Source organism: Cricetulus griseus, chromosome 3 (assembly GCF_003668045.3).
Source record: "Cricetulus griseus strain 17A/GY chromosome 3, alternate assembly CriGri-PICRH-1.0, whole genome shotgun sequence".
Taxonomy (NCBI): Eukaryota; Metazoa; Chordata; class Mammalia; order Rodentia; family Cricetidae; genus Cricetulus; species Cricetulus griseus.
The window spans coordinates 214,110,169-214,182,257 of NC_048596.1; the positions used below are offsets into that span (position 1 = coordinate 214,110,169).

Sequence of the window (72,089 nt, forward strand, 5' to 3'; positions counted from 1 at the left end):
CCTGCTAGAACCCAGCAGGGTGCCATGGTCCCTTCCCTTCTCTCCCATGCTCACTCTTGTTACTCCTCAGCTCTCAGCTCAGCTGGGCTCCATTCTTCAGGACCCCACTGGTCAGTAAGGACTCAACTGTAGATATAAATGGCAGGTCTCATGTGTGTAGCCAAGATGTTGCCCAGCAATGTGGCATGAGCCTCTGATCCTAGCTACTAAGGAGGATCAAGAGTGCAAATCCAAACTAGGCTGCAGGGAAAAAAAAAAAAAAACTGTCTCAAAATAAAATATGAAACATGAGAACTAAGGATATAGTTCAATAGGAGATCACTCGCCTAGCATGTATAAGGCCAGCATTCCAAAGAAATGAAGGAGGAGGAGGAGGAAAGAAGGAGGCAGAGAGGAGGAGGAGGAGGAGGAGGAGGAGGAGGAGGAGGAGGAAGAAGAGGAGGAGGAGAAAAAGAAGAAGAACCATCTAAGGGTCTGTGAAGGTAGAACTGATCCCCCAGCAGAGGTAGCAGCTCAGTCACCCAACAGGTCACTCTTTTTGGTTACTGGCTGCTTTCCCAGATATGCAAATGTCTGGCCTAGAGGAGGTGGTCAGTGAGCACTCACTCAGTGACTGGCTGAATAGAGCAGTCAGTCAGCAGTCTGCTGCTTGTGTACCAATACAAAGCTTCCCATTCTCATAGCTGCTGTGACCTTTGCCATGTGACTCAGATGATCCCCATCTGTGTCAGCTGCCCTGTGTTTTTAATTTCTCTAGAATGGTTAAATGACAGCTTCTTTGGCCATCCCAATAGAAGTACCTGACAATCCCAACTCTCCTTCCTACTGAACAGGTTTTTATTCATGAAGAAATCAAAACCATTTCCAGGTATTTATATTTTTGAGCCAACTTTTATATTGTGCTTTTCTTCTCCCACTTTTGCTTTTTCAGACAGTCTCCTTGTGTAGCCCAGGGTCACCTGAACTCAAGGTCCTCTTGCTTCAGGCTACAGAGAGCAGGTATGGCTCACCAATACCGGCATGATCCAGGCTTGAGTTGGTTTTTACACAGTCTAGACTGATGCTCCGAACCATAGTGGAAGATAAAGGTTTCCTCTCCTGATCTACAGAAAGTGGCCTATCACCAGCCTGCTTTTCCTGATCTACAGAAAGTGGCCTATCACCAGCCTGCTTTTGCCCGTGAATTTTACAAAGGTTGGTGCTGACCTCACACATTTCTTTCTACAGGAAGAAGAAGGAGCTGAAGTTCAACTTACACTCGGGCAGCATACATACACATATGTAGCATACATATACACATGTATGCCACTAGAGCGAAAGTAGAACTGCATCCTGGAGTCATCCATATCCATGCCCTAGGTGTCACTGCAGAGCTATAGTGGCCATAGAACCAGGCTCGCCAGCATCAGCTCCCATGCAGTACAAGGATGGAAATGGCTTGATAATGCTAAAAAATGCAAATGCTTCTCATTTGTCTGTTGAACTTTTGTCTTTTTACTACTTAATTATGAGATCTCATATGCCATTATATTCCCCCACTTGCTTATTTCTCTTTTATTTTCTTACACTGTGGAGAATTGAACTTATGGCCCCCATGCATGCTAGGCAAGCTCACTGTCTACCTTTTGTCTTGGTGTTCTTCATTGAACTCTAACAGAACTAATGCTAGAGTTCACTCAGTCTAAAAATTGTCAACTGCAAGATGCTTCATTACTTTATGTGACATTAAGACAAAGTATTGTAAACCACATCAAATTTCAGAGACAGGAAAATATGGATTTTATATCTAGATGTTGTTCTTCCATAGGCTCAGTGGAACAAGATGGTGCGTGTGTGTGTGTGTGTGTGTGTGTGTGTGTGTGTGTGTGTGTGTGTGTATGTGCGCGCGCGTGTACACGCATGCGCTTTAAATGACAGCTTCTTTGGCCATCCTAAGAAATATTAAACATTAGGCAAAGTTGATCTGTTTTACCCACACCTCCTTTTGTCCTCATGTTTACTAAAATCTCATTTATTTATGCAACATAGCTAAAGTTCAGAAGGGAAGATTGCTGGAGACTTGATTTTAGATTTTCACAGGATACGTCATTATTCTAAATGAAGGGCCTCTCCAGAGTCTCACTGAGTACCGCGTGTGTTCAGAAGGGAAGGAGACCTCCCTTCACTGACAGGTCTAGAATGGGTATTTTCATCATTCTCTGACAGCTGCTTCCCCTGAGTCCTGGACAAGCCACTTTCTAACTTCTCCCCTCAGGCTGGACCTCACTTAGCTTCTGAGAGCAGATGAGATCAGGCCCATTCAAATTGGTACCATTAGCTATAGACTGTTTATGTGTGTCTGTTCTTCATACCTCCAGCCCTCACCACACTTTGCCGGTGGGTACATACTATATTTTTGACATTTTAGTAATTATTTTGGTGTCATTGGGGAACTGGGACCATCAGTATGAAAAAGAGAAACACAATGGAAGATAGATAGGAGGAAGTAACATCCCAGGCCAGTGAACTACACAATGGAACAGAAGGAGACAGTCATATTCTGTTCAGCTTCTTCCTTTCTGTTGACCTTTACAGATTCTACACTTCAGATCACCCAAGTCTTCAGTGATAGTGTCTGTTTCCTCATCTCAAAAGCACCGATCTCTGCTTGGACCCTGGCTGTCTGCATCACAGGCTTCCAGCTTGGGGGTTGTGGCTCTCACTGGTGCATCCGCCTTCTCTTGTTACTAGTGTAGTAAACTCATATAAGCCATTATTTGGCTTTAGAGTGGTCACTAAAGGACCAGCCATCTCTTAGTTAGACTTGCAAGTGGTAGTTTCATTACCCAGATGACTTAAAGCAAATTTTAGCCATATCATCCCAGCCACACACATCTGTACTGTATCTCTAAGCAATAGGATTTCTCACCAGGGCTGTACAAAACCACTATTCTACACAAACTATTAACCTCAATTCCTTAATATAATATGCACAATAGTCTTTAAATTCATCCAGTTATTCCATAAATTATAGTTTGTTCAAATCCAAATGCAAGCAAGGTCTATGCCACATCCCTTATGTCTTTTTTAATATGTAATTTCTTTACACAAACACACCAAATTATTTATCGAAGAAATCAAGCAGTTTTGTCTTGGTTAATTTTTCTAATTGGATCCATGTTATCCCATTTGCTATGTTTGTCTGCATCCTATATTATCTCTCCTCCTCCTCTTACCCTCTCCCATTTCCTCCCCTTTCTCCCTCTTCCTTCTTTGTGTTAGGGATGAAACCCAGAGCCATGTACCAAACACACACTCTGTCACTGAATATAGCCCTACTCAAATTTCCTACTGTAAGTTATTGAGAATGTGATGAGATTCATGTGAGACTTTCTTAGTAAAAAGTCTTTAAATATCTTCTTCCCATTGCCATGTTCACTACCTAACCCACTACTTCATCCAGAGTTGCTAGCTAGTAACACAGAAGGGTACATCATTCCATTTACTGTCTAGATTGCCTCTACAGAAGGAAATGTCTCCAGACTCACTCTATGCTCTGTCCCAAAGAACAGTCTCTTTAGGAAAACACAGGCTGATGCTTCAGGATTATTTCTTTGTCAGTCTTCAAAATAATTGTTTGATTTCCTAATAATATCCTCAAAAGAAAGCCAACACAATTTATCTCATCTTTCAAAACTCACAGACTTAACTACACATATGACTTGCTTCACAGTGGTATAGAGACTGTTCATATCATGGTAACACTGTTTCATCTTGATCACTTGAGACCCTCCTCCGGGATTCTGAGTGTTTTAGGGATGATCCTAGGCAGGTCTTTGATAGAACCCTTTCCTTCTGGAGATCGAAAGATGCCCAAGGCACATCTTGTACCTCTCCTGTCCCAAATGACAAGCCATCCTTCTCTTCAGGGAGCCCCAGTTCCTTTCTGTGGGGCATACTTAGAGACCACAGCTGCCCACTAATGCCAACTGCTCATTTTTCCCCCCACAGGCAGTATTAAGATTTATTAAAAAATATAAAATACACATAGATTTCTACATCACTACAGATCATCCCCAACCCACCACATGAAAAACCATCATAGCATTACTTCTGTTTTTCTTTTCTATTTGTTTACTTGCTTACAATTGTTTTATTTGTTATTGTGCATGTAAATGCAAGCGAATTAATGCCATGGTGCACATGGGGCTGTGTGAAGACAACTTTCTGGAGTCTTCTCCTTCCACTGTGGGCTTCAAGGGTCAAATTTAGGTCATGGGGCTTGCAGGTGAGCACTTCCCCCTGCTGAGTTATCTCACTGGCCTAGGATGTTACTTCCTCTTATCTATCTTCCATTGTGTTTCATTTTTCATACTGATGGTCCTAATTTTCAATGATACCAAAATAATCACTCATATGTAAAAAACATGTATTTAAATGGCTTAATTCTTCCATTGGTATTTCTTCTGTTATAGGTAATAACACATGTGGGTGCTGGGAATCTAACTCAGGACCCCAGGGAGAGCAGGCAGTGTTCTTAACTGCTGAAACTTATCTCCACCATCCCAAGCTTTTTTTGAATTAAGAATATTTTGAGAATTTTATAAATGAGTACTGCATTTACATAATCTCCAATCCCCCCAACTATTCTCACCCCCCTGCCACTCCATTTCAAGTTCATGGCCTTTTCTTCTATAATTATTAGTCACACACACACACACACACACACACACACACACACACACACACACACACACCTTACTGAGTCCATTTAGTGTTGCTCTCGTGTGCATGTGTTTAGGGCTGACCACTTGAATTAAATAACCTACTAGGGGACTCAGCCCTGGGGAAGACTGATTCTCCCTCTCTTAGTACCCATTGATTGCTTGTGGCTCTTTATATAAGGGAGGGACCTTCTGAGACTTTCCCAATTCATGTGTCCATTGGAAAGCACTATGATTGAGCACTGCTTACAGCTAGGAATGTGGCCACTCCACTAACACAATTGAGAGTTGGGTTAATTTGCTTCACTTCACTCTTAGTAGTTTGAGGATTGCTTTTTAAATGTTAATTTTGTTGTATAATTAATCAACCAACCTCATGGTTAGAGACAAAACTCTGGGGTTCTTTGAATATGGCTCCCTCCTTGAGGAGAACAGTTTCTCCTTCTCACTTTTCTCCCTGTCCCACCTTCTTTCACTCAGAAAAATCTCAGAATTAAGCAGAATTATCCACAGACCTGGACTCCTTTTCTTTTGGTAAGTGCTCTGTGGTGTGACTCACCAATTCAGGACTGCATGAGTGGCTACCCAGCATTTGAATTTATAGTCAAGGCTGCAATAAATTTGAAATTTCTTTTTCTTATTTTCACCAATGTGTCTGTGGTATCAGCTCCTAGAAGTGAAATCACTCTGCACTGGGGTTGTGCCACGCAGTTATGGCTGGCAATGCATGCAAGTATCTGTTTCTCCCTTGTCTTTCTTTTAGTCGTTTGCCAGTTTCATGGGTGAGAAGTTCTAACTCACTTCAAATAATTTTCTTACCACAAAGACTACAAGAAAGTGATAAGGAAAGTTTTGTCTAACTAATGTTCTCATTGGCTTAGCATTATGGCCATGAGAAGATACCCATGATCAGGGCTATGGCTCACTTTACAATGCTCAAATTATAACACACACAATCTAAGAAGGGCATATCTACCCTTAAGTCTCATAGCTCCTTCTCGGGGGAGTCTCCTTCCAAGCATGTGTCTATCTCCTTGAATTGTCTCCAGAAGAGCTCATTCTGTCTGTTTATGCTTTCCAACTTGTGAGCATCTCCCAAGTTGGTTCAAGTCCCATCCAAAAGGTCAGTGAGAGAACTGAGGCCATCCCCTGTGCTGCTGGAAGCAGATGGGTATGAGAGTGAGAGGATGCACATTAGAGGCTCTCAGCCACACCAACATCATAGCATTAGCCACAAGCACACTGCATGGGTATTCCTTGCCATTGTTTCAGTAGGACACAGGCCTGCACATGCAAGTCAGGTGTCTTCCTCAGTCACTCTGAGCTACTTTATTTTTTGAGATAGAGTCTCTCATTGGGACTTACTCAAACATCTATTCATCTAGACTGGCCGCCTCTTGTCCCTATCCCACATTGCTGGGATTATAGGCAGGCATTGCCACACCTGGCTTCTAAATGGGTGCTGAGAATTGGAACTTGGGTTCCCACGCTTATGTGGCAAAATTTTTACCTGTCAAGATGTTGGGCCTAAAAAGACATGGATGTGAGGCCCAGTGTAACCTCCTGAGCCTGGCTATAGTTTGGCAACCTGTCTCTGGCCTGTAACCTCCATGTGGTGTTGACTCAGCAAGGCCTGATGCAAGACTGCCCCCTGCCTAGTTACCTGCCAGCTTGGCGGAATATTATTGGCCCTTACTTCCCACATCACTTGACCTCATCCTAAGATTCCCATGCTCTACCTCAGCCCTATATAAGTTCCTGCCTGTTGGAATAAATCAAGATCCTGCTTTGACAAGTCTCCCAACTCATTGTGTATTTTCTCCCCAGTAACCAGGAGTGGGGAGGGTCTGAGTCATCCAGCTCTAGATCCGGCCCTTCCCCAGCTCTACCTAGCTGAAGACCTGACACCAAGACATCTCTCCAATCTCCTGAAAGATTCATTTTGATGAATTTTCTTTCAAAGATTTATTCAGGAACCAAATGGAAGCATCAAATTCATGGAAAACGCTGTTAAATAAGAAAAGCAGAGTGAGTTTAACTAATTTTGGATATTCCTTAAAAATTCTAAGATATACATAAAGTCTAGAAATAGCCCCAAGACATATAAATATTACTATCCCCCCCATATTTAAAAAAAACTCACAGTAAGTTAAAAATGTTGCTCAAAGACACATGCATGAAAGTTTGTTTATCTGGGGTCACAAACTTTTTTCCTTTTCTTCCTCCTCCTCCTCCTCCTTCTTCATCATCATGATGGGGGTGGGCCCATGCATGAAGGTCAGAGGACAACCTTGAGTGTGAGTCCTTGCTTGGGGCAGGGTCTATTATTTTCTACTGTGTACAATGGTCTAACTGGCCCATGTCTTCTGGGAATTTTCCTGTCTCTGTCTCTCATCTCACTGAGATTACAGGTAAGTGCTCCCATACCCACATGGGTGCCAAGAATTCAAACTCAAATCTTTACACTGGTAAACAAAAGCATTACCCAATGAGCCATCTCTTTATCCCAGAACCACTTTTGCTACATGCAAACTATTGTGCAGATTTCTGGGCAAAATCATCTGCCGTGACCTTAAGCATTCTGTATTGTTGAACTTATTTCCATTCTAGATTTTTCCAGCCCACTGAAGACTTTTCATAGCCTCAATTTATCTTAGCAACAAGGGCCCCTTGGGTAGTTTTCTACTGCTAGGATTTCCAGAGGCCCCTGACTCCAAAGACAGAGAAACCACAGAGAGATGCTACCCTTTGTCCCTATCCAGGCATGCCAGTTTAACCTGATATTTGGGATTGGCAAATGCCTTAGGTCAGTGGTTCTCAACCTTGTTAATGCTGTGGCCTTTTAATACAGTCCCTCGTGTTGTGGTGACCTGCAACCATAAAATTATTTTCATTGCTACTTCATAACTATAATGTTGCTATTATGAATTATATTATAAATATCTGTGTTTTCCAATGGTATTAAGCAACCCCTATGAAAGGGTTGCTCAACCCCCAAAGGTTGAAGACCACTGTCTTAGGTCCATGTGGAAATGGCCATCTTGGTGGTTCTATACAGAGATCTTCCTTTCTATTCACAACCTAGACCCAGGATTTGGTTGTAGTTGGCTTAGTTCCTGCTTGCCATGGATGGTTCCTTCTCTTTTGCATTCTATCTTGTGAGTCTCCCTGGGCCAATGTCACCTCAGGGTCACTGTTTTCATTTCCCTGCTCTTTCTCTTTTTCTCTTTCTCTGTTTGTTGGAAGCCCTGCAGAGAAAATAATGAGATAAGTGAGTTGCCTAGGATACCAACAGGAAGGATATTCTTGGAGTAAGATGCCCTTTCTGCTTCATGCTAGTCCTGACCCTGATACAAGGTTCCAGCCCTGATACCCAGGATTTGGGCTCCATGGAGGTAGGTGGAGAATTAAGAGAAGCAGGAAAGTAGCCTGCAGAACATTATCTCATTTTCTGAGGCTCTGAGAGGCTTGGATTACCATTCTTCTCATGAAGTCCATTTTTCTGTATGACATCAACCCATTTCTGAACTGTTTTTGCAAATGTTAACAACTTGCTTTCCCCAAACATAAATTTCCTAACCTAACTTCTAGCCATAAAATGGTGTGAGCAGAAGCTAGGGTAAGGATTCCAGAGCCTGGGGGTGTGGCTGTTACCATCTGGCTGAGCTCTCTAGGATTCAGTTTCCTTATCTCTGAAGTCCAGTATTGGAGCATAGTGACTCTCTCTTCCCTGTTGTCTGTATCACATTGTTTCTGAGTTTGTTCCTCTGTTCCAAATGGGAAAACATCATTAGGCAAAGCACATCAAGTACTCATTGGGGGCCTGAGAGAAAGCACAGTGTTATCACTTATATATGAAATGTGCTCATATTAAAATAGGTAACAAGCTTCATCAGTGGGCTACTCTATTGAGGAGCTTATACCAAATGTGCTATAGGGCAGTGGGGCCTGCTTGGAGGCAGGAAGATACTGGGGCTGTGTCTTAGTGAAGAGGCTGTGCCTTTTTGAAGAATCTATTCTGGCTGACACCAGTTTCTGTTTGTTTAGCTGCTACAAGGTGAGCATCTCTGTCCACCATGCCCTTCTTCCACGCTCTTCTGCCTCAACACAGGCTCAGAAATTGCCTATCATTGACAGCAACCTCAGAAACCATGGGCCAAAATAAACCTTCCCATTTTTCAAACTGCTCCTCTCAGGTATTTATCATAGCCATGAAAAAAGGTGGCAAGAAGGCACAGGCTCTCCAGGTCTTCAAACACCATTCTCTCTGGCCAGGTGGCTTCTTACTGAGATGCCAGTTCTGAGCAATGGAGTGTGGAGAGTGCACTGGCCATGTACAGAGACACATTCTCCGGGGAAGGCATCAAGTTGTATTCTAAAATTAATGGTGCAATAACAAATGGCTAAGAGCTGCCTTGCAATACTTACGGAGCCGTGGAAGAGTCTGAGAGCTGGGGAAAAGTGAACAGGATGCTCCCGGGCAGAGCAGCGCCCGTGACTGTGAAATCAATCACGCAGCCGTGTTTATATTGCAAAATGTAGAAAATAGATTATTTTAATTGCTAATTGTTCTCAAGACCCCTACCAAGATATTTTTAAAAACGTGGCCTAAATGTTCTCCTTGACAGACACAGTGAAGGAATTACGGTCCATTCAGCCGCTGACACGCTGCTGATTGAAGTACAAAGAGGAGTAATCAGGGTTGTTGGTTTTTTTCTTGTGGCTTTTAACATTTACAAAGAAAATGATTTCAAGGGGTATACTGTAGAAAGACGCACGTCTGTAAACAGTTACCAATCAGCCAAATACTCCCATTACTGGAAATACCCCCTCTCTTCTCATCTCTCACCAGCTCCTACACCCCACAATCAGCATCAAAATGCAGCATGAATTATTCTTTTGTTTGTGACTCAGGGGGAATGGAGGGCACTGAGCACTCTGAGGCACCAGGACCACGTCTGGGATAACTTCACAGACACAGACCTATCACCGCAACACAGCCGGGAGGAGGTGGGATGCTCCACATTAAGATGAGAGGAGCAAAGCTAGGCTAGGAAGCAGGGAGGGTGCTGGGACCAAACACCTTGGTGAGGCCACATCCCTGCTGCTCTTTAGAACAGGGTCTGCAGAACTCAAAGTGAGCTTTAACATGGATAGAAGTCTCTACAGAGGGCAGCAATAACAGTAGATAAATACGGGAATGAGCTGATGGACCACTTTTGTGCTGTTAAAACATGGGCTCTGGGAGGATTATTAGAGGCACAGGAGGGGACTGGCAGAGAAATGAAGGAAGACAAGAGAGGGTAAAAGAAGGGATGGATATGACCAAAGTATATTATATGCATGTGTGAAAATGTCAAAATGAAACCTGTTACTTTGAACAAATGATATAGGCTATTAAACATGCCACTCCTCCTCTTCCCATGTTCTCAATTTGCTCAGGGGATGGTGACCCTTTCCCCTTCTCCAGGGGACAAAGTTTGTCTCTTTTAGGGTTGGGGGGTGGTAGGGGAGGAAGGGAGGGAGAAGGGAACTGGGATTGTCATATAATTCAATCTTGTTTGTAATTCAAATTAAAAAAAGAAAAAAATAAACATATCACCTTTAAAAAATGAATAAAAATAACAATAGAAAAAAATGACATTCCCTAGAGTCCTGAAGCCTCTGCAGTGACTCATGGGACACTTGGAACAGACTAAGGATCTTGAGATCACTGGTCACCATGGGGAATGGTAACACTGTTTAAGGTCTACACCAAAGGTAAGTCAGGTCACAGCCACCTGTGACCACCTGTGACCATCTAAAAGACAGGCTTACTTAAAATCACTCATGGTGACTTCCAACACGCCTGTGACCTACAGAAAGAACACCCTGGGGAGCTGCTGTCCAGCAGGAAGATTGAGGTTCCACCATCCTTACCACAGGAGTGCTTGTTGGGTCATCTTTTGAGCTCAGTCTTCAAGCCAAAGTGAATTAAATGACAAGAAAGGCAGTTGTATGTCATGGGCTTGATGTACATTTCCATAAAGTATAAATAACTTTTTTTTTCATGGATTTGCTTCATCTCTGCCATCCTCCCTGAGATGGTACACTGCTTCTGGTTCATTTTCTTGGCTGAGGCATAGCTTTAGAAATTCCCAGTTAACTCTTTCTATCACAAGGGTCCTTAACTCCACCACCTAGGGAATGGGTGAGGTCTTTCAGGTGAGGAAGTACACATGCCCTTGTTAGTGTTGACTAACTTGACACAGCCTGGAGTCAGATGAGAGGAAAGCCATGGCTGAAGGATTATCTAGACCAGAGCAGCCAGTGGGTATGTCTGCGGTCCACAGACTCCTTCAGGGTTCCCTTAATAAAGGGATTAGGACCCAACACTTTTACTTTTGTAACACAGCCACCACTGGGCCAGGAGGCTGAGGCAGGAGGATTAAGCATTCAAGGGCAGCCTGAGCTACATAGTGAGATCCTGTCTCGAAGTAAAAAGAAAAAGAAACAAAAGGAAAGACACTCTGGTTTCTTCCTCTTTCACTCCCTACTCCAGCAACACCACACACACACACACACACACACACACACACACACACCACACACACACACACACACACACACACACACACACACACACACACACACACACACACACACACACACACACACACACACACACACACACACACACACACACACACACACACACACACACACACACACACACACACACACACACACACCACACACACACACACACACACACACACACACACACACACACACACACACACACACACACACACACACACACACACACACACCACACACACACACACACACACACTCTCTCTCTCTCTCTCTCTCCAAGGGATTACTAGAAACTTGAAACAACACATTTCTAAATTGTCTCCAGTATGGAGTCAGTTGGTGGAGGAAACTTGAGTTTCTCTGTGAATACTAATCTACTCCCTTATTATTTTTTGTGTTACGGGGTTGACCACAGGACTACAGACATCTTTGCTTAGCATGTTCTCTAGCACTCAGCTATATACCAACACTTTTTACAGAAATTTTAATACTGCCGGGTGTTGGTGGCGCACACCTTTAATCCCAGCACTCGGGAGGTAGAGGCAGGTGGATCTCTGTAAGTTCAAGGCCAGCCTGGTTTCCAGAGTGAGTGCCAGGATAGGCTCCAAAGCCACACAGAGAAACCCTGTCTTGAAAAACCAAAATAATAATAATAATAATAATAATAATAATAATAATAATAGTAATAGTAATAATAATAATAATACTTTCTGCAAAAACCCATATCTTCCAACCATTTCCCCTGAGCTCTATGGAGTACATGCTAATTTACATTTCCAAGTATGTCATGTTTTAAATATAAAGTGTTCCCCACAGAGTCATGTGCTGAAGCCTAGGTCCCTAGCTGGTGACATTTATTTTGGAGGTGGTAGGAACTTTAGGAGTGGAGTGTAGTTGGAGGAAGTAAGACACTGAGTCTTTGTTTCCTGTGGTGCCTTTCTATATTGCTTTCTCCTACCACATATTTCTGTTGTTTTCATGGACTGAAACCTCTGAAATCATGAGCCAAAATATTTCCTCCCTGCTCAACATTCACTATGTCAGGAATGTTGTCATAAAACAAAAGCCAAACATACCACATCTATTCTTACACTATATTATATAAATATTTTATCTTTTTTCTTAAAACCATTGTGTTCTCTCAAATCATGGTCTTTCATTTTTTTTTTATACTATGTTTCTTTACTTCATAGTGTCTGCCATAATTTAAGTATAAAGCAGTTAGGTTATTTATTTATTTATTTATTTATTTATTTATTTATTTATGTTTTCCAAGACAGGGCTTCTCTGTGTATCCCTGGCTGTCTTGGAACTTGCTTTGTAGACCAGGCTGACCTCGAACTCAGAGATATGCCTGCCTCTGTCTCCCAGTGCTGTGATGAAAGGTGTACACCACCAGGCAATTCAGTTAAGTCTTTTAAATGCATTTTTGACACTCTGGTGTTGTCAGTGTATGATGGCTTATTGACACAAGCCACTGTGAGTGAAGGAACATTACACTACAAATAGAAAGTCGTACATTTCCACTCCTGACATTAGTGGTTGAGGCTTTTGCAGAATGACATGAAACAAAAATGTCTGCCACAGCCCCAGGGCAACGGGAGCAGATGGTGACAGAGAGGAGTTTGTACTCTCTTGAGGAATGGGTAATGGGAAGTGCCAGTCTGTTCTCACCTGTCCAGACCATAACCACAACTGAATGAGGTTCGTGTGATGCACACAGTGGCAATGGGGGCACACACGAGAACAACTGTAACCGGTGAGATCTAGGGAAGTAACGCCAGGAAACTATAAACACTACAAAGAGACCAAAGAAATCTTACGGGGGAAAAAAAAAGGCATAATAAAATCCTCAAATTTAACCTTCTTGTTGCCAGCTCAAAGCAGCTGAGATAAAGACAGCAAAACCTGCAGAGTTTTACCTAAGACTGAAGGTTTTTATTTTTTTTCTCACAATTCAAGTCTAGCTAAGAATATTATCTGCTCACATAAAGGAAACAACACTCTTTAGAGAAAAATCTGAGAATTCTGTCTCCACAAATTGACCTCTATGACACCCAGCAAGCACTCCAAAATTACACAAGTGACTGGAGAAGTCACTGAGCAGGCAGACACTTGCCAGTCTCCAGTGATTCTCAACCTTTCTAATGCTGTGACCATTTAATACAGTTCTTCATGTTGTGGTGACCTCCAACCATAAAATCATTTTCATTGCTATTTCATAACTGCAATTTTGCTACTGTTATGAATTGTAATGTAAATATAATTGAAGATAGGGGTTTACCAAAGAGGTCACAACCTACAGATTGAGAACCACTGTCATACTCTGACAACTTGAGTTTGATCCTCAGAACATATGAAAATATGGAGTGAGAGAACTACACAAAAATCACATGATAGGTAAAGGAAGAAGACAAACACGGAACAATAACCAGGAAGCATAGTCAACAAGAAAAGAAAGGGTCATCCCTAGATGAACCTGGGATTGAATCTAACAGGTGAGGGTTTTAAGCCGGCTATTCTAACTCTCTCAATGAAGTAACACAAAACCCCTCTTTGAATAATTCAGAATATCAGCAGTGTGGCAGGTAGCCCCAACAAAGATATAAACAGTGTAGAAAACAGAAACAAATTGAAAACTAAGAATCTAAAGTAAAACTTACTTACAACCAAACCAGATAGCTATGGCAGAAGGACTATGAGGACTTGAGAGTAGATTACTGAAAACACCCCAAGGTGAAGAACAGAGTTGGGGAAAGGGGGGCGGAGAAAAGTGAAGTAAAACAGCAGAAGGCTGGCAAGCTGCTGGAACACAGCAGTGACTAAGGTGTGTGTGTCTGGAATACAAGTAAAAGACAAAGATGGGGTGCTGAAGGGAAATGAAAAGACAACGAAAGCTTTGACAGTGGACAAAAGAAAAAAGAATCATAGATACAAAGCAGAAAAAAATAATAAAAAGGCACCCATATCAAGGCACACTTACCAAAAGTTGCTATCATCCCAAATGCCCCCAATTTTTATGTTAAGCTTATATTAGGGGGTGACCCTTTAACACATGACTAACTATGGAGCAAAGTCCTCAGGGATGAGACAGTAGCCCTCACGAAAGGACTCAATGATGCAGGTTAGTCCCCTTCAGTCTCTTCCATGTCACCATGCAGATCCCCCACTCTGCCTTCTGCCTTCTACACAGGTACCATCCTGGAACCCAGACAGGCAGTCCCTAGACTCAGAACTTGCTGGGACCTTCATCTTAGATTTCTAAGCTTCTACATGGACAGTAGGAAAATAAACCCCAGTTTTTATAAATTACCAAGCCAGTGGTATTTTGTTACAGCAGAACACGAAGATTAGGAAAACAGCAATCCAACGATAGTGGGCAAACTTTGGAAACAGCAAGAAGAAAATGACATGTTTCATACACTTTAGCAGCTGAACTTTATTTGAAAACCAAGAGCTGGGCAAGTGAAGGAGGGAGGGTGACTGGAAAGGTGTAAAAGAAAGGAGAAGTAACACATTTTACAAAGCCCAGAAACTAAGGAAGCACAAGTGAAAAGAAAAACAAAGTTCTTCAGCCAATTGAAAACTAATCCCACCAGGAAACATTGGACTTTGGGTGCCAGGAGCATGGTGTAGCGGGAACAGCAACAGCACTTGCTACACAGCATGAGGGCCTGAGCACGGATCTCAGGAACCATATTAAAAGCTGTGGCTTTTTACTGGTGTGTACCTATAACCTGGGGGCCCTGCGGGAGAGAAACAGGAGGATCACTGGGGCTTGTTGAATGTAAGCCTAGCTTCAGGTTCAGCAAGAGACTCTGTTTCAGAGGAATAAGTGGAGGTGATAGAGCAGGACACCCAATGTCCCTCTGACTTCTGCACACACACGTGTGTGTATCACACACATATACCCCCCCACACACATACATACATGAGAAAAGTAAAAGCATGCAATTTAAAGAAGCAATGGACATGGCAAATATGCATATATATAATGTTACACATTAATAATAATTACAGAGTGTCATGGGATGTGGTTGTCTGAATGAAATTCCCTCATAGGCTCACAGGGAGCAGGACTATTTGAAAGAATTAGGACTTATCACCCTGTTGGAGCATATGTAGTCTTGTTGAAGGAAGTGTGTCACTGGGTTGACTTTGGGGTTTCAAAACCTCAAGTCAGGCCCAATATCTTACTCATCCTGCTGCCTACAGAGCCAGATGTAAAACTCTCAGCTACTCCTCTCTTCTGCCTTCAGATCCTGACATAGAACTCTCAGTTACCATGTCCGTCTGTATGCCACCATGCTCCCTGCTGTGAGGACAGTGTACTAAACCTCTGAAAATAATATGTTTTCTAAGAATTACCAAGGTCATGGTGTCTCTTCACAACAACAGAACACTGGACTAAGACACATGAAAAATTAGGGTGGACAAGATGGCCCAATGGGCAAAGTCATTTGCTGCCCAGTCTGATGACCTGAATTTGACCCCCCGGAACCATGTGGTAGAAGGAGAGAACCAACTCTCCTTCTACTCAGAAGGCAAGTTGCCTTCTGACCCCCACGTGTACACCAAGTGTCCACAGCCTTACCAAACACTGAATAATTGTATTTTAAAAAGTATTGTTGCTAAAATTCCTTTACAGAGGGAGACAAACACATCACCTCCTCTTCCTAAGAGCTCAATGACGAGTTGAGTTGTAATTCCTCTGAAGTTCACTCCTTTCAGAGAGTAAGTGAGGGGCTACTTACAGGGGTGTGTATATTCCCACCTCATAAGGCTTCACCAGAAAGTTTTTACCCAGCAGTGTAGCTGGAGTACACCCTCCCTTCTGTGGTCTATATGTTTAGCCCCTCCCTAGGCCATATGCAGTTCGGGCACATAACAAATGGGAGGGAGGGATACTCAGGTGAGTCTCCTGACTCTCCTCACTCCTGTGAGGGCATTTAAATAGACAACAGGCCCAGCTGAGATGATCTGCTCCAAGTGGGCACAACTGAATGCTCCAAGATGGTGGTTGTTTGGCTCTGAGTTAGTCCTTCACAACATTATGTAAAATTGAGTTACTTGGCCATGGTAACACAAGTAATGGCATTGGGGTTCTGGGTTAGCATTCTTTCAGAATCTGTGATCTAAGTTAGCATCCTTTTAGAAGCCAAAAGAAGTCATGATTTGCATAAGTTAGTAAATGAAATGTCAAATAATGTAGGCAATTTGGAAGAGGGAAATGGGGTAACTAAGTTTCCGACAACACAAAAAGAATTATTTAAATACTTTTTACTAGCAAATTAGAGATCCCCAATTTGTAAACCATCTGTGTGGCTATTTTCTTGCTGTGTCCAATTGCTGGATTCTTTCTCTTTTTTGTCATTTTTGATTCAGAGTCATGTTTATAAAAGAGCAAATTAACAAGACAGACAAAAAAATGAACATCAATCTCAATATTTTATTATTTTATTTGATATTTTGAAGTTTACTGTTGGAACAAAGAGTTGAGGGACAGCATTGTTTGCAGTCACTGAAATTGACTCAGCTCACATGAATCCCATTTGTGAGTTGTAAGGTTGGAAGTCAAATGTTTGAGTCAGCGAAATTTTTGACAAGAAACCACAAATCTCATCCATCTTTGTATGTGTTGCCCAGGCTCGGCCACTCCCATCCTCCATTTCTATGCTGGGATTTCATCCCTCCTATGCTATCTTTCCTTTTTTTCCCCTTGAGCCCTCCTCACATGTGTACATCCATGAAGGAATTAACTGCTATGGCCAATTCAGGTACACTTACTTTGGGTGTTTTGGGGACCCTTGTCAGCCCAGGAACCTGTTCAAATCCTGCAAAGGTCCTACCAAAACCTTGGAAGCCAGTTGAAGAACGGGCTCCCTTTCTATTATTCTGAGATCCCACAGCCCAAGAGAAAGCTGGGGTTGAGTTGTTTTCAGGTGACTAAGAAGCTGTGGCTCACGTGCAGCCAGTAAAACAACCTTAGTCTAAATTTATAGTGAATGAACCAAGGCATCCATCTTAATTACAGAACCAAGGCTCTACAAGATGGGGGGCAAAGCAAGGGCCTCCTAGTGATGGTCAGTGCTTGCTTGGTTTGAACTTCAGGGCCACGCTGTTGATACAAAACCTTTGGCCAGTGGGCTCTGGTCCATCAGGAAACACATGGCCGAGGTGAGCTTCACACTGCAGGAGAGAGGCACCCTTGTCATTCTCCACAAAAACAGCTCCACAAGGCCCATCCCACCCCAGAGCCTGGCAGCTGGAAAGCATGGTCTTTTGTATTAAAATTTGGTTCAAAAATGGACAAATGGATACACACAGAGAGCTGTGGCAGTAAGTATTCGGGAAAATGATTAAGCTTAGGCCCTGACTTGCTCATCTATTAGACGGGGACCATAACCATACCTACACAGCAGAGCCATTCTGAAGACAAATGAGTGCAAGGCAGGTAAGGATTAATACAATCTGGGTGAGCACTCAACAATCACTTTTCTTTCCTGCAGACAAAACTTAACCCTTTCCATCTGCTAGCTTCTGCCAGTTTATAAATCCCATGCATCAGAAAACATGAGCACCAAAGAACTCAAAAATGAATCTCCTTCAGCTGGCAAGAGATAGCTCAGCAGATAACAGCACTTGAGGTGTAAGCCTGACAAGCTGAGTTAATCCACAGAACCCACAGGGGAAAGGAGAAATGTTGCAGGAGGTTCTTTCCTGCCAGCTTGGTCCTTCAGCTTCAGCCCCAAATGAATACACAGAGACTTATATTAATTATTAAACTGTTGGCTGATGACTAATGTTTCTTATTGGCTATCTCTGTCTTAATTATTAACCCATTTCTATTAGTCTAAGTATTTCCACATGGTTTTATCTTACTGGAGAAGGGTCTAAACCTGTTTGGTACTCCTTTGGCAGCCTACATGGTGACTCTTTTTGACAGGCTCTCTCTGCCTACCTTTCCCAGAATTCTCCTCATCCTAGTCCCATCTATCTTCCTCATTGGTCAAACACTGTTTTATTCATCAAACAATATATATATAGACATTCCCCATAAGAGAAAACTGACACCTGGAAGTTGTCCTCTGATCTCCTTACATGTGGTGACATATGCCATGGTGTTTGCCCGAATCCATGGATACACGTATGTGTGCATTCACACACACACACACACACACACACACACACACACACACACACACACACACATGTAATGACAATTATGATAATAATAATAATATAACAACAACAAGAATAATAAAATACAAAGCCAAGTTTTCTGTCTAGACCTAAGCTCCCTCTCTTCAAGCTCCAAGGAGTAAGGTGTTAATGAATCTGCCTGTTGGTGGAATGCTGCCAATCAGGAAGGAGGTGGAGAGATGCCACCTTCATCTTCAGTCCCTGGTGGGATGCAAGAGAGGGATCATCACAGTTGAGGGTACAAGTCTGGGACATTTTTATGACAATGTATACCATGGAAGAACAAGAGAGGCACCAAGGAAAGGACAGTTCCTTTCCTATCTGAGAAAGCAAACACATCACCTGCTTGCAGACCACCTCCATGCGAGTATGTCCTAAGGAATTGTCCAGTCGTCTCAGGATCCCTGCGTGACTCTCATCGGAGCCTTCTGTGCCATGAGCTTCGGAAAATGATGGCCAGCCAGTGCCAGAGCAGTACTTCTTCTCAGAACTGGGAGACAGTCAGACACAGAGGTTAGAGGACAGTCAGACACAGTGGTTAGATGACAGTCAGACACAGTGGTTAGGGGACAGTCAGACACAGTGGTTAGAGGACAGTCAGACACAGTGGTTAGGGGACAGTCAGACACAGTGGTTAGGGGACAGTCAGACACAGTGGTTAGAGGACAGTCAGACACAGTGGTTAGGGGACAGTCAGACACAGTGGGTAGATGACAGTCAGACACAGTGGTTAGGGGACAGTCAGACACAGTGGTTAGAGGACAGTCAGACACAGTGGTTAGGGGACAGTCAGACACAGTGGGTAGATGACAGTCAGACACAGTGGGTAGATGACAGTCAGACACAGTGGTTAGAGGACAGTCAGATACAGTGGTTAGGGGACAGTCAGACACAGTGGTTAGAGGACAGTCAGACACAGTGGTTAGAGGACAGTCAGACACAGTGGTTAGAGGACAGTCAGATACAGTGGTTAGGGGACAGTCAGACACAGTGGTTAGAGGACAGTCAGACACAGTGGTTAGGGGACAGTCAGACACAGTGGGTAGATGACAGTCAGACACAGTGGGTAGATGACAGTCAGACACAGTGGTTAGAGGACAGTCAGATACAGTGGTTAGGGGACAGTCAGACACAGTGGTTAGAGGACAGTCAGACACAGTGGTTAGAGGACAGTCAGACACAGTGGTTAGAGGACAGTCAGATACAGTGGTTAGGGGACAGTCAGACACAGTGGTTAGAGGACAGTCAGACACAGTGGTTAGGGGACAGTCAGACACAGTGGTTAGAGGACAGTCAGACACAGTGGTTAGGGGACAGTCAGACACAGTGGTTAGAGGACAGTCAGACACAGTGGTTAGGGGACAGTCAGACACAGTGGTTAGAGGACAGTCAGACACAGTGGTTAGAGGACAGTCAGACACAGTGGGTAGAGGAGAGTCAGACACAGTGGTTAGATGACAGTCAGACAGTGGTTAGAGGACAGTCAGACACAGTGGGTAGATGACAGCCAGACACAGTGGTTAGGGGACAGTCAGACACAGTGGTTAGATGACAGTCAGACACAGTAGTTAGGGAACAGTCATACTCTCAGCCATTAGACACATGGCTGTGGGCATATCAGGATCTTAGACTGCATCCCTTTGTTCTGACCAGGACCAGAATCCTACTTCCCTCTGTCAGATCCCAAGCGGGGCTTCATGAATAGTCACTTCCAGGGAATTGTTCCTGCTGCCCCTTTGCTTGCTGTTCAGGGTATTTTCTACCTATAGTGAAAGGATGTCTTGTTCCTTGGCTGCTAATGCCTTCTTTCTCTGCATCTGACCTAAAAGAACTAAAACACTGATGCTATGTGAAACTCATTTGCATATGAGGAAGCACAAACTAAATCCATGCATTGCAAAGGCAGAAAAGGAAGAGATCAAAATGGAAGAGCAGTGGTGGGAGAGGTCTGCTTGATGGAGGAACATCAGTGTAAGACCCAAGGAAACAGCGGTTGTAACAATGGAGCTTTCTATTATCGGAACACAGGCTGCCTGTCCTGGAGAATGAAAGTTCCAGTGTCACCTCTTAGAGGTGTGAAGGTAGGCAAACTACTCAGTCTCAGGTGGACCTGGGTTCCTCACCTGGGACAGTAATATCTGCCTTACAAGGACACTTTGAGGATTTAAGGACACTCCTTGGAGGATCCAGGTGGAAAGCGAGGCATGTGGCAGGTGCTCGGGAGCACTCATTATGATTATTGTCATTAATCAATTAGCCTGGCATTCTGACTAATCACTGGATAAAACCTGATGCCCGGGGGTGGTCTCCTGGGGACAATGGATGCTAATCACTGGAGTGGGCCAAGAGGTTGAAGAGTCCAGACCTGCTCCCAGAACACTTCTCCCTTAGGCAGAGCATTTGCCTGGTGCACACAAGGTCCTGGGTTTGATTCCCAGCATTATGTCTTAGACCTCACACAGGAAAAGTGCTTGCAAACCACACTGGGAAAATAAACATACAATTACAGATGGCAGGAAATAATCCTCTCCACCTGAGGAAGACATGGCTTGAAGTTAAGCCCTGCCTAAAACTGGACAAATGAGTAATAAAGAATCAAATGTCTAGCTCTGCTGAACACGCAGCCTCATCAGGAACAGGACCATGACAGGAGTGCAAACATGTGCTCTTAAGGCTCCTCTGTACCCCCAAATTATTAAGGGTCCCCGAGCACTTTAGTATGGGTTACAAATACCAACATTTAGCAAGTGTGAACCATGACTTAGAATTTTAAAACATGTAAGTATTACGATACTTTTTTTGTGTGTGTGACAGTTTCACATGTAGCTCAAGATGGCCTTGAGCTCATGATCTTCTTGCCTCAGCTTCCCAAGGGCTGCAACTATAAGCACATATCACCATACTTGATTTATATTCATTTTAACACATAATAAATTTTTATATATATTAACAACATTTTGTGGAAGTTATATTTTCTAGAATGAAGGATTGTGAACTTCATGGAAGGATTGTGTTATTTCATAATTTTCCAAATATTTTTATTGTCTGGTTGAAAAAAAACCATTTAAATGAACCAGTATCTGTGTCTCTGCATTCACTCTACCACGAGACTGTTCTAGCTGTACTATAGAAGGGTGAGGGGGCTGGAGTGAGGTGTGGGTCAATGTAGAGGGCACACTTAGCACACAAAAGGTCTGGGCCTCAAGTTGCAGCACCTCGTTGCTCCCCTAGAAATATCTCAGGAAGCCTTTTGGCTGCCTTCTGAGAAATCTCTGAAGTAAGAGCTTGATTTCCAAAATGTCTTGGTGGGAAGCCACACTCGATTACATTATTTGATCCTCTGGTGCCACCAAGTCATGGAGCGTGGGGCGACAGTGACATAATGGTCTGGCAAGGTTGCTAGGAAGAATTACTGAGGTGTCTGTGCACATGTCAAGTTTAGAATAGGACCTGATGCATGTTACATACTGTGACTCTTTTGATTAATTTTTGTTATTATTGCCAATAACAGATGCTATGGAATATGAGTGACCCTGAGTCCAGCTAGAAACAGCTGCACATTTGGGTTAGTTTCTCTGTAAAAAATGTTCCCTTGAGATTACTGCTAAAGACAGTACTGGAGCACCTGCCTAGCGTGCCCAGGGTAGAGTTTGATCTCTAGCATGGGGAAGGGGACACACACACACACACACACACACACACACACACAGAGAGAGAGAGAGAGAGAGAGAGAGAGAGAGAGAGAGAGGGGGGGGGAGGGAGGGAGGGAGGAAGAGGGAGGGGGAGGGAGGGAGAGAGGGAGGAGAGGGAGGGGGGAGGAGGGAGGGAGGAGGGAGGGAGGGAGGGAGGGAGGGAGGGAGGGAGGGAGGGAGGGTGAATGAATTTACTTGGATACTTCATCCCAGGAAAAAACCCTCAGCACCTCCTGCCTCTTCCCACCCTTGGCATTATATGCACTACTAACGATTAAAGGGATTTTGATAGAAAATTATGAATGTAATAAAGCTTTTTAAAAATCGACAAATGAATCTAAGGCTAATAAACAGTCATTGACTGGGTTTATGGGAAACAATAAACTTTACTGATGGAATTGGCAGAAATGTGGAGATTTTACAAAGTAATAAAAGATGATCTGAAACCAACAGTGTAAATATGAAGGCAAACTAGAAAGTCCAGGATACAGATTTACTAGATTAGCAGGTTACATGGCTCACACCTCACATTGTACACTCAGACTGCTCTCACCTCTTTCTTTCTTTCTTTCTTTCTTTCTTTCTTTCTTTCTTTCTTTCTTTCTTTCTTTCTTTCTCTTTCTTCCTTCCTTCCTTCCTTCCCTCCTTCTTTCCTTTCTCTTTTGGCATCTGTTTTTTGAGTTTGCTCTCCTCTGTTTATTTTCTCCTCATTTCTGGATATCCCACAGCTAGCCCCCTCAGAACCAACAGCAGAAGCAGGAGATAATCAGTGATAATTCTAAACATAACGGTAGAAGCATTCCCATCTGAACACAGATACACGAAGTTTTAAACAATATTATCAAGTTACTTGGGATATACATGACATCAGGGTGCAATATATAAAAAAACCAACTAGTAGCAAGCTCCCCAAATGTTCCTAATTTAAGAAAGATTTATGGTCATAAGATACATAATCTTAAAATAGATTTTCTTTAGATAAGGGCTCACTGTATAATCCAGTCTGGCAACTCGAACTCTTAACTCCTCCTGCCTCAGCCTCTTGGTCACTTGGACTACAGATATGCCCCACCACTCCTGGCAACAAATCCTTCCAGAAAGGGAGATAGAGGAGGCAGTGCCACCAGAGTCTAAGGCTAACAAGATGATTCTGGATTTATAAGGGGAGTGGCTACATGCTGGAGGGTATTGTTGGCTTGGTAACCCTCAACTCAGTTCTCAGATTAGTGGAGACAAAGCTCCACGAATAGGCTCCACTCACTGCAACAAGGCAGAACCTTGGAGGGACAATGGGAGCTCTGCCAGGCATGGCTGCGAACCAGACTCTGGAAAGGGAGTTTGCGGGGTAACCTGGCCAGGTGTAACTTTAGAGGCCAGCAGTGTCTACCTAGGGACCTCTAACTGTGATTTAGAAAGCTAGCACCAGAAGTTGAAGACTCCTCATTTTTACCTTGTCTGAGTGGCTTACAGAGACCCGGGTAATAAAGTGTGGCCTAGCGGAAGGCTGGTAGCTGTGGAATCCTGGGTAAGCTAGTTAACCTTGCCAGGCTTCAGTTCCTCACATGAAAAGAGACCACCACGGAGAGCCCCCGAGAGCTTTGCTGTAGTGAGGGTGTGCACAGTGAACTGTCTGGCAGGTGGTGCCCTCAGTGCTGACACACTTCCAGTTCCTGTGGAACATGAGCTCAGTGCTAGCACTTAACAGATGTATGGCTCCTGGGGTCTGAACATGGTTTCAATTTAAGTTGAAAGTTTCTTGCCATGTGGCAGTGTTGAGAGGTGATTAGGCCTTAAGAGGGAATACTGAAGTTCTCACAGGCCTAGGTCAGTTAACAAGAGAGCTAGTTGGCAAAACAAGGCCACTCTTGTGTTTTATCTCCACGTGCTTTCTCACCCTTTGACCTCTGTCTTGAATAGCAGGAAACCCTCACTAGATCCCACAAGGATGTGGCACCACCCTCTCAGAATTCTCAGCCTCCCGAGGCCTGGCCCCAAATACACTTCTCAATAAGGCAATAAGGCAACCAATATTAGGTGTTCTGCCTCAGCAAAACAAAGGAAACTGATACAGGGGCATGGAGCAAGTTCTTTAAAGTAACTCCAGGGTCAGATACACTCTTCTGGTCTCTGTGAGTACTGTACTCAGGTGTGTAAAAAAAAAAAAAAATGCATGTACTGATCGTTAAAAATATATAAAAATAAAAACATTTTCTAAAAAGAGTTCAAGAAATTATGACTTCTGTTCCACATCCACAGGGGCTTCACAACTGAAGTCTTCACGTGTCATAACTAAAATCTTCAGGTGGCATCAATATTGCTGCAGATGCTAAGCAGCAGAGATGATGCTATGGATGGATGAGTCAAGAAGATGCTGTGGATGGATGAGTCTAGAAACCTGTTTTGAGCACATAATGTTAGCTTCCAGGGGTGGTGTTAAATTGCAACAAAGAAAGTGGGATGCTCTTATGGTTCTGAAGGCTTAAAGTCCAAAATCAAGATCTCAGCAGGGCCATGTCCTCTAGAAGACCCCAGGAAGCCCCTCTATTCTGCCTCCTCTTAGCATTTGGAAGTGGCTGGCAATCCTCTGCAAGGCTCCAGTCTTTGTGTCCATGTCATACGGCAGTCTCTTCTTTGGACCTGTTTCCCCTCCTCTTATTAGGACACCAGTCATATTGGATTAAAGGAGCATCCAATTTCAGTATTACCTGATTGCAAGAAATTCCATCTGCAGTGACCATATTTCCACCTAAGGTCACGTGCACAGATTCTGGAGATGAAGGCTTCAACATGATTTCCTCAGAGACACAATGCTCTAGTTGACCTTTCTGTTGCTGTGATAAAACTCTCTGACCGAAAGGAACATAGGGAATAAGAGGGGTTATTTCATTTTGTAACTTCCATCCACCCTGAAGGAAGTCAGGGCCAGAATATGGAGGAAGAAATGTTGCTTGCTGCATGTTCTCTCTGTGCTCAGATTCAAATTTTCATCTGACCCAGGACCACCTGCATGAGGTTGGTATTGCCCACAGGTAACAGTGGGCTGGGCCCTCCCACATCAATCATCAATCCATACAGTTTCCACAAATGTGTCCACAGGCCAATCTGGTCTAGGCAATTAAAACTCCTTCTTCCCAGGTGGCTCTTAGTTGCATTAAATCAACAATAAAAACTAACCAGGACACACAATTCAACCAAGATGTATGTACATAAAATTAATGGACCAAAGGCTTCGAACAGCCTATCAGCTTTATCTCCTTCACTAAATAAAATGTTTGGGTCAATAGGAAGTACTTAAGCTCTGAACTGTGTGCTGACACAGTAACAGGAACTTAAAAGAGAAAAACAAAGCCAGCCAAATACAGTGTGTGTTCTCAAGAAGGCTTCATGGAGAAACCCAGGCCCTAAGGAACTTAAGTCAGTACACAGCAGGGGTGAGCACATCCCAGAGAACACACAGCAGGACCACCAGCCTGCAGAAGAAGCCATGAAAGAAGTCAGAGTTCCTGAATTTATCTCCTAGTTTCTCTAAGATTCAATTTTTGTTGACAAACTTTTCACTTCATTCTGACTCTACACAAGCATTTGCAGGAATGGCATTTGTGTATCCCTGCTTCCTACAAAAGAATCTTGATACTAACAATAAAGAGCTAACATGAGAGAGAAAGCAAGAATATACTCCTAACACCATCCTCTTGAATGGTAAGAATGTTCAAGGAAGGACTGGAGAGATGGATCGGCAGGTTTGAGGACTGGCTGCTCTTCCAGAGGACCTTGGTTCAATTTCTAGCATCTACATGCAACTCACAAACATCTGTAACTCCAGTCCTGGGGGATCTGATGCCTTCTTCTGGTCTTCATGGGAACTGGATGCATGTGGTACACAGACACACATGCCCACAAAACACCCACACTTAGAAAAAAAATAGTAAGTGTTCAAAAATATTTTTTGCAAAAGAATGCTTAATAATACAGTCTTTATTTATATCTTTTCATTGATTAGAACATATTCTCCAGAATTCCTCATCATAAAATGCACACTTTATCCATCCCTGAGAAGGGTTTGTCTCTAAGAATACATCATTGTTAGTATGTCTGGAATGCTTAGTAGGTGTTACGCCTTGCTCTGCTGTGTTTACAGCTATTAACACATAACTTAGTTAACTCCCCCAACAGCTCTATGAATTGGGTACACTGTATTCTCATCTTGCAGGTAAATGAGGAAACCAAGGCAGAGAGACAGTAAGAAACTTACCCAAATTACCCAACAATGGAACTGATGCAGACACCTAGACAGCCTTTACCACACTTCTATAAATGGATGCTCTTTTAAAACAGTGTGTTCTAGAATGGAATTTATTATTATTTGTTTGATTTTGGTGTTAAATGCCCCCCTGAAGCTCAAGTGTTAAAGGCTTGGTGCTACTGGCTAGTGTGGAACGGGTAAGAGATGGAGCCTCGTGCAGGGGTACATCCCTGAAGAGGACTGTGGGAGCCTGGCTCTTTCCTCTTTCTCCCCTTTGTTCCTGGCCATGCAGTTGAGGTTTTGCATTACCATACAATATCACCATAAAAATGAAACCTCCAAGACTGTGAGCCAAAATATTTATAAGCTGATTAGCTCCTGTGCTATTATAGTAACAGGAAGTTCAATGGGTATGTTCTTATAGTAATAGGAAGCTAGACAAATATGTTCTTATAGTAACAGGAAGCTAGATGGGGGTGGGGGAGCCGGAGGAGGGCTTTACATTTAAAACTAAAGGGACTGAAAAGAGACAATGGAGGTCCATGAACTAACTGCTGGTTCAGTGAACTGGCTACTTGGTAAACAGGCTTCCAGAATATAATTTGGATTTCTTATGGATTTGGGCTGTTTCATTGTGACTCAGGGTTGGCCACATAACTTTCTTATTTTTAACTAGTATTGTACTAACACTGTAGCTACTGGCTACATGTGACTCCTTCAGCTAAATTTGCTAAAAATCCTAACAAATCTGCTTCTCAGCTACACTGGCAATACTCTGGACGCCCAACAGCCACTTGGAATCTGAAGCTCCTATAGAGATCTGTGCAGACACAATGTGTCCTTCACCATAGCAAGCCCTGCTGGCCAGAGCCCTTCACTCTTTCTCTCTGTTCCCCTATTTTTTGATGCTGTGACTGAGCCTGGGAGACACAAAGAGAGGAGCCATTGGATAGTGGGAAGGCCTTCTCTGAAAATATACAGAAACCAGGACACTAATGGAATCAACAGAAGCTTAGAGATGAAGCATTCTTACATCATACCTGTACCACAGTTAAATAGGAAGAATGTAGTCTTACATTTTTACAAGGTCCCCAGCTGAAAGCAAGCTAGTCACCCTAACCTTTGATGTGTCCTTTTGGCAAAATGATGGTGAAGGAACAGCTAATTTTTCTGAAACCCGACTCTCACCTTTTACTGCTGCGATTCTGTGAACCACATGTTTGGTTCTTTCTGCCATTTTCTAGCATATACAACTCCTAAAATTCTTATCAGCTTAACTGATGGATGAAGGATGGAGACTCGTCACCAAGGCATGATTAGAGCGTGGGGCCTTTCAGCCCCACCCCCAACATGCAGGGAAGGGAGCTGATCACCCATGCCCATGATTTTGGAATGAAGCCGCCATATGACCCAAAAAGACAGAGTCTGGTGAGTTTCTGAGTAACTGAGCTCATGAAAGTTTCTAGAGAATTTTCCTAGAGATGGCATGCAACCCAGTATCCTTCCCCTGCAGCCATTCTACCTATCTCTTCAACTGTGTCCTTCATAATAGTGATACTGTTCCAATGAGGTGGTAAGTGTAAGTGCTTCCCTGAGTTCTGGGTACCACTCCAGAGAAACAGGGAATACAGGAGAGTGTGGGAAGCCTGACAGGGAGAGAGCTGGTTGGTCCGGAGCACAGGTCACAACCAGGAGAGTACAGGATTTGGGGACTGAGCTGTTCACCCAGGATCTGACACTGTCTCCAAGTAGACAAAGTCAGACCTGAACTAAATTGGAGGATGCCCTCAGCCTGCATCTGCTGGGGAACTGACAGCTTGCTGGTGGACAAAAGGCTTCACAGGCTTTGATGTCAGGACTCAGTGGTTAAGAGCACATGATGTTCTTGTAGAGGACAGGTTTGGTTGGCAGCACCCATGTCAGACAGCTCACAATAACCTGTAACTCCAGATGAAGGGACATCTCTGGTTTCTGAGGGCTCCTGTGTACACACGAGCACACACACCCATACAATTAAAAATACAATAAAGTGTTAAAAATTCTTGGAATCACAGAAGTCTGCTGAGATGTGACAGGGAAAAGTCATGTGTTCTTCCAACACTGCTGTGTAAGAACTAACTTCATCCTGGTCTTCCCTGGCTGGCACTCCTGAGCTCGTGACTGGTGACTGGTAGTGGGATCTTCCAGGTAATTCCTCACCAGCCCCAATACGCCTGGGCCATGGCCTGGCCTCCTGAGCATGAAGGAAAATCGATCCTAATCACGCCTGTCCTTGCAGGAAGGGTCTGGCTTCCCTAATGCAGCTCACATTAGCAGCTGGCTGGCCAAGAAGCCAGGCTGCTGAAAGCCCAAAGGACAGAAAGAGGCTCTGCCTAATGGAAGATTCACAGGGCTGGCTTGATTTATATTTTATTCTAAACCAATTTAAGGTTGATGCAAAAGAAAGGAAAACATCTTTGAAGTTCTGAAAAACAAGACTTCAAAGATGTTTCCTTTCTTCTTCCTTGAATCTACTTTTTTAAAGACTATTTCCTGAATATCTAAACAAAAAAAGCCTTTGTTGAAAGATTTTAGATGCTGATTGACTTAAAAGAGGCTTTGAAATCAAGGGACAATTAAATTTACTTTTAGCTACATAGAAGAGGGCACGGTATTCGCTTCTGTCAAGCACTGTGGGGAATCAAGCCTCATAAAAGTCTGCGCTTGCTAAATTAAATTATAAACCCATTTTCCCTGGGAGAGGTATAGTTTTAATCATATGGCCAAGCAAATACTATTAGGGTTTAGATTTCTTTACATACTTTCCCCTCTAAAAATTCCTAATGGCTTTATCATGAAGTCCCCATCAGAACTTTGTTTTCTCTTAGAGATACATAAAGGAGGAACAGAAACCCTGTCAGCTGCATGAAATATCAGAAAAAAAGTCAAGACAGACAGAGATCCTCCATGAACAGCTCTCTGTACAGCAGTAATAACAGAGGACAAAGGCAATCAATGGTCCCCCAGTAGCATGCAGGAGGCCCTTGGCTTCAGTCTCCAGTACCCAAAACTAAGAAACTCTAAGAGTATTTATTTAAGATCTCTTTGCATTCCTCTCTTACCTGAAGAGTGGGCTATCACAGCATACACAATGGTACATGCCTGTCTCCTTGTTGTTCAAGTACATCCCACTGAAAGGCTGAAAGCAAATGGGGAAGGAACACCGTCACGCTCGGGGCTGATAAAGTGGACAAACCCAAGAGTGAGGCTGACCCAGTACTGAAGTGTTTGCCTTAAGATCAATCCCCACCATTACAAAAAGAAAAAAAAATCAACCAAAAAACCAACAATAAAGCCCCCCAATCAAGGAATTACACTCATTTGACAAAGTGCATATATCAGCAGAGAAAAACTACAGGCAACCAAGGAAGCAGCCTGCAAGCTTCTCTACAGCCTGGCCTTTATCATGCCAAGTATTCAAAGTGTGACATTAATAATGCTTTGTATTTATGTACCACCTTTCATCCAAGAACATCAAAGTCCATGAAAAAGCATGAACACCAGTCCCATCCTCTGCCATCCTGGAAGATTTCACTCTCTCATTTCAAAAGAGCTAAAGCAACAGCAGTCTAAACACTCGTCCAAGACACTTTGAACTCTCTAATTAAAGATGGAGTATAATGGGCTGGGAGTACAGCTCAGTGATAGAGTACTTCACTTGTATGCAGAGACCCAGAGACTGATCCCTGACAGGAGGGGTGGGGGAGAGGGCGAGGGATAGAGAGAGAAGGAGAGAGAAAACACAAACACACCAAAAGCACTGTTCAATGAATTTGGGGCTCTGCCTTTAACACACACCGTGCAATGTCAACACTGTGTAGAGTCAATCAGGGTTAAATGATGAGCCAGGGCCCCGGTGCTAGGTCATCACGTGGATGGAAGCACTATATCCACAGGAGTTTAAAGAAGGTGTAGGCTTTCAACTGCTGAGAAGGTTATGAGGGGAACCAAAGCAGTGAATGAGTGCAGTCCATATCTGATGCCCTCTTCTGGCCTCCTTGGGCACCTGCACACACATAGTACATACAAATTCATACACACACACACACACACCACAAGTGAATAATCTTTAAAAATTTTTGTCGAGTTCCTTTATCATCCCCTCAGTCAACAAAATTATAAGGAGTCTTCACAAGCTAACTGTAAAAGCCATGTCATGGTGGCAAGCATTACCCAACCACACAGACGACAGGACTCAAAGCACGGAATGCTGGCTGAGTGGCAGCGCTGCCAGGTTATCAGCTCCCCTATCTCTCTAGATTCACCAACTCAAACACTCCCCATAGTACTAACTGCATATTTTAAAAAAAGCTTCCTGGGGGTGGGTGCTTAAATCCACTTGCTGGTAGTCCGAGTCTACCAGATGGGCACACTTGGATGCTCTCTCTCTCTCTCTCTCTCTCTCTCTCTCTAAAAGCCTTAAAGTCTGGCTTGGTGGCACAAGGCTGCAATCATAGCATTCGTGATGCTGAGAGGCAAGAGGATCAAGAGTTCAAGACCATCTTGAAATACACAGCCGTACCCTGTCTAAAGTGAAAGGAATGTAGGAAGGGAGGGAGGGAAGGCAGGAGGGAGGGAGGGAGGGAGGAAGGAGAGAAAGTGATGATAAATTTAGCCACAAGTCTGAATGAGTCTAGTGAGCTGTTCATTTAACAGCAACTCCCGACTTGAGCACTGTGGACATCCCTGCCGTGAAGACTGACCTACAAAGTCCTGTCCACAGAAACCAGGCAGCCTATAAAATTCAAAATATTTCATTATTTCGTAAGAGCCAGAGGGTTGTTATCACAGTAAGTAAACTAAATAATCCAAATGCCCAGGAGTCATGACTTAACCTATGTCCTGCCATGATGTCTGTCTGCTACTCCCTCCTGACTCCTACATCTCCTCATCAACTCCCTGATGTAGTCCAAGCCCTTTCACGTATCAGGAACAAGACAGCTTCTATTTTATCTGTTTGTCCTATATTTACTGATAATGGAGAATATAATCAGTGCTGGACTGGATGCTAAAGTTGCAGACGGGGGGGGGGGATAAATCAAAAGTTAATTACCTTCCCCAAATTAAAACCAAAGGTTTTTGTGCTGCCCTGATGACAAGAACCTGTGAGATATCAGTCATACTTCACGATGACAGCCATGAGAGTACAGTGTCTGTGACGGTTTTCTGTACAGACGTTATCTGAGATGGGGATGGAGGGGTCTTTATTCTTTTAACTTTTCATTATTAACGAATCAGCTGATAGCTGCTGATTATAGACAAATGCCAATCACTACTGAGTTGAGCTTGGACAAATGGGTAGGAACTGAGCAGATAAGAAATAGTGTTTGAGACAGGGAGGGCATGGAAGTAACGATGATACTGAGAAGGTAGGAGAGGCCAGACCACACTGGGATATGATATAGAATGTACACCTGGTTCTGCTGAAATGGGCATTGGAGAGGGACATGTCAAACTTGTTCACTCGCTGTGCTCATGATAAGAGTCGTTGTGCGCACTCTCAGCACCAAAGGAAAGATAGGAGGGGGGAAAGAAGAAGGGAAGGGAAGAGGAGGGAGGGGAAACAACCACGCACGCACACACGTACACACACACACACACACACACACATACACACACACACACACACACACACACACAATGACTTGAAGGGCAAAGAGATATCAGAAGCAAGAGAGAAGGGGAGGTTGGATGTCAATCATTAATTCGGGTCTGGGTAGTGCTACTGCTGTAGTTGAAAACTGAAAAAGGGGGGGGAGAGGGAGGGAGGGAGGGAGGAAGGTAGGAAGGGAGGGAGGGGAACTCAGAATTGAAATGACTGCCTGCACAGGTGTCAGGGGCAGGGTCAAAAACAGAGTGAACTTAAACATCACCCTGAGATTTCAAGTCTGTCTGGACCAGTAACAGTTCCCTCTTCTTCAATTCTGTTAGTTCTCACGTGCTAGCAGCAGAGGGTGTGTTTGAAAGAGATGGCTGCATGCAGGTAATCTTATTCAAGAGGAAGAGACAGAACAGATGGAAGCCAACAAAAGGATGCAAGGAGACACCGGGTTGGTGGCTCTGAGGACACAATCCCCAATAGGCCTATGGGGCAAGGGAAGAGACAATCATCAGATTTTGATGAGGCTGTGGCTGCCAGGAATGCACATGTGGGCTGCCTCATAGAGAAAATGCTGGGTCCTGACCGGTTCCTCTCCCTGCTCTTTTAGGCTCATAGTGTCTTCTGCAGCCTCATGTCAATCAGAAGCCACAGGGCAAGAAAGCTGGTCCTCCTCCTGGGGCTCAGAGTAGGGAGACCAGATCCAGAGGGCAGAGAAGAACCTGAGAAACTAACTCTCCTATGGATGCCTGACTCTAGGTTATGACTCAGCCAGGGTGCAAAGTTTTGCACTGGCTGCAAGCACTGCTAACATACCACTACCACCTGATTAAAAAAAATATATATGTGCAACTGAATTTTAATTAGTAGTCAGCAATCAGGAGGCTTTGGGAGCTGCTCTTCCCTTGGACTAATGAAGCTGACTGGTGCTTACAGCTCTGCACAATTCTAAAAAGTTAAATGTGGAAAGGGAGTCTCTGGAAGGGATTTACAACATTAGTTAAAATAATGGATGATGCTCATTTCGTAAAAGGGCCAAGTGCAAAGAATATTCACCATCTGCTTCAGAAGCCCGCAGATTTATTCTCCTAAACATCTGGCAGACTGTCTCCAGGCTCCCTGTACACACCAAACCCTGCCTGGCTGGTTACCTGGGAAATAGGCTAGTCTTAGTGTCTCAGAGCATCATGTGTGTTTCCCTTGTGCTGTTAACAACAATGAGAAAAACAGTCTCATTCCCACCCACAGGAAGATAGACAAAAACATAACTTCAAAAAAATTTCACAAGAACCTATAACAATCTGCCAACTTGTCTGGTGGCTGTGGCATCAGAGAAACTGATCATGTTTAAAATCCCAAAGCTGCCTGCACTTTGCACGGCTACCAATAGGCAAATACACTGGTCACACAATACTGAAGAACCACTACGCAGGGTCAGCCATGGGATCTACCTCAGAAATGAAAGCATCTCATACGAACAGCTCAAGAGTAAAACCACAGTGGCTATATCTGTCCCTGGCACCACTTGTGAGCTGCAGTGCCAGCACAATGCTGTCACCTGAGGAAATGAACAGAAGCTGAGACTACTCAGTGCAGTCGGGTGTGTCCGCCTCTGACATGTAACATTCACCAGCATCTCTATTTTGAATGCCTCCTCTATCAAGGCGCAGAGTAAGTACCAGGAAACAGAACATAGGGCTGGGGGGGGGGGGCACTACTGAGGGAGAATACTGGAAGAGGCAACCTAGGCTGGAGTTGAGAAAAGGGCTCTTGGAGAAAATAATTTGTGTTGAGTTGGGTCTGGGGATTGGAAAGATAACTGCTGTTAAGAGCATTTCCTTGCTCTTCCAGAGGACCCAAGTTTGGTGCCCAGAACCCACATTAGTGGCAGTTCTCCAGTCCATAACTCCAGCTCCAGGGGATTCCAATGCCTTTTCAGGACCCAGAGGACGCGAGAGAACGCGCGCACACGCACGCGCGCGCGCACACACACACACACTCACTATAGATCTATATATATATATATATAAATCTTAAAAGGAGGGTCTGAATTAATTATCAGGACAAATGGCTGGGAAAGGGGCCTTAAGGGGAAGAAAGCAGAGCATTTTCTTGCCGTGAGGACAATGTGGCCATAGTGCAGGAGCCAGAGGAAACATGGCTGCCTCTGAGGCAATGGTCCAGGTGGAGACCACGGCTGAGAGTATGGTTTTAAGTAGTGGGAGATTAGTATTTAAGTGCTGTGCATTTACTCTGAGAGTAAGGGTAAGCTTCCAAGTGAGTATGAGCTGGGGAAGTAGCGTGGTCCACTTTGTTCTCAAAAGACTCCTTTGGGAGGGAGAGAAAGCAGGGAGAAAGAAAAGTAGATAGAGCGAGGTGGACTGAAAATGTTGGCCTGGTCAACAGGGACAGGGAAGTGGGGTTTGGAGAGCATGTGCGGCACTGAAGGCGGGTGGAAACTGATGGTCCTGTACAGACAGACTGCTGGAGGCAGACGGGATTCTCACAGTGCACATCTGAGGGTTTGCAGGCACCTCTACTCCAGCCTCCCCTCCCTGAGAAAACCCTACCAGAACACTGTGTGTCACTCTGCTTACCGCTTCAGTTCCTTTCTCTCTGGTGACGTGGAACTGCTCAGGAGTCAGCTTCTTCTGCCAGTCAGTCTTGCTTAGACAGAGCTTGGACTTTGTAAGGGACCCTGCAGTGTTAAGTGGGAAACTTGTCGTTTAAAATAAAGCATTGCCCCCCCCCTCATTTTTGCTTACACTATCACCTGGAGGGATAATCCAGCTCTCTCTCTCTCTCTCTCTCTCTCTCTCTCTCAGCTGTGGCTTCATTCATCTCAGGAACCAGAAGGCTCAGGCACAAGGTGCCTCACCCATTTCATTAACAAGAAATCAGTGATGAGTAGAGAGCTAGTGGCCTGTCTGGTCCTCCTGGGGCACAGACCCCAAAGGAGTGGCTCAAATAGGAAATACTACCAAACAAATTTTCCCCAGGCACCTTGAAGTGAAAGTGGATTCTTCCTCTCATGTCTGCATTAAACAATTTCAAGTCTTTTTATTTGGTTTACTTTTCCTTAGATAGCGTGTATAATAGCTCACTTACAGGAGGGCACATCACTACTCTTCCTGACCCTTCTGACCCCTCCTGACCCTTCTGGGATCTGCTGATTAGTCACATGACTTCGGAAAAGCTTTTTGTGTCTCAGTTTCTTTTCTGCAATTTAAATTTAAAAAAAAAAAAAAAAACTCAGCACACAGAGTAACGGATTTCATTCAGGCATTTTCATACATACGCTGTTTTCATCACTGGCCTTCTCTCATCCTCCACACCATCCCTCTGTTCCCTTTTCTCCTTTTGCTTGCACATATATTCTGTTACCCCCAACACACAGATACATTAAAATATATGAGGACCTGTTTATGAAAGAAAATGTGATATTTGTCTTTCCTGGTCTGGGAAGTTTAACATAATGATTTCAAGTTCCATTGATTTCCCTGCAAATACCATGATTTCCCTGCAAATACCATGATTTCATTTTTCTTTAGAGTTGAATAAAGTTCCTGTGTGTGTGTGTGTGTGTGTACTGTGATGGATGAAGAAACTCCATTTTGTGATAGGCATCTTTGGTACCTAATAGCTGTCTGTCTCTGACTCAAGTTTCTCAAAGATAAGTTCCTGACAACCCTGACTTCTTGACCTCCCACTCAAAACCATGCAACAGTGACCATCTGCTTATAATGATATGGCTAACTCCTGATTTGGGCTTCTGTAACCTGCTTATGCAGACATTCAAGGACTATTTTGAGGTCACCTCGAAAACCTAATGTTGGCAGAGCAGTACAGCTCTTTGGCCTCCCTAACTTGCTTTTATAGATATTCAGGGGCTCCCCGAGGTTTTCACCTTTAAAGGTCAAAGGTTTCCTTCACCTGCCTCTGGAAGACATTAAGAGACTGTGGCCTTGCTAGCAGTTCTAATAAATTTGGCTAATTATTATCTGAATTGAATCTGGTGGTGTTTTTCAGGTGGTTTTGAACTCTGTAACAGTTCCATGTTTCCCTTATCCATTCACCTGCTGGAAGTCTAGGCTGGATCCATTTTTTAGCTAATGTACAAATGTCCCCGAGGTAGGATTTAGAACCCTTTAGATACATGCCCGGGAGTGCTGCAGATGGGCCACATGCTAGTTCTGAAAAGTGGTTTCCATTAGGAGCCAGCTGGGAGCAGTGAGGGATTGGATAGAGATGATCTTTGAGGGAGGTGTTATTACACTCCTTCCCAGCTACTTGTAAAGGCATCTTCAATTCTGTCTGCTAGAAGGGGTCTGTATTCCAAAAATTCTCTTGCATAGAGATCCCTATTTTATCTTCCCCAAAGTGAATCTGTCTGCTGTTTGCTTTTGTTTGTCTTAAGTCAAGATCTCCTGAGCAAATTGGGAGCATGGGAAGAGCGGGGAGGGAGCTAGGAGAATGAGAAGGGGAGAAGAGGAGGTGAGTAAGACATGAGTGAGCAGAAAGGTTGAGTCGGGGGAAGAATTGAAGAAAACAAGAATGGAGATACCATAATAGAGGGAGACATTTTAGGGTTACAGAGAAATCAGGCACTAGGGAAATGTCTGGAGATCTACAAAGATGTTACCAGCCAACAATCTAAGCAACAGAGGAGAGGTACCTTAAATGCCCTCCCCTGAGAATGAGATTGATGGCTGACTTATATGCCATCCTATAGCACTCATCCAGCAGCTGGTGGAAGTAGAAGCAGACACACACAACTAATCACCGAACTGAACTGGAATCCAGATGCAGAGAAGAACCAGTGAAGAGCAAAGGGATCCAGACCAGGCTGGTAAATCCCACTGAAACAGCTGACCTGAACAATGGGGAACTCATTGTCCCCAGATTGATAGCTGGAATACCAGCATAGGACTGATCCAGACCCCAGGAACATGGATTTCAGTGAGGAAGCCTCGGAAATCTATGGGGCCTCCTGTAGTAGTTCAGTACTTATCCCTAGCATAGGTGTGGACTTTGGGAGCCCATTCCACAATACTCTCTGAGCCAAGACACACAGGGGTGGGCTTAGGCTCTATCCCAAAGGATACGATAGACTCTGATGACACCCTATGGAAGGCCTCACCATCCAGGGGGAGCAGAAAGGATATGTGATAGGTAGGGTTTTAGTTGGGGAAGGGGTTGTAGGGGAGGAGGGGAGGGAGAGGGAACTGGGATTGACATGTAAAACAATCCTGTTTCTAATTCAAATTAAAAAAAAAAAGATAAGGTCTTGGAAAGTTCAAGTTGTCATGCCTACTGTGTAGTCTAGGTTGACCTTGATCTGCTGACACTTCTTGTTCCACTTTAATCTGTTTCTGTGTGCTTCATGATTTCTGTCCATATTTTGTTCCCCCTTTCTCTTGCTCGTTATTACTTCTATGCTATTATATTTATGTAGTTAAGGTGGGTAGAAATCTGTTAGGGTTTCTACTGCAGTGACAAAACACCATGACCAAAAGCAACTTGGGAATAAAGGGCTCATTTCATCTCACAGCCCAGGCCCTACGCCATCACTGGGGGAGTCAGCAAGCTGGACACAGTAGTGGGGCAGAGATGTCTGAGAAGCACTGTATACTGATTTGCTCTTCATAGCTCGCTTAGCCTGCTTTCTCATCCACCCCAGAAACATTTGCCCAGGGATGGCAGGCCCACAGTGGTCTGGACCCTTCAACAGCAATCATCAGTCAAGAAAATGCCCTTACAGATTTGCCTACAGGTGGTCTAATAGCAGTTTCTCAACTGAGCCTCCTCTTCTTAAATAACTCTAGCTTGTGTCAAGTTAACAGCAATAACAACAACAACAAAACAAATAAAACCCAAGCCCCACAAAAAGCCTAATTCTGATAATAAATGTTTTCACTGTTCAACACTGGAAAGAGTTTATAATCGTTCAGCAGGAGGGGTCCTGTCCTAGGCTTCCTTCTGCCTCCTGGAAATTTTACCACGTAGTATATCTTCAAATCCCAGCCATGATGTACACTCCCAAACTTTGATTTTCCTCTATTATAAACAGGCCTGCAGTTCCACCTCTATCTGTAATCACCATCTGGAAATCTCCACTCTAGTTATGATGGTGGGTTTGTTCCCTGCCCCCAACTAGTTTTCAGGACACAGTTTGTTTAACAGATTTAACACTCTGTTGTTAAGTTCATACACATTAAAGACTGTCATATCTTCATCTCCAATACTGCAAGACGGGAACGGGGAGACGAAAGCGGAGAAAAGGAGTTTCTGTCTCCACTTGCACTGTAGTAAACCAGTATGAACACACACAGGGTAGTGGACATCTCCAAGTAAGATATCAGGTCCCCAGTGGCAACCAAATCTGTCTCCTTGATCTTTGACCTCTCAGCCTCCCAAATTGCAAGAACTACAAGTTGCTTATGCCTTCTACTTAGTATTTGTTATGGATGCCCACACTCACACATCAAAGCCAGTAAGAGGCCAGAGCTGAGGCTGGAACAACCAAGACCGTACCCACAGAACATCACCTGCTTCTCATTCTTAATGGATGCAGTTTGTTGACCTGGACCTTCATGCTTTACATAAGTATTCCTTAACTGTTTGGGCTGAGGCCAGTTTCCCATCCTGAGAGTAATGCTGGTAAGGAGGTCTTTGCAATACAGCTTTGTTCTTTTTGAATTATTTCCGTAGAATAAACTCCCTGGAGGGGCTGTCTGGTAAGTTACACAGCTATGTACTGGTGTCTGGCCAAATTTAATATGGCTGAAGACTCTCAGCTCCCAGGGCTATTCATCAGGCTGCTTTTGACAGCACCAGTTCCATGGAGTTTCCACTAAAATCTCTCAGCTGTCAGTACCAGCACAGCTCCAGCCCACTAGGCTTGCACAGGGTCTGGCTGAGATACCAAAGGAATGAAGAGGCTCTAACTGGAAGTCGTGATGGATCAGTTAACAGTTTACAATCTAGGGCATATATTTATTGGACACTAAAATTTTAAAGTAGCAAGAGTCTATAAAGACCAAAAGAACTGCAAACTTCAGCAACATAACACATGAAATCGGGTTGAAAAGGAGGGGGTTGGAAAGGAGGTCAAGAGAGCAGCTACCCAGCGCCAAATCACAGGGGCATGAAATTGATGACTCCCACTCGCTCCATGGTAAGACGAAAGAGTATTTCAACTCACAAAGGAGGACCAAAAGCACATTCCACCCCACTCCCAGTGTGTCTCTCGGCCACTAACAATGACTGTAGGAACTTGAGACTAAAGTAGGACACTCTCAGGTACTCGATCCACACAGACCAATACAGTATGGCAGGAAGCACCCGCGGGACAGCAGTGGGCCAGTCGGCAGCTCACTCAGGACTGGAGGCAGCTAGCTGGCAGTCCTCGGAAAGGGGGTGTACGGGCAAAGGACTAACTCCTCCTGCTCAGGAGTTAACGTCCTGTGCACGATGTCGGGCTGTGGGCCACCACTGGGTCCCTGACTATGGCTCCTGACACTGCACTAACTAAAATGTAACATATAAATTAATTGTGTGCAAGTGTGGGAGAGAATTCGTACCCTCCCGAGATTCTCTCCGGGATCAGTGATCCCCCCAACACACCAAGTTTAGGACCACGGTGCTCCACAACTCCAGCTGCCAGGGGCAGAGGGCCACCGGGACCAGGCTCTCAAAGCCTCACGGGAGGCCGCCCCGAGACAGCCAGGGCAGTGAAACCGAAAGCCACGAGGCGACAGAAGACCTACCTGAGTTCCCGCATCCCGACCCCGCACAACCCCGAACTGGCCGCCCAGGCACCTCCAGCAAGGGCAGGCCCCGCAGTGCTCGCAGTAGGCGCGCCATGACGCTTCCACCAACGGGTTCCCTCCCCACGCTACCCTACCCCCACCCTCCGCCAGGTCCCTCCCCTCCGCCCAGGTCCTCTCGCCTCCTCCCTGCTCTCCCTTCTGGCTGGTTCGTCACCCCACCCCCCTTCCTAAGTTATCCGCTTGCTCTTTGCCCCCACTTGCCCTTGCCCTTCACTGCGTTTCCGGATCCGCATCCCGGCACCAGGTTCCAACCCCTCCCTGCCTCCTACTCTTCCCTCCTCCCGCAGAGACCTCCCTCCGATTGCGATCATTCCTAGTCTAAAACCTGTTGGGTTTCAGTTTGTTCATGTTTTGCGGAGTATGTGAAAGCCGAGTCATACCAATTATAGTTGGTTTTTTCTGGCTTCCTTCACTTAATTATTTGGACGTGGCTACTTGTCCTTTTGTGTTACAATTGCGCACAAATCATGTTTTGTTCTGAGTAGTATTCCATTGTACTAAATTGTATTCAGCCAGTTACCCATTAGTTTAGGCTGTTTCCATTTTTTTTTTTTTTTACATCAAAAACAAAGCTGCCAGGATCATTCCTGTACATGTCTTTGGGTGGATGGAGGTGTTGTCTTTTGTGTGGACACAAGGAACCGGAACGGCCAGGTCTCAAGGGCAGTGGCTGCTTCCCCAGCAATGTTTGGAAGTTCCTGTTCACTCATCCCTTGGCCACAGTTGATTGTCCAGGCCTTTTCTTTGGTGGTTGTTGTTTCGTTTTGTTTCTGAGGATCTTCCTGCCTCGGGACTGAGCCTATAGGAGTGCATCACTACACAGTTAGATTTAAATTACTCACAGTAATAGGTATCTCTTGTGCGGTGTTATTTTTTAGTGTCTGACGATTAGTAGTAACCAACATTTTTCGTGTACTTAAACTGCAGACCACAAACTCACCTTGGCAAATTATCTATACACCTTTTATGTCCATTTATTATTAGATTATTTGTTAGGATGTTTTCAAGTTTCTTTATATATTCTCTGGGCAGAAATCTTTTATCAAATATTTTCCTTATAAATTTCCCCTTTCCCTGTCTGTGGTTCCTTATTTTCTATTTCCTAATTGTATCTTGGGATGAGAAGTTTTTAATTTTGTTGAACTTCAATTTATCGTTTATAGTTTGTGGGGACTTGGGGGGGGTATCAGATTTAAGAAATAGTTGCTAGTCCAAGATCACAAATAGTTTTTGTGTTTTGAGCTAATTTTATAGTTTTGAGTTTTACACTTTGGTCTATTAGCCATCTGAGTTAGGTTGTTTTGTTTTGTTTTGTTTTGTTTTAATAAGGCAACACTTTTTGTTCTCCCCTGCCTGCCTTTGTCAAAATCATTGTTTGGCTGGGGATGCAGCTTAATGGTAGAACAATTGTCCAGCGGGTTTGAGGCCTCAGGCTCCTGCACAGCCACTGACTGGGGAGAAAACTCAGGGTGGTTTTGTTTTGTTTTGTTTTTTAATGGATGTAAGGGTCTGTTTCTGGACTTTCTGTCCTTTCTTATTAATCAGCATGTCAATGTGTTTACATCAGTACTATACCATCTGTTATCATTAACGGTGGAATCAGCTAGCTTTCAGGCTGCCGCTCTGCCTGTCTTCACGCTCCCAGAAACCACAGAGGAAAGCCTTCCTCCCTCCTTCCTTCCATCCTCCTCTCTGCTTCCTCTCTCCACTGCTTTGAGAAATTTCACCCCACCCCTGGCACAGGGCCTTTCTGCTCCCACCCCCCACCCCTCAATACCATTTGCCTAAATTCAACTCATACATCAAGAAAGACCATGGGCTAATTTTACATTCCCGGCCATATGGTCTTAACCTGAACAAAACTCACTTAGTATTTTACCCTTGATTTTGTGTACTAGATGACTTAGACTCTTAAACGCCTGACCAACTGCCCTTTTCTCACCTTATTTACAAACAAATCTTTTAGTTTTGTTGAGGGTCACAGTGCGCTCACTTTCTTGCTCATGGTGATCACGTGGCATGTTTCTGGGAATGATAGAAGCTAACACTGGAAGGCTGCTAGGAAAGCTAGTGAGAGAACAGCTGGCTCTGCACTGGCTATTTTTGCCTTTTCTTTCTGCTTGGGAATTACTGGCCAGAACACTAAACAGTTTTCTGATATGAATGAAAATAAGACACCCTGACGCTAAATAGGAAGGAGGTGCATGGGAGTCTGGGTTGTGTGTATTCAAGGCAAGCTAATCTATGTTTTGTTTAAACGTGTAATGGTTTGTGTTTTCATGAGGACCACACAGGTACTCTTCTGGTGACCTGGATGAGAATCTTCAATAAAGGCTAAGCTCTACAACATCAGCTCTCTGTGTATCTCACACATTGCTCTGCAAATTATATCCACAAGGAAAAAAAAAATAATGCCAAATAAGTCCCTAAAAGAATAAGATGGAGTATCCACCAAAATGATAAATAAATCCACAAAGGAATAAGATGGACTGACTGAGTGGGATACCAGGTCAAAAGTCAATAGACCTTTCTCTGACTAAAACTATTTGGTAAGGAGTGATGAGACAGCAAAACTCAGAGCCATTCTCCTCCTCAAAGAAACATAGTCTGCTGTCATCTGACCACAGTTCAATACTGAGCCAGTTTGCTCCCACAGCAACCTAGAGATTTCCTAGAAACTAACCTCCTGGGGCAACTCTGGTGTCTGTGAAAGATTTGAACAAGTGGCTTGGTAGAAAAGCATGGCACAGGCATTGGCTTCCATTTACAGCTATTTCCTTTTGCACAAGTCAGTCTTTGGGCTTGGATCAGCCATCAGAAAATATGATACCAGTGAGGAGAGGAAATAGAATTCAAATCATTTTAATCTCTTATTTCTATTGTTATGCAGTTTTTGGCAACAAATGGAACAATATTCTTTTCTGGTGAGGAAAGAGCTGAAATGTTAAAGTCATGTTAAGGTATTTTACATACACATACATCAGCCATACATAATTGCCCAATAAAGTACAAAATATTCATCCCAAACTGGAAAATCAACAGGATAATAACAGACAGTCCTGCAGTACACATAGCAAACAAACCTTTTGCCAATATGCTCTCATTGATTTTCAATGTTCATTTCTCCAATGATTAACAGAATCAAGAAGGCTCGTTGTATCTTCTGTGTAGATGTTTGGATTTGTAAGGAGTTGGGTTCATCAATGGCTATCTTTGTAATCTGTATGCCTTGGTATCATATTTATTCATCTGTGTGTATACTACATGTCATTTTCCAACCTAATTTTTCTTCCTCTGCCCTGTCCACCACTTTCTCTTTCAGTTTGTTAGAACAGAGTCTCTGTGTAGACCAGGCTGATCTCAAACTTGTAGCATTCTCATTTCTCTTCCTCCCAGGAGCTGGGATTGTAAGTATGAGCTGATATGTCCAGCTTTAACCTATGTTTCTTTGTGGTCAGGGAGCTGTATGCATGCTGGTATAGGTGTATGTACTGGTGAGGTCCTGGGGCCAACTTCAGGTGCTGCTTCTCAAGGGCTGTCTTCTTTGTGTTGTGAGATAAGGGCTCTCACTTAGATCTGGGGCTTACTCATTGGGCTAGGCTGGCTAACCAGCCAGCCCTCAGGAGGTCCTCCTGCCTCGACCTCCTCAGTGCTAGGATTAGGAGCATGGGCCACAATACCCAGATTTTAACATGGGTGCTACGGATCAAATTCAGGTCCTCACACATGTGCAGTGAGCTATCTCTCTAGCCTCCAACTTACTTTTCTGTTTTGTTTTTTATTATTTTGTTTGTGGTTGGTTTTTCAAGACAGGTTTCTCTGTGTAGTCCTAGCTGTCCAGGCATTTACTCTGTAGACCAGGCTGGCATGGAACTCACAGAAATCTGCCTACCTCTGCCTCTCAAGTGCTGGAATTAAAGATGTGCACCACCACTGGACTCCAACTTACTTTTAAAACTTGACATTTTATTTAAAAATCTTGTTAACTATAGGTTATCAATTTAATGTGTCTTAATATATAATAAAATAGTGGTTTTCTCTTATTTTGTAATCAGAAGTTAAAACTTTTATTGTGCACAAAATTGATCTCCATGTATAGAGTAAGATAGGAAATGATTTTGCCTTTTTCTATCTGGACACCATGTTTTAAAAGCCATTTACTACACTATCATTTATTAACCAATCATTAAAATATCTTCTGTTTTATTGCTTAATGTCTATCACTGCCTTGATGCTACACTGTTTCAGTTCTACAAATTTATTTTAACCCTTGGTATTTGATAAACATGAATCTCATTTTTTAAAAAAAGTATTAGTTTTTGATCCATCAAATTAAGTATAGTAATTTTCTATGTAAAATTTAGTAGCATAAAATAACTATTGAGATACTGTCCGAAATTGCACTGAATTTTGATATTAAGGGATAGATTAATGCTGTGGTAGATACTTTTTGTCATCAAAATAATAAACTACTGCAGAATGATATAATGTAGTTTCCCATTCATTCATGTGTTCTCTATATTCCAGCTATTAGTTAGAAAGGATTCAGAATTCTTTTGTTAGGTTTATTGTGTTACCATTGTGTGAGTTTATTTATGTGCTCCAATTTATCTTGTATTGTTTATATGTAACTTAAACATACTGGTATTTTCTCACCAGTCTCACCAAAGTCCTTACAGCATTTCTTCAATTTTCTATAAAAACAATCTTATCATCACATTACCTTATTTCTTTCCTGTTCACTGCCTTTAATTTCTTACTGTACTGTCTTGGATGTGCAACAAAAATTGACTAGAAATAGTGATAGCAGGCTCCCTTGCTTTTGAAACTGACAGTAGGAAAATACTTTTAGCAACTCTCTAACTTGTGTTTTTTCCTTCCTTTTTCAATATTAGAAATAAAGTCCATGCAAGGCAAGTACTGAGCTTTAACCCTAGCCTTCAGGGTTGGTGTTTGATTGTTTGGTTGTTTGGTGGTTTTGTTTCAGTTTAGTTTGATTTTGTGAGACATGGTTTCTCTGTGTAGCCCTGGTAGTCCTATAACTCATTCTGTAGACCAGGCTGGTACTGAACTCAGAGATCTCCCTGTCTCTGCCTTCCAAGTACTGAGATTAAAGGTATGCACCACCATAGACTCTTACTATGTACCATAAACTGGCCTCGAATTTAAGACCATTTTTTTATCCCAAATTGTGACATTAGAGGCATGTACAAGCATGGCCAGGGATCAACTTCAAGGGTCCTAATTGCCCAAGTACCATCTATCTTGTTTTTTTGAGATAGGATCTTTCACTGGCCCGAGGCTTGCAAATTGTACTAGGTGATCATCCTGACTAACTGATAGCCAGACAGTGGTAGCACATGCCTTTAATTCCAACACTCTTTGTGAGTTCGAAGCCAGCCTGATCTACAGAGCTAGTTCCAGACAGCAAGAGCTACACAGAAAAACCCTGTCTCAATAAACAAACAAACAAACAAACCCCCACAAACTGATAGTAGAGATTTTGGGTTTTTCCCTGAATGAGTACTGTCGTGGTTAGGGTTCCTCCTCCTGGTGCTGCTGCTGCTGCTGCTGCTGCTGCTGCTGCTGCTGCTGCTGCTGCTATGAAGCATCATGACCCAAAGCAACTTGAGGAAGAAAGGGTTTATTTCACTCATACCTCCATATAACAGCTCATCACCAAAAACAGTGAGGGCAGGCACTGAAGCAAGGCAGGAACCTGGAGACAGTAACTGGAAGCAGAAGACATGGAGGGGAACTGCTTAACGCCTGAGGCTTGCTCAGCCTTCTTTCTTATACAACTCAGGACCTCCAGCCCAGGGATGGCACCACTTACAATGGGCTGGGTTCTTCCCCAACAATCACTAACTATGAAAATGCCCTATAGCTGGAATTTATAGAGGTATTTTCTCAATTGAAGTTCCCTCCTTTCGGATTATCTCTTGCTTGTGTCAAATCTAGATTTTCTGCTAATGTTAAACTCCCATTCAATCTTGAGATCAATGCTTTTGTGGCATTATGCATGGATTGGTTTTACGCATTTTGGTTTGCTAATATCCTTTTAGGGGGCGGGGATTTTGGGAGCCGAGCTGGAACTGTTCCTGTCCCATAATGCCATTTCCTGGTTTTCACATCAACTTTATGTTAGTCTCATCAAATGTGCCTAGAAGCCTAATGCATATTGCTCACAATCAATGTGGCCATGTGTCATAATCTAGCAACCTAATTATTGTTTGAATGTATTGCAATTTATTTGCAAATTAAAGATGCTTTTCATATAGGTTGTTGGTGATTTTAATTATAAAGACATTAGAGAGTTAATGAAACTAATTTTAAATAAACCATCATTTCTCACCAATTTGTCTGTTCTCCACCCTCCTGGCTCGACCTTCCCTCCCCTCATGGTGCTTTCCCAACTGGATTGTCTCGGGTGGCACTTGCTTTTTGGTATAACATACTTAGCTTTGCCTCCAGAGGACTGCCATCTTGATGGCTCTGAAGGCTGGCTACATTTGAGGACAGCATGGTTCTTTCCAGGGTACACTGGCTTGACTATTGATCTCCTGGGTCATGTCTTAGCTACCCCCTGAACTCTGCTACTTGGTTTGAACTATGAACTATGAAACCACTCATTTGACTTTTGCTTTCTGAAATTAATCTAATTTCTTTTCTTTTTTTCCTTTTTGGTAGGTTGTAGTACTATAGCCAAGGCAAACTTTAACTTAGATCCTCCTGCCTCAGCCTATGGAGTGCTGTAGGTTTTCTTTTGCTGTTGTTGTTGTTTTGTTTTGTTTTGTTTATTCTTCAAGGAAGCCAGGATTCCAGAATAGATCTACAAAGCTGACTCCCTACTCAGTAGTGTCCGTACTCATCTCACCAACCTTTCTGTTAGTGTTTGTAGTGCAGCTCCAAGCCTCTCTCGGTGGTTCTTTGTCTTTAACAGAATGTTCAAGGTGGTCCTTGAGACCGTCCTGTAGCCCAGTAGAACTTCAGCACACAGGGAGGTGTACTCTAGTAGCGTTTTATTTTCACCAGGTTAACTAAAATGTCTTGCAGAGAAAACATCATTTGCAGCTTGGAGTGCCTTCAGCAACTTCACAAGCATAGTGGAAATCTCTGAGCATATTTACAGGGGTAGTGGGCCTTCTTTCTCCAGATGGCTCACCACGACAAGTTAATCCCACTTCGTGTTGCTGGTAATTGAATTCTCCCCTGAGAAGGAAAGTGTATGAGATCTGTGAACATTTGATGTATGGATATTTCTAAACAGCCTGACTTGGAAAAGATTAAAACAGCGCTGTATTCCCAATCCCTGGACCACTTTACCAGCAGGACAAAGGTTTTAATCTGCTCCAGGTGGCTAGACTCAGAAAGGCTTATATTCCTCAGCATCTTCAATTAATGCTAAGTGCAATCAGAGTTGGCAGGGTTCGGAGGGCTCTGGCACATTCAAAGGACAGGGATAGAATCTCCCTGCCAAGTCCTGGAGTACTATCTTTGGAACTACACTTTTCATAATCAAAAGCTACTGTGATTAATGAGCTACAGGCAATGGGGAATCCCCATGTCTTTAAAAATCAGAACCATGGTGGAAAGCCCAAGAGTAAATTATTACATAGCCTTGGGTTTCTTGACCTCAAATACTTTGTGCATCTCTTTCTTTAAGGGCCTCTGCCACATGGTCAGCTACGGTCTGATTGCTCTGTGTTGCCTGTGAGTGGAGCCCTGGGGTTGCTGCTAACCTGCTTCAGTGGGTGTGTTTGTTTTACTGCTGCTGAGACACATTGGAAGCTGGCCACATTTAAAAGTAAGATACAGCTCTCAAAGGCTGAGCTCAGGAAATAATCACATAACTGACTTCAACATCGCCTGCTTGGTTGGCTTCTGGTCTGAGGCAACAGCATTTGAGGACAGTAGGTACTAGGACACTGCCTCCACTTGGACACTGCCTTCAGCAAGTCACAAAACTGTCGTTTACACCCCAGGGGGTAAAATCAGAATTGAGAGACGGTTTTTGTTTTTTGGGTTTTTTTTTTTTTCTGTCTCTAATTGTTATTGTCAGAATTCCACTGGAAAAGAAGAAAACTGGTATTGCAAACAGACAGATGAGTGAGAGTTTGTCCTTTGAATTTAATGCCTCTTCAGAATATTATCAACATGAAAGACTAAAAAACAAATGCCACTAGGAACTATAATATACTTACTTTTTTTTTTTTTTTTTGAGACAGGGTTTCTCTGTGTAGCTTTGGAGCCTATCCTGGCACTCGCTCTGGAGACCAGGCTGGCCTCGAACTCACAGAGATCTGCTTGCCTCTGCCTCCTGAGTGCTGGGATTAAAGGCGTGAGCTATACTTTCATTTTTGATGTAGGTATATCTTGACTTTTGTGTCATTAGAGGACAAGAAAACTGGGTGTATTTGATTTCAGTTAAGTCAAGGAGAATAAGTCCTGGAGTTTTTGTTGTTGTTGTTGTTTTTTTCAATTTTACAAGTGATTAAAGTTGGTATTTAAATTAGGTTTCATTCGTCATTGTAAAATGGCACATTGACTTCATTGTGTGTTGTTTTAAAGGCTGGAGAAACAGAGTCAATTTTATTTTATCACACACATAACATAAAAGTCTTTGTAATTACTTTATTTTATGAGAGTCCCCATCATCTGGGCATGTTGTAAATATCAGTTTCCACAGTTTATAGACAGAGAAAAACAGCCACATAGAGGCTGAGTTACACATGTTTTTGTCACAGCACCAGCGACAGAAACACACTAGACAGTATTTCTACAGAAAGTCTCCGTCTCCATACAGGAGACTTCAAGCCCACCAACTGTGTTCTGCATGTAATAATTCTAAAAATGAGGTCCCAGAACTGGAGAAGGTGTCCATAAGGGCTCTCCAATCTGCCACATGGGATGCCACCACTTTCTTTGGAGCAACTGGTGACAAATGTCTTGTTCTGATGTCAAGAACATAACAACATAGTGTGTTCCACTTAGCACAACCTAAGAAAATGGATAATTCCTAAAGACTTTGAGGAAATGCTAACACAAAATCCAGATGAATAGAATCTCTAACCTGGTGTCACAGTCCCACTGCTGTCTTCCATGCCATTCTTCCTATTGTGTCTTCCAGGAGACCACTGGATAACAGACAAAACCCCACCTTGAGGATGGCAGTTGCTCAGTCCTTCCATCTGCCACCCTTCAGATAATTCTCCCACACTCATTGAGGACTTTGCACCTGATTTTCAGTTGTGATTCTTAGATGACCTCAGAGTTCATCTGCAGGTCTGTCTGGCCCTGGTGTTTAAGCTGTTCCCCTACCTGACAGGAGCCAAAGGCATCCACATTCAGAAGTCAAGAGCAAAAGAGTATAAATAAGTGACAAACCCAAAGCTTCCCATCTCAAGCAGTCAAAGTAAACTCCATCTACAGAATCGAATCGCTTCAATGATTTGGGAAGGAACCGGAGGGTTTAAAAGGTATGTTTTATCTGTGGCGAAGCAGAACTTCCAAGCCTCTTGATGAAACTGCTGTGCAAAAAAGTCCTAAAATTTTCTCTTGAGTACAAGATGAGTAAATGAAAATCGTTAATAACCCATTCAGACTAATTTAATCGGTATACATTATCATATATATGACTGTTGTGTCTGTGTGGAGTTGTGATTATGTGATTTAGTGGATTTAACAGTATTTGTTTGGTCTTTTCCCATAGGAAGCCAGTCCCCTCAGGAACCATAATTCATGGCTCAGGGGATTATTTCCTATTTCACTTCCATTTGTTCCATCTGGTTTTTGTTTGTTTGTTTGTTTTGTTTGTTTTTCGAGACAGGGTTTCTCTATGTAGCTTTGGAGCCTATCCTGGCACTTGCTCTGGAGACCAGGCTGGCCTCGAACTCACAGAGATCTGCCTGCCTCTGCCTCCCGAGTGCTGGGATTAAAGGCATGCGCCACCAATGCCTGGCTACTCCATCTGGTTTTTGTTCCTCACTCTTTGCTTATTTATTTATCTATTTATTTGGATTAAATTTTGGTGACTTTAGTATTCCATTTTCTCCCTCTATCCACTTCTTAAATTATGCCTCAATTTTCATTTTTAATGATTGCTTTAGTGATTGCCACCACATCCATAACTTATCACAGTCTGTTACCCTCTCCCCACAGAGAATCCTCAGCTGTGACCCTCTGTCGAGCAGACTCCTGTCTTTGTGCTACTGTTATTGGCATCTTACCTCCGCATAGACGGCAACCTGGAAATGCACAGTTTTATTTGTGCTTCCAGCCATCAATTAACCTGTAAAGAAGTATGATCAACAACAACAAACACATGTACACATGCTCAAGTCTGGATTCTACATATATGAGAAAATGTGTCATGTCTGGCTTGATGCACTTAACATGATGATCTACAGTTCTATCCATTCCCCTGAAAGTGTCATTCCATTCTTCTTTACAGCTGAAGAAAGCTCCATTGTGACTAGCATCACGTTTTGGTCATCTGTTAATCTGCTGATGGGCATCTAGGACAGTTCCCATCTTTGATACCTTAACCTTCATTTTTGACAAGTGTTTCTACCAATTACAGAACTCTAGGTCAACTTCCTTGCTCAGTAGCACTTAAACATATCCTTCCATTGATTTCTGGCTTGCCCTGTGTCTTACGACAAGTCAACAGTAATCATCACACTAATGTTTGGTTTTCAACATTTTAACCACAATGTGCCCTGACATGGCTGTTATTATACTTATTTTGCTTGAAATTTGTTACAATTCCTGAATCTATGGGTTGAAATGCTTCTACAATTTTGAAATTTTTAGTCATTACATTTTTTTCTGCCTATATCTCCTTTTTCTGTGACTCAAATTATATTTGTTCATTCACTTTTCAAAGGTGACAGTAAAAGTATTTTTCCACCGTCTTTTAGTCCATCCTCTGCCTCTTGGATATCTAGTTCACCTTTGTAATATCCTTATTAGGCTGACTCTGTGCTTGCTTATATACAAATAAGAATTCTGGCAACTACAGAAAGGTTTTTATATAGCAGAAAGCCTGCTGATAGTAACATTTAGCTCATAAGGAGACAGAGAGGGATTTGGAGCATGTTATCATCTAGGTTTTAAAGCTCAACTAAATAGAGTTTGTATATAACATGCTTATCTTTCTCCCATCTCTGTGCTTTTGCCCCTGAGTACTTTGTTCCTTGTAGTTCAAGTGTTCTCAGAACCCTGTCTCTTTCCCAGGCAAGACCAAGGAATTCCTACTCCAACTCTCTAGCTTCAGCAAAGCTTTGGACTCCTCTAAATCAGAGCATCCTCTTCTCAAATGCACACCAGGATGCTTACAGTCTATAAAAGCAACTTTAGGAATGACTCGAGTGAAACTCTGCTCTCAATCATACCTACATCACCACACCAAGGAATCAGTCAACCCGTCATTCCACAGGCATGTAGAACGGCAACCTTTCAAGGACTCTGTGATAACACCTCCAGTCAAGAACTGATGGAACACTGTGGCAAGACTCACCCTTCCAAGTCTGTACAAGTGCTATTGAATGACAGAGAAGAAAGCACTCCCACAGCCATCAAATTCTACCTCCTTGTTTGAACTTTAGTCAAATAAAGGTTTTTATAAAGGCTGATACTGCCCCTACATTCCCCTACAGCCTCAGTACATAGAGTCAGACCCTTAACCCCACAGAGCATGCTCAGAAGGCTTCACTAAGCAAAAGAGAGGCCCATCTCAGACTGTAGACATGAGTAATTGGGTAAAGACACTAGTGGTACAAGCCTGAAGGTCTCAGTTCAATTTCAGGAATTCATGTAAACCCCAGACAGAGTGAGATGAATCTATAGTCCCAGACAGGAGTGTGAAAGCTCACAGGCCATCTAAAGGTAGCTGCATGAAGCAGCAACAGAAACAAAATAGACCCCGTATCAGCAAGGTAAAGGGAGAGACCTGACTTCTGAAAGTTGTCTGCTGACCTCCTCTGTATGTGCTCCCTGGCATACCGTGTGTGTGTGTGTGTGTGTGTGTGTGTGTGTGTGTGTGTGTGTGTAGGAGAAAGAGAGCGCAAAGAGAAACCGAAACCGAAAACGCAGTCCCCCTACTCACTCTGACCACGCCCTCACAAGCCCTCAGGTACTCTTGTAGCCAGCCCCTAAGAGGCATGGCTACAGCTTCCCCTACAGAGAGAGATCTGAGCTACTTCATTGGCCCTAATTGAAAGCATAAAGGTCTATAGTTATAAATAAGTAATAATTGAAAAAGTACCCACTTCCAGTTTTCTTGCCTCATAAGAGATGTCCCCGTGTAAAAAGCTCTGTGAGCCACAGAGCACTATAGGAGAGCAGAAGAGAACTAGAGATGACTAAAAGAATCTTATCTATTTTGTCGCAGTTATAGATATACATTGTACTTGTTAATGTACAATATATTGCTTTAAAAGCCTGTTTTATTTAAACATATTCTTTTTATGTTTTAATGGATGCATGAATTTTATTTAAAAGTATCCATTTCACTGTTGGTCTCACAGCTGACGAAGCAGGGCATGGTGGACTGCCTTGATTACATTTTAGCTTCTTTTTCTTGCCTAGATCTGCCTCGGCTTCTAGATGCCTGACTCACAAGCTGGATAGCTGAATCTCACACACAATTTCTCTACAAGCTGAGTTCCTGTGGATCCTGCAATTATCAACTCAGCACTGTTATGATAAATCTTTCTGTGAAAGCGCCCACGTGGCAGCAGGGATTGGGCAGCTTTGGCAGAAAGATTTATCGTAACACAGCACATCACCCATTTTCTTGCATTTGTAAATAAGTAATCATCACTTGAATATAAATGTTTGCTACTTGATTATTATTCAGAACTTTACAGAACTTTAGGCTTTGCATCAGTGAGGTGGCTGAGCATGTACAGTACTTGCCACACAAGTCTGATGCCCTGAGTTCAATCCCTGAAGCTCATGTAAATACAGAGAAAATTGATTCCTTGGGGTTCTCCTCTCATCTCTCCTCATGCACCATGGCACACATGTCACCTACATAACACACACACACACACACACACACACACACCATCATCATATTCACAATTTTTTAAAAAGAAAAAGATATAAATTATTGTGGCTCCGTTCTGTAAATCCCAACACTATAACTTCTAAGTTTTCAATGACTTAAGATAATAAATATTAATAGATATTAAATTAATTTGGAAAGACCATAAAACAAGATTACGGCATGACTTCTGTCTTCATAGTGTGTCTAACAAACTTAGGTAGTCAAATGTAATTCCACATGAAGAAACTCTAAGTTGGGAAAATCAGATGGTCTCATACAAATAAAATAATGAGCTTGAGGGAGTCACAAAAAGAGCTAGATAAACTGTGAAACTGGGAAGAACACATTCAAAGATAGCAACAAAACAAACAGTGAAGAGTGCAAGCAGCCAGAGACAGGGGTTAGAGAAAGCAATAAATAAGAGCAGGCAACAACATTCTTGGAATTCTGGGCCCTCTGGGCCCTGACCACTGGACATCCTAGATCTTATTTAAACTCCTAAGGATGCAGCAGGGGTTGAAATCTACCTTCAGTTGAAAATAGACATTAGTATCTGCAAATAGATTGGATCTGGAGTATCTCCCTCAGGCCCATGTGCTGAAAGTTGTATGTTCGGTTTGGTGTTTTGGGAGGTGACTGAACTTTTAAGAACTACAGCCTATGGAGAGGTCTCCTAGCCAATGGGAACAGGGCCTTCAATTCTCCAGTCTTCCCATGTTTGTCGCCTCTTTTTTTCTTTTCTTTTCCTCTTGATAACCAACCAAATCCAACTTGTGCTGCTCATATACTCATGGGAATTGCTGAGCTTGTGAACTCACAGTAGCTTTGGTGGCCTGCACAAGAGCTATATAAGATCAAGCCAGTCACAGTTCTAATGTTGAGTGCTTACTCTATCAATAGACTGCTCCGTTTTTACTCAGAATAGAGTTCCTTAAATCCAGCCCACTCCAGCTCTTCACCTCAGCCCTACTCTCTGACCCATATTATTCTGAGGCTACTCTTTAGTTGTGAATACTTTTTTTGTCATAACTGTGATTATTAGCCTCTAATCCTGAAATTTTTAGCTGTGGTTTGAAAGAGAAGTGAGACATGAAAAAGATTTTGAAAAAGTTAAGATGAAGGCATGGAAGAGTTTTACAGAGAGTCAAGAAAAACCTCATGAAATTCCAGAGGTGTGGATATTAGCCAGGGTTATATGGAAAAACAGAACCCTTAGAATGAATATATATTTAGAGGGGATTTATTAGTGTTAATCTTTCAGTCCATGTTGGAAGCTGAACTCCAATGTCAATGAAGGATGGCTGCAGCAGCATCAGAGTGGACACACTCAGGAGCAAGGAGCTAAGGCAGGTAGGCAAAAGAAGCATTGCTTTTTCCTCATATTCTTCATATCTAAGCTGCCATTGGAGGATGCTGCCTACTCTGGGGAAAACCTTCCTCCTTCAGTTAATCCTTTGGAAACACCAAATAGATAGATCCACCTAGACAAGTCTAGTGGTTGATCCCAGCTATAACCATGTTGGCAGTCAAGATTAACCATTGCAATGTGAAAACTATTTTTATTGGCATTTAAATTAAAAATGCATCATTTAAAATGTCACATTTATTGTACAAGCTCACATTTGAGTGGAAAAGTGCTGGAAGCTGCTTCTGTGGACCATAGTTTCTGACTGTCAAGTTCCTTGTGGCTTTGGCAGAATTCAACCATTGTACTTTAATCTGATATGAATAAAACAAGAAGCCATGCATGGTGGCATACCACTAATGTTAGCTCTCAGGAAGCCGAGACAGGAGATTCATGAGTACAAAGTCAGCCTGGGCTATGTAGGAAGATCTGTCTATCAAATAAAAAAGGCTGGATGCAGATCAGCAGTACATAACTCATCTAGTGTTCGTGGGGCCCTGGTATCTCTCTCCTCAGCAAGACAACAACAAACCAAAACAAGAGGGAAAGAAAGACATGAAATATGGTCATACCTAAGTTTCAATCCAGTTTCTGTGTGTTTGCCACATTAAATATTAACAAAGAATTTTGGTCCTTCAGATGGATATCCGAGGAGAATTATTTCCAAAAGCAATCACACACGCAAATACCACAGGAACTGGTGTTTGATCACTGTATAAAATATACTGGTTAGTACTTTGATTCACTAAAATTATGATTACAGATTCATTTCCAGTATCTTTTTCACAAGTTTTATTTACTTATGCATGTGTGGATGCTTACATGCATACCACAGTTCATGTGTGGAGCTCAAGGACGGCTGGCCAGAATTGGTTCTCTCCTCCCACCGTGTAGGTCCTGGACTTAAACTTCCTTGTCAGGCTTATGGGAAAGCTTCTTTACCAGCAAAACCATCTCCCTGGCCCTTCAGTACTTTTTATATTCAAGAATAAGAAGTCCACAACTGTAAGAATACTGACATGTATCTACGACATCAGCAGCAGTATTGACATGTACTGGGTAAGTACCAAGGGACTTTGTTCAATGTATTTAACTTTAAGACAGAGTCTCACTGCGTTTGTTGCACAGGCTGCTCTACCTGCCTCAGCCTTCCAAGGAGCTGGGATTACAGGCATGCACCACCATTCCGGGGCATGCTATATTATTTTTGGTAGTTGATACAAGTGCATAATGCCACATTGACCAGAGTTTGTTAGGGCACCTCTTCAGGGAAAAGTTCTGTGGTTTCATTTTCTCACTAGACCTGTGTCATTGAGCAAACTAAATTAGTAAAACAATTCACCCCTACACAAGCCATTAATGAAGTGTCTCCATTATGCATGCATATTCATTAGCTTGCCCCTGAGGAATTCTCCATCAATCCTAACACACAAAGCCCTGACAAGACAAGACAGATGAAGTTTCTCTTTGGTCTAGGAGGTGCTAGCTTCCTGTATTGTACCACATGATGTCTGAGGAGCATTCCTTTGTAAAGCTGAGAGGTGCTGTGGCTCTCAGACAATGGGAGGCAAAGTCACAGAGCTCACATGACAACCAATGGACAGCTCACAGGGAACACAGGCAGTGGTTCTCTTTCATCTTCCTGTAAACTTTCTGGGAACTCATCTTTCTGAAAGCTCTACTAAAAAGAAAATAAGTATCTAACCTTCATTTTGGTCCATATTCTAACACATTTACAACATGAAGCATGTTCCAGAAAAATGAAACAACATTCAGGTTCATTTCCTGAAGACTTCCTAATCAGGTAGAATGTGTGTAGAAGGGACTTAGGAAACTTGGCCTTCCTTATCTACATGTTCACTAATTTATTCAGTTGTACAAAATAATGGGTTTTGTTATGTTTTTATGCATGCATATAATGCATTTTGAACTTAATTTCCTCCCTTTTCTCCAAGAAAATTGTACATAGAGATTGGATGTGCCTACAAGAAGGCATGTATATGATGTCTTTGTTTGGGGTTTAAAAAGCCAGACTAAAATGTGGTGAGAGAACTGTCTAGAACAACTGACTTGAATTCTCTAGAGTTAGAAGTATTAAGCATGTGGAGGCCATCACTTCCCTTAGTCTAGAGTGTTCTGAAGAAGGAGAGTCCAGTGCAATTCTCTGCTCAAGGGAGTCTTGAACAACAATAGTAACCTACAAGTAAGTAAAATACACCTCTTCCCCAACCAATTTCTGTGTGTTCTTTGAAGAGGAAGAAGGTATAGCTTATTATTTCCATGGGTCCACATGGAGGGCTGTGGATCCTAGAGGAAGCCAATAGCTGTGAGGCTACCCATAGGTCATCAAGGAAATGAAACATTCTGTTCTAAGAAACAGCCGGCAGTGTGGGCTCCTGGTGAGGCTATGGGGAGATGTGATTATTGGTTGCTGACAGATTGGCATAAAGCTAAATACCCTGCAGGGGAAAGCTACAGTCTACCACATCAAGTCTAAAACACTGGTCTGGGTCACCAGTGCTAGAACAAGCCAAGGCATGCCAGAGTGTTTCCTGCTGAATTCTCTAAAGCTAATGTCAGCTCAATCCCAACAATAGGTAGTCATCATGTTTGTTCCCTTCCCATAGCGCTAACATGATGCCAGAGGCTGGACACCTTATAAAGAACAGTTTTACATCCTTCACAGTTTGGAAGCTTGAAAGTCCAAACTGCAAAGGACCTCCTCCAACCTTCAAGTCCTGGAGAATGGCTTCACTATGGAACAGTATGTGTGTGAGAGAGAGAGACGGGAGAGTTGGAGGGGACATCTTAGATTTTCATAACCACCGCAGGAAACCTAATCAGGGCTCCATGATAACTGCTTAATCCCTTCTGAGGACAGTATTCCCACTGTCCTAGTCACCTCTCACATTTTAACAGTCCCACCACAGTTCAGTCTACAACCCTCAGAGGACAAAGTACATTCAAACCAGAGCAAATGGTATTAACACAGCCTGGGGCAGCTGCTTCTCTGTCCCTACCCTCACTCTCTCTTGGGCCATGAGTTGGGGCACTGTCTATGCTTCAACCTTCTACCCAAACCCAGCATGTTAGGGTGATAGAAAGAATGAAAAGTAAAAACACACTCTGCCCCACATCCCACAAACCAGGCCCGTCCCTCAGGCCACCCATATGTTGGGGAGAGAAGCTTGGCATTTTGCAGAAGACTGAAGGTGACCGAAAATGTTGGATTCTGACTGAGATTTCACTAGGAGAAGCAGAATATCCCTTTGACCTCACACCCCTGGAAGGTGCAGTTACAGGAAAAGTAATCCTTAAATAAATGTCTGGGAATTCCAATAACTGGCGAAAGATTGTCATCTGAGGAGGCTGACTTTCCTCCCCAAATTTGGGGTTTTAAGAAGCAAATTAGGACTAAGGATGCTTCATCGAGTGTTTCCAGGTTCTTGGCATCAGAGCATTTAACTATAAAATAATTTGATAAGAGTCTTTAACAGGTGTCAGAAATTAACCTGTAGCCAAAGTTGACTATATGCGCCCTACCATTTAAAAGAGATAAAAAAAAAAGAAAGACAATCCAATCACTAAGAGTCATGGGATGTCTCCTGGCTTGTCATTGTCATCCTTAAGTGTGACAATGGGAAAGAATGGCTGACCAAGTGTGGATTAAGAGTGAGCACTTTGCTGAGGAGGCTCAACCTGCAAACTGCTCCGGCTGTAGGGCTGACAGCTGAGGGCATTTCCCTGAAAGAAAGGACACAAAGTATCACCTGGGCACATGCGCAGAATGACCCATTAGCTCATTTGTCTCTCCAATCTGCAGATCTGGAGGGCTGGCGGGCAGTGAGAACCATTTTGATACAGACAGAGACAGAATTTGCTCTATTCCAATTTTAGAATCTGTGCTAAAATGGGCAATTTAGAATAATAAAGCTATCATGTGCTTCTCGGTCTCTCTCCTGGCTTTTGAATTGTTGCATTTAGATCTTAACTCTTTGCTACTGATGCTATGTCTTGAATATCTTACAGATCTGCTGACTTTGAATATATTCCGTTTACAGAGTGAGAGGGAATAATAGTGGAGTGTCCTTTCATGTGGCTGAACTGTCGTTGGTGTGGTAGCAGCTGCTGTGGGAAGGTGATCCATTTTGCCATTTAGTGTTTGCCTCGTTTGTGCTGATAATCTCTCCAGAATATTAAGAGGCTCAAATGGATGTTCCACTGGCTAACAATGAAGAGACTAACAGGCACTCTCAACCTGCACATTTCCTTCATTATAAGGAAGGCCAGCGACAACTTTACAGGATTGAGTGGCCCTTGCAACATCTGGTCCACAGACAATGAGAAAGAAAGAGCCAGCCTGGCCTAGTGGGAGATGTGTAGAGATGTTAGGTCAATGGCTGCCACCTGGGCACCTGTTACCAGTACAGAATCTTGGGTCTCACTCCACACCTACTAGATGGGTAACCTTGGGAACAGGACCCAGTTATCACCAAAATCCAGATGGTTCTCACTTCCATCGAAACTTGGGAATTCCTTCCCCAGAGCAGGTGTCTAGAGTCATCATGTTAGGAACTTCAGCATGGTGTATTACAGGATATCTACATTAAGCTAGTGAAAGCTACAATTGCTGGATGGGACACTGAGGATCACTCTTTTTATTTTCAGACCATGTACACATACACACACACACACACACAGTATGTATGTATGTATGTATACAATTAAATGTATGTATACATTTAATAACTGTAGTCAAAAGAAAAACAATTCAACCGAAATTGAACATAAGAAATAAAGGAATGATTTACTGAAAAAAAATCAAATGTCTAATACACAAAAGAACTAACAGCTGCATGGGACCTGGAAGATGTTCACTAAACAACCTGTTTTTCTCTAATTGGATCAGAATAAATGAATATGCATAGTATGCGCTTTGTCTCAGATATCATAGAGATTCTGCTGACTGAATTTATTCAGTTTACAGAGTAAGAAGGAAAAATAGCTGAGTTTTCTTTAACGTGTCTGCTATTCACTCACCTAGTAAAAAATGGATAGTTACAATGTTGGACTAACTCTATTCTGAGGAATGAACTTACGATATTTTTTTATGGTTTAAAAACATACCTACATCTATAAATATAAATGGTCTCATATTTATGATTTGGGTATACTTACATTTGTTACAGCAATTAAAATTCTGTTTAATTATGATTTTGTAGTAACATGTTGGCAACAGGTTAAATGTGTACGGGTGGGTAAGAGAAGGGTTACTCATCACTAGTTAAGGTACTAAAAAGAAGTGATTGGTAAAGCACTCAGCCCCAAATGGGACGCCTAGCTGGTCCACGTCCCCCTCCCCAAGGTTCAGAGAACACATGGAAGAGGAGGGCACAAAGGGATGTAAGGGCCTGAAGAAGGAATGGAATATCACAGGACACTTCTGGGCATGATTTGGCCATTATGCTCCTGAGTTCACAGCAGCTGCAATTCTGTGTACAAGACACACACAAGACTGAGCCCATCAACATCCTGTCATGGAAACAGGAGAAGCTCACAAGGCTCCTCTCCTCCCAGACAATCTACAGGCAACTGACAGTTTCTAGGCAAAGGAGACACATTTCCTTAGTGGCATAAGGTGCCCATGCCCCTATAAATAACCCTTCACTCACGTTCCTGTACATAACTGTATCAAAATTCACTAGCCACCCACTACACACACACACACACACACACACACACACACACACACACACACACACACACCAAGATAATAGAAGAGTTCTAATTGGGAAGGGGGTCATTAGGAGTATGAGGAGGACAAGAAGGGGTAATGGGGATGAATATGATTGATTTGAATTATAGTCACATATTAAGATGCCACAATGAAGCCCATTATTAAAATCTAGTTGATACATGCTAATAAAAAAACCTGTTTTTTTCCTTTTTTTAACTAATAAAACCTTTTTTTTTTTTTTCCCCAGACAGGGTTTCTCTGTGGCTTTGGAGACTGTCCTGGAACTAGCTCTGTAGACCAGGCTGGTCTCGAACTCACAGATATCCGCCTGCCTCTGCCTCCCAAGTGCTGGGATTAAAGGCATGCACCACCAACTAATAAAAACTTTTAAGAGAAATGTTAAATAAAATTATGGTATGTTTTGTACAGTTGAAAATGGTGGCAGACATATATGTCCTGATAGGAAAAGCTCTCTAAAACATAAAAATAAATGAAAGAGAAAATTGCAGCAAATATATAAAAATGTTTCTCATTTATGTAAGACAAAAATATATGTCTGCATACAAATGGTATATGGTTTATTATGACATGATACAATCTTTTATATAATATGTGCTTGGTGAGTACCTAGCAAATGGGTAATTTTTAATATTTTACAACTTTTGCGATCCTTTAACTTTTTTTTTTTTTCAGTGCTGGGGAAAAGTCACATGGGCTTTTAGAGACAAAATGTGTGTGGTACCCGGGTGGAAAGCCAGGGCCCTGCACGTGCTAGGCAGTCTCTGCCACAGAAGTACATCCTTGGGAGGTCACAGGGTTTTTTGTTTTTGTTTTGTTTTTCTTTTCTTTTCTTTTTTTTTTTTTCGGTGGCTTGTTTGGGCGACACACTTCATTGGCCATAATGAATGATCTCAGCGATTATTTGATGAATTACAATTATATATTGGTGCCAATAAATTGGGCAGTTGGTGGCCAATTTTCCAGAGCGATACCCAGTTCAGGGCTCTGTCCACAGCTCAGTGCAACCATGACAAAAGGGCACACTGTAGACAAACAGGTAGACATCAAAAGCCACCTTGCCTCTTACCCACAAGTTTGATGCTCCAGATAGAAGCGTCAGTGCTTCGGAGGCTCAGCCTGTCCCTGCTTCCATGTGCTTCTGTCACAGTCTCGGGATTCCACATTTTCAGAACATGCCTATGTCTGAGTTTCACAATGGTCCCTGTATAATTGTGGCAGGAGTCTTGAAGCTAAATGTGTGATTAAAAGTTAAACGCTGGTGTCAGCATCCTTAATTGATTGTTCTGGGCTTTAACCTTAAGGATTAGCTTTTCTTAGCCTGGGCTGTACCCGGAAAGGCTTCTCCCTGTCTTTGCACTTTCTTCTGTTAATGAGACATACAACTCACAAGAGAGATTTTGGTGCCGGGATACTGTAGCCCCTGATCACTAGACCTGGGCTCCGCCCTGTGCCTAGAGCAATCTCCACTGACCTCTCCAAGATGTCCTTCCTGGAGACAAGCCACAATTCCCCGTAGTCTCTCTGCTGTGGCTGGAAAACCCGAGATCCTCAGAGCAAACCAATTTGAGAAGTTAATAATTAGTATGGCTCAAATAATGGCATACCCACTGCCTACACGAACCTATTAAAAACAAAGAGTTAACATTTTTATGACCTGCGGTTCATCAGAAACCCTAAGTCCCTGCTACTGTTACCTTAAAAGTGTCTAAGTGGAAATAGTATTCCTGCCTAACCCTGAATTTGAGCCTGGAGCCCAGTCACAACAAGCCAACAGTTATGAATGGGGCTGTTCTACTGGCCCAAGGATGGGCTCGCATCGTTAAATCTGCGCTCACAGGGCTGCATGAGTTATTGACTCCAGGGCATGCTGCTTTGACCCAGTTTTTGTGACGTCGTGATGCTGTTTTCCGGAGTTTTAGGTCACAGCAACCTGATTTTCGAAGTCACAAGTTAAAGCACGTGTGCATCCTGGGCTCACTGTTCAGAACAGGTTTCAGCTGGAACAACCTACCATTTAGACAGAATGAGGCAGGCAGGCCATTGTGGCACGTGTTTGAGATCTCACTAATCAAAGGTGGTGGCAGGATTGTGAGTTTGCAGCCAGTCTGGGCTCTAGTGAGACCCTAAGAAGATGAGGGAAAGAGGGAGAGAAGGAGAGGAAAGGAGTGGGGGAGGGAAGAAGGAGGCGAAGACGGGATGGGGTGGGGGTGGGTAGAGAGCTGTGCAGTAGTCATGGGAGCCAGGATCTGCCTCTGCTGGTTCCCGGACCTCCTGAGACAGCCGAGCAGTCTGGCCAGGTGTGGCTCTTTGAGGGTAAAGACTGTTGTGCTCAGGATTGAGAAATCTGCTCGTAAGTGTTCTGTTCTGACCTGCGCTCAGGTATGAAGTGGCAGGTGTAAGGGGCCGGAGATGTCAAGCCTCACCTAGGCAGGACGCACTTCTCTCCTGTGCTTCCCCCACCCACCGCTATGCCACTACCCCTCCACATCTGTTGCACCCTGCTTTTGTTGCCTTGGTTTTGTGTGGGGCAATCTTCCTGGGCCGCGTGAACATAGCCTTGACTCTGTTTAACGAAGTGTTTAATGACTTCATTTTTCATCGCCACCCTTCTAGTAAAAACTGTTGGAAGAAGGAGAGATTGAAGGCTTCTGTGTTTTGGGGCAGGTTGTCATCTAAGTCAGCTTCCCTTCTGGACAAAGCAGCCATTGTCTGCGGGTGTTGGCGTGACAGAGGAACCACAAGAGGGCGCCCAAAGCCTCGGAATAAACAGTTCATCTGCGCTAGCTGCTAAGGCATTGGAACTGCCAGCCCCTGTTGGAGGACTCTAACTCCACCAGACATGTGAATGTTCTAGAAGCCCTTTGGGGACGTTTTCGTGGTTGGATAAAGAAGAGCACTGCAGGTGCACAGAGGAGAGATGGAGGAGGAGTGTTGAGAAGAAGGAAATGATTGACAGGGGAGACGGGGTAAGACAGAAGAGAGACCAAAGGCACAGGAGAAAGAAGAGGCAGGAGTGGGTGGGAGGGGCGGGCGCAGAGAAGACAGGAAAAGGAATGTTGCTTTTTATAGGGCCGAGAGACAAGAAAGTCTGGTGTTTCTGTGGACCAGATGGTGTGGCAGGGGAAGGGACCAGGCTGCGGCTGCTCTGGGGGAAGCTGGATGTCTCCCAGGTCTATGAAGTCTAAAGCATGGCATGAGCCTGGCTGAATCTCTCCAGAGCTTTCCCAGCCTGTGTGACAGCCTGCAAGCTCACACTTTGCCTGTTGTTGTTTTAAAGTCACAACTTGCCTTGACCACATACATCCTCCTGGCAAACACTCATTTTGAAGTCAGAGTCTCCCCGGGCCTCTCCAGGCCATGAGGCAAGAGAAGGTGGTCATGGCGATAACAGCTTCCAGCTGCTTTAGAATCAGATTTTATTACTGATCATTTTAAGCCTTGAGAAAATGGAAAAGGAAGTAAGTTAGTGGGGTGTTTTTTTGTTTGTTTGTCTGTATTGTTTTTGTTTGTTTGCCTGTATTGTTTTTGTTTGTGTGTGTTGTTGTTGTTATTTTGTTTCTTGGGTTTCTTTCCATTTAAAAATGTGTCAGCCTAACACGAGTGGATAATGTTTTGCAACCTCTTCCTGTATTTTGGGTAGAGCTGTAGCTCTAAAATCAAGTGGCATGGAGAAGATACTGAATTTATCTCTGTCACAGAGGTAAAGTGATTTGCCCAGTAGAGGCAAAACTCAACTTCTGTGCCTAGGTCTTGGGACTGCAGAGTCTGTAGCTTCACTACATCTATGTCCTTTCAGTGACAGACTTGGAGCCCAGATTTAGATTCTGTTTCCAAACACTCTGTGTCTTCTATGCATGTCATTCTTAACTATTTTGACATTAGGACCCCTTTATACTCTGTGTGTGTGTGTGTGTGTGTGTGTGTGTGTGTGTGTGTGTGTGTGTGCTTGTTAACTGCATGTCTACAAAACTGATAAACTGATTAGAGAGGATTTGTGTTATCATGGAGAGTTTGGAATGTTGCAGGTCCAGAGCCAAAAGATCTTGGGCTCCTTTGATGCTCTGCGTAGTCATTTATTCCCTAACTCTATGTGCTGGAAACAGCCCATAAATATTAGTAAATCCTTTTAGAATGTATGCCCAGGTCTCTGGCTTCCACCAGCTCAAAAGCCTTGAGTGTCATCAGACACCATTTGAAGTCTACAGCAGAGATTTTTCCCACTTTACTGTTACCCGCCTAACTCATGAGTTATGACTTTCTTTGTTCTGTTACTATAAAAAACTTCATGAATCTGCTGTCATATTGCAACATAGAGCTTGAGGTAACCTAAATCTGTGTTCCCAGGCCATGATTACTCATATGTGCCTCCAAAATAAACTATCTCTTCTCTTTGATGAAGCCTGTGTTTTCTACTTGTGCAAGTAAGTATGAGTGTGTGTGTACTAGAGATCTACATCAAATGTCTGCAATTGCTCTGCATTTCAAGACAGGGTCTCCCACTGAACCTGGAACATACAGACTGACTTGACCAGCTGGCCAAGAAAGTTCCGGAGAGTCTCTTGTCTCAAAGCCTTAGCATTCCAGCAGATACTCCACCATACTCAACTTTTTACAGGAGTTCTGGAGATGTAAACTGAGGTCCTCACGTCTGTAGCAGCATCTTCTCTACTGTCTCTTTAGCCCTGAAGAATGGTGGCTCTGTAGTTTTGATGTGTCCTTATTTTCTCTACCATAAAATTAAAATAGAGAAGTTCAAATATTTTTACATTATGAATGAAATTTTATATTAATAAATTGTCAAGCCTGGGGAGGTGTTTCAATCAATAAGGTGCCTGCCATGCAACCACAAGGACCTGAGTTCAGATCCCCAGCATCTTCACAAATACAAAACACAGTCACACATATCCCTAACCACAGCCTAGGACTTAGGAAGGCAGAGACAAGTGGACACCTGGAGCTCATTGGCCAGCCAGCCTAGCCAAAAGATGTTAGTGAGAGATACTGTCTCAGCAACCACAACAACAACAAATGGGCAGTGCTGGGAATTAAAACCCAGGGCCTTCTGCACTCCAGGTAAATGCTACAGACTGAGCCCCACAATTCAAGGATATATACTAATTCAAGCAAGAACAATAAATCCATCCCATGTACACATAAACAATATCCTCATGAAAAAACAATTATTTCCAAGAGAATAACAAAATTACTCAGAAAAAAAGTCCAATTTCCTACTAAATACAAAGCGCTATTATTTGCCAGAGCAAATACAGAAAAAAAGTACAAAAGACATTTTGAAATCCCACTGCTTAATGGGAACCACTGTAAACAGACTTTGCATAGAAAAGCTAGGAATTCCAGATACTGTGTCCTCCCAGACAGGACCCCTATACTGCAGCGATGTACATGTGCCTGAAACAGACCTGGATGGGGTATGGATGGCCCTTGACTGACTTCAGGGAGCATCACACTCACTCTCTCTGCAAACATTTCCATTTCCACAGCCAATGTCAAATTGAATTTACACAGAATTGGGTTGTTTTGTCAGTGACCAGAGCTAGGCTTTGTTATCCCATGGCGTGTGTGCTAAATTGCTGGCAAAGCAGTGCCTTGGTTTCCTCTTGGTGTGTCAGCCTGTTTTATATCAGGAGAGAGCTGGACATTTCCTGCTTGCTGATCATTGGGATGAGATGGTGGGGTTGAAGAAGGAAGCTAAGGAAGCAGCTTCTGGCTTGAAATTCCTGGCCAATCCTCTACGTTCTTTGCCTCCCTCCTGTGGCAACTGTGAAACCGCTGGACCCTGGGAGTCTATAGTTTTCTCAGAATTATGTGAACTTGCCAAAGAGCCTGTATTGATTATAAAGGGCAGGGGTCAACCAGCACTGTGCCCCTGGATCCTCACTACTTTCCTAGATGGAGTACATAGGGGGTTCTAGAACAGCCTGCCTGCTCCAGCAAAGCAGTCAGTCAATATATATCAAATTTATAGAAACCTAGAGGTAGAAGAAATGCCAAAAGACACATGGAAGGCATGGTCAGAAGTGAGTGGCTGGGACCATAGGGCTTCATAACAGTCCCTACCTCGAACAGAAAAGAAAAAAGAAAAGAAAGAAAGCCAGATGTCACTGTCCTCACAAGGCCTCCTGTCTCTGCTCACCACTGGTTACCCAGATGCCCTTTAAGAGAGAGACTGGATGACAGCATGTGGGGAAGACCCCAAAGCACCTCAAACTTACTGGATCATGCAAAGAGAAGAAAAGGCTCTTGTTTCTTTCGGAGGCCTGCCCCTTGCTGGTAGCCTGCCTGCCATGTGCAAGGCCCTAGGTTCGATCCCAGCCCTGCAAAAATCAATACCATTGACTTTGCTACTTTGCATATCACACTGAGGGCACGTAAGACAGTTGAACCAGTTCAGGAGAACGCCTTGTTTGTTCCTAGAAACTCAATTCTTCTAATTCTGTTTTCTCTGTGTGGAATCAAGTGTAACAGTTGACAAAGGTGTGGCTTAACTCATCTAAAGCTCTCAGTCTATAAACACCTGCACTTGGATTCCCCAGGGAAGCAAGTTTCTGCAAACTGGCTTAGCAGCACAGGAGTGGTTGTTAAGGAAGGGCTGTATGCTATTCTCCATACCCCACTGTACCAAAATTCTGGTTTTGTGGCAAGGGAAGCAGGAGCAGACTCCCAGGATCTTACACCAGTTCTGGACTGTTGTACCCCTGTGTCTTATATCTGGTTTCTCCTTTGTTATTTTACATTTCAACAAAAGCCTTGCTCTCCTGGAGTTTATTTGGCCAATGTCATTTAAGAATGCAAAGTCATAATTTGTGGTGGGAGAGACGTGTTAACTAGGTCCAAACTGCTATCAAATATCCCAAACATAAACTTCTTCCTGTGGAGTTGAAAAGGGAGCTGAGGGTCTTGGAAAGTTTGCTTTCCACTTTCTGAGGCCTTCCAATTTCTTGGTTGCAGCTGGATATACTCTCAGAGTCCATTAATTGTCCCCACAAAGGAGAGGTATGGCCTGCAGAACAGCCCAGCTTGGAGCAGGGAAAGCCCAGATTCTTCAGGGGATGTCACCTCTACTGTCTGGCTCCAGTGTTTGGGGGTGGGGGGGGCACAGCCAGGTCTCTGCCAAGGATAAGAGAATCAATCCCTGAGCAACTTAGACTGGCAAGAAAGACATTCCAACAGCATTTTTGTTTATTTGTTTTTATAGTGCTGGGGCTTCCTGCATGCTAGACAAGTCCTGACCTCTGACCCTAGCCCTTGTCCAGTAAAATGACTGTACAGCCCCGAAGTATACCAGCACTTATCCAGCACCCTTCACAAGCAGTATGAAGCATCACCATGTTCCATACTGGTATCCATTTGTTCCCTTGGAGTTGGTTCTTGGGGGGCAGAGGGGGCGTTGGCCACGCTCCAGAGAGCTTCTTGACTTACATGATTTCTATTTCTTGGTGAAAAATGTTTCCTTTACGGAAAGAAATACTTTAAAAACATGTATTTTTTGTGGAAGAGGGGAAGTGAGTTCCGAATTCACATACAAACATCAAAGGACAACTTGTATGAATTGGTTCTCTCCTCCTACCTCTACATGGGTCCCAGGGATCAAACTCAACTCATGTCATTCATCTTAACAGCAGGCAACTTTATCCAGTGAGCCATCTCACCAGCCATCCTTTTGTAACTTTTAAACTAGTGTACATTGTTTATTATGGGGGTCTTTCATTTTTTTACTTATTTTTGAGATTTTAATAGATGTATATAATAAAATACGAACATACTTGCCTCCCATTTACCCCTTTAACTTCCCCTGTATTCATCTCACCATGACACCCTCCTGTTTTTTTTTTCATGTCTTTTGAAATTATTTTTGATAGTCCACTAAGCTCAGTGAGTGCTACCCATATATCCATGGGTGTGGAGCTACTAGAGCACGGAAAGAGGCCACATCCTCAACAAAGAATGATGGTCCTTCCCCCAGCTACTATCTGTTGCCAGTAGCTCCTCAGTGTGGAGTGGGGCCTGAGGGTCATCTACTACAGTTATGCAGGGAACTGGCTGACCTGGTCTTATGTAGGTCTTATGCAGGTACCAGACAGTGGCTATGAGTGATGACCTTGATGGTTACGTCACATCCAGAGCACTCCTCATCCTTGGCTCTTACATTCTCTCTGCCTCCTTCCCAGGATGCTCCCCAAATCTTGGTGGTGGCAGAGTTCACACAGACATCTTGTTTAGGACTGACACCCAGTCTGTTCTTCACAGCATGCTAACCAGTTATGTATCTCTCCACTGACTGCTGCCCACTGCAAAGAGAAGCGTGTCTCTGAACAAGATTGAAAGCAGTGCAGGTTCTGTCAGTGCAGGAGCTCAGCAGAGGGGTAGAAAGACTTTGATTCGTTCCAAATAATGAGGAAGGCATAGATCTCCGAAGACTGTAACCTTGACTCTTGATGCTCTCCCTCTGGAATGAGGGAGGAGTTCTGACCTGGTCAACAAGGGCAAATCTTCCAGAGGTGTTGGGTGAGGAGGAGAGGTCCTAGTGCCTTGGATTTGGGGTGCATTGGCATGAATCACATAAGAGAGACTAGGAGACCTAGGCACTGCACAGTCTGCGGAGCTCAGCCTCTCTATCCATTCCACCCTCTAGCTAAAAATGCAAAAACTCACTCATGTGGGGTGGGGGTGGAAGTAGGGGTTGACAATGGAGTCATAAAACAGTGAATTGGAAGTGATAAGGCTGTGCTGTGTTATGCCAGCCATGTTTTACATACTGCAGTCAGAGAGGAATGTTTTCATTCTGGGTTAAAAGAAAGCCCTGCTATCAGCCAGTTTCTGATCTCACCCCATTGAAGGAGAATTCCTATCAAGTTACAAAGAAAGAGGCACTGGCCCAGGGGAGGGACCCTTCCCACCTGCCTCTGACAGAAGAGGGAGAGCCTGTGCTTACTCAAAGCCAAGCACTTGCTCTAGTTTCTAGGTTATTTGAGCTTGGGAGGAAACATATAATACAATACTGTGCACCTAAAGATGACCACAGAATAAGTTATTTTCTTTCTGAAAACATTTCAAAACTGAATTGACTGGGGCTGGTAAGATGACTCAGTGGGTAAAAGCACTTGCTAAGCAAGACTGATGGCCCGAGTTCAAGTTCAATCCCTGGTATCTATGGAAAAAAGCTAGATATGAAAATATCCTACTATTTTACAAGGCTTCCACACATGTGTGTTCATTTGAAAGATAATTTATTACTGTACCTGGGGATAATGTTTTCACCAAAATCTATAGGTTGCCAAATTAAAAGCCCAGAGTTGTCCCAGAGAAACCTCAAGCAATACAGGTTATTGTAATGAGAGGTTCTTTGTCCTGGCAGGATCCCTCTGCCCTTGAGAGCCCCAAATAAACACATAGATGCTATATTAATTATGAAACTGTTGGTCGGACTAGGGCTTCTTATTGGCTAGCTCTGTCTAATTATTAGACACGAGGCTGTGGCTTACCTGGTAATGCCCCAGCATGTTGTTACTCCTTTGGCAGCATCACTACTCTGCCAGGGCCCGCCTACCTCTCCCAGAATTCTCCTCATCTCCGAGGCCCACCTATCTTCCTGCCTCATTGGCCAAAAAGTGTTTTGTTCATCAACCAATAAGAGAAACACACAGAGAAGGACTTCTCCCATCAGGTTATTGCCATCATTCTTGATTGCCCACAAGAGCTTGATTGAAAGACCTTATGGTTAACGACACCATACACATGCCAGGTGTGTGTCTCATGCCTGTAATACCAACACTTCGGAGGCAAGATTAGTCTTGTCTACAAAGTGAGTTCCAGGACAGCCAGGGCTACAAGAAACCCAGAGAAACCCTGTCTTAAAAACAAAACAAACAAACAAAAACACCCCACCACACACATTGGCTACAGAACATGAAGAAACCAAGTTGGTACTGACAGGAAAGCTTCCTCTCTGCTAGCTAGCTGCTAGCTTTCACAGTACTGGAGAGTGCTCTGTAAGCTTGCTGGGGCTGGGGAGGGAAATGTCATCAACACTCTTATCCATCTGTGAGCCCAACACTTATCCAACAATGACCAGCTTGGCAAGATATGTTCATGGGTGTAATAGTGGTATGAATGTTATGGGGATAACCATCTACTTTTCAGTTGGGTTTTAGATCAAGAGAAGAAACACATAACTGATACTGTAAGTCTGGCCAGCAACCCATTGCTGGCGAGCTCACAGGCAGCCAGGGTGAACCTACTACTGTAATTTTCCTAAGTGGGCACAGTATCAAGCTGCTTTCTAAGTTCATATTCTACACTGATAGACTGGCTCAGCTTTTAGACCATATATATGCCCAGTGGTTGGTGGTTACCATAGAAACAACTGCTCAAAGTGCAGAGAATACATGTAGATGGAATGCTCATCCAAACTGGCACAGCTATACTATAGCCCCCCACAGAAAGCTCAAGGATCATCATGAAGAAGGGTGGAAAGATAGCAATAGTCAGCGGTTAGAGAGGATCAGGGCAAAATCACACCATTCTGACACGACAAGACTTCTGTACTCATGAACTCACAGCAGCTGTGGGTGCCCGCACATGGCCAATCCAGTTCACACTACATCATGGGGTGGGGGGAGCTTCACAAGCCTTCACCCCTAACTGAGGAGCTGTGCACAGATGGTCATGCCTGGGGGAGGGAGAGTCAACCATACTCCAGTGGATGGCCCCACATGTATATGAACAGTACAAGTTGGACTTGATGGGTTATTAAAAGAAAATAAACGGACATGAAGTTGAAGGCGTATAGGGGAGTAAAGGTTTGAATGAGAAACATTCCCTCATAGCTCAGGTGTTTGACCACTTGGTCCCCAGTTGGTGGTGCTGTTTGGGGAGGTCTAGGAAGTACCGCCTCACTGGAGAAAGTGTGTCACAGAGGGTAGGTTTTGGGAGTTTATTGTCTCACCTTACTTCTGGGTCCCTCTCTTTGCTTGGTGTTTACACTTGAAGATGTGATCTACCAGCTACTACTGCAGCCACCTACTGCCATGCCACACAGTCCACCATTATGGAGTATCCCTCTGAAACCATTAGCCCAAATAAACTGTTTCTTAAGTTGCCTTTGGTGAATGTTTTTCATCACAACAGAAAAGTAGCTAATACAAGGTGGGTATGGAGGTGGAGGTACATCTGGGAGAATTATGTGAAGGAGTTGGGGATTAATATTGTCAAAATATATTATATGGGATTCTCAAAGAAGTAATGATAGACATATATTATCTTATGTACTATGTATGTGTATATAAAAGCTGGATGTAATGGCAAGCATCTTTAGTCCCAGTACTCTCAGAGTAAGATGGGAGGCAGAGACAGGGGAATCTTCTGGAAGGTCTTGGATTGTTGTGGTGATAGAAAGAAGAGAGATCCTACTTCAATAACATGGAAGGAAAGAATTGAATCCAGGCCTCAGGTAGGCCCTTTCTTATGTACATATCACATTCATACCCATTCATATATTAGACAATACTCATGATAATAATTAATAAATAATAAACAAAGTTTACAATTAGGGCTGGTGAGTTGGCTTAGTGGGTAAATGTTCTGGCTGCAAGCCTGATGACCCAAATTTAATCTCCACAGAGAACCAACTCATCCAAGTTGTCCTCTGACTTCCAAATACTCACTGTGTCATGTATACACACACACACACACACACACACACACACACACACACACACACACTTTGTCTCTCTCAAATAAAATGGATTAATAGAAATTTTAAATGAAATTTATTGTCTTCTTAGGGTTTCTACTGCTGTGAAGAGAAGGCAACTCTTATAAAGGAAAACATTTAATTGGATGGTGTGGTAGTTTGAATGTAACTGGCCCACATAAGTTCACAGGGAGTGGCACTATCAGGAGGTGTGGCTTTGTTGGAGTAGGTATGGCCTTGTTGGAGGAAGTGTATCACTGTTGGGGTGG

The 72,089-nt window shown here is 43.3% G+C and overlaps 1 protein-coding gene across 2 annotated transcripts; it reads right to left on the reverse strand.

Moving 5' to 3' along the window:
- Nucleotides 1–16,711: 16,711 nt before the first annotated feature.
- Nucleotides 16,712–39,977, reverse strand: Msrb2 (methionine sulfoxide reductase B2). 2 transcript variants are annotated; one of them, XM_035442801.1, is made up of 6 exons: nt 39,828–39,954; nt 35,167–35,277; nt 34,656–34,756; nt 29,522–29,598; nt 18,828–18,975; nt 16,712–17,471 (listed from the first exon to the last, which is right to left on the reverse strand). In XM_035442801.1, exons 1-6 carry the CDS (start codon nt 39,922–39,924, stop codon nt 17,367–17,369), a joined length of 639 nt encoding a protein of 212 aa, XP_035298692.1. In that variant the 5' UTR covers nt 39,925–39,954; the 3' UTR covers nt 16,712–17,366. The 2 variants fall into 2 exon arrangements, with proteins under 2 accessions (XP_035298692.1, XP_027261119.1); XM_027405318.2 differs by lacking the exon at nt 35,167–35,277 and having other exon boundaries at nt 39,828–39,977.
- Nucleotides 39,978–72,089: the final 32,112 nt, after the last annotated feature.

Bases quoted from the DNA above. Each gene is read 5' to 3' on its own strand.
- Msrb2 (XM_035442801.1), bottom strand. From the start codon at position 39,924: ATGGCGCGCCTACTGCGAGCACTGCGGGGCCTGCCCTTGCTGGAGGTG. The intron at 35,278-39,827 runs GTAGGTCTTCTG...TTTAAATTGCAG, and splicing joins GTCGGGATGCGGGAACTCAG to AAAAGAAACTGAGACACAAA. The intron at 17,472-18,827 runs GTGATGTGTTTG...TCTCTCCTGCAG, and splicing joins TGGAGGTGGTCTGCAAGCAG to TGTGAAGCTCACCTCGGCCA.